This window comes from Cibotium barometz, chromosome 52, assembly GCF_041138505.1.
Source record: "Cibotium barometz isolate CiBa-2024 chromosome 52, ASM4113850v1, whole genome shotgun sequence".
Taxonomy (NCBI): domain Eukaryota; kingdom Viridiplantae; phylum Streptophyta; class Polypodiopsida; order Cyatheales; family Cibotiaceae; genus Cibotium; species Cibotium barometz.
Window position 1 is genome coordinate 8,555,634 of NC_141097.1, and position 72,089 is coordinate 8,627,722.

At 41.9% G+C, this 72,089-nt stretch overlaps 1 protein-coding gene and 1 non-coding gene across 4 annotated transcripts; one reads left to right on the forward strand and one right to left on the reverse strand.

The window, feature by feature from the left end:
• Positions 1 to 3,147: 3,147 nt before the first annotated feature.
• LOC147608756 (putative NOT transcription complex subunit VIP2) lies at positions 3,148 to 59,671 on the reverse strand. 3 transcript variants are annotated; one of them, XM_086788787.1, is made up of 14 exons: positions 59,438 to 59,671; positions 59,027 to 59,167; positions 51,566 to 51,680; positions 51,230 to 51,439; positions 50,658 to 51,054; positions 26,269 to 26,478; positions 26,034 to 26,132; positions 25,821 to 25,909; positions 5,265 to 5,435; positions 4,664 to 5,104; positions 4,497 to 4,549; positions 4,288 to 4,329; positions 3,418 to 3,562; positions 3,148 to 3,305 (listed from the first exon to the last, which is right to left on the reverse strand). In XM_086788787.1, the coding sequence occupies exons 4-14, from the start codon at positions 51,365 to 51,367 to the stop codon at positions 3,246 to 3,248; spliced, it is 1,845 nt and encodes a 614-aa protein (XP_086644913.1). In that variant the 5' UTR covers positions 51,368 to 51,439; positions 51,566 to 51,680; positions 59,027 to 59,167; positions 59,438 to 59,671; the 3' UTR covers positions 3,148 to 3,245. The 3 variants fall into 3 exon arrangements, with proteins under 3 accessions (XP_086644913.1, XP_086644912.1, XP_086644911.1); XM_086788786.1 differs by having other exon boundaries at positions 3,418 to 3,553; positions 51,230 to 51,408; positions 59,438 to 59,664; XM_086788785.1 differs by having other exon boundaries at positions 51,230 to 51,408; positions 59,438 to 59,663.
• Positions 51,566 to 51,643, forward strand: LOC147608757 (small nucleolar RNA snoR35). The gene has a single exon (XR_015264423.1). It is a non-coding gene; the product is annotated as a small nucleolar RNA snoR35 (small nucleolar RNA).
• Positions 59,672 to 72,089: the final 12,418 nt, after the last annotated feature.

Genomic DNA, 72,089 nt, shown 5'->3' on the forward strand with positions numbered 1-72,089 from the left:
CAGTGCTGTTGGCGATGATGCCACATGTTGTTAGTATACACTCAATGCCCACCTCTCAGCATGTATCTCACTTTGATGTATAATGCACATTTGTTAGGCTCTCATTATGAGAAGTAGCCATGCTGCATGTCTTCAGTGGTGGGAACCCCGGCTTAGATGCCAATGGGATCATTATTGTGACCATTGATGATAGTTAAGAGATGGTCAAGGGTACAAGCGTTAGCTGGGATCCGGAGCATCGCCCCGACTCGCGGTCCGAGGGAGGCTAGCAATCCCTCCTGACAGAGATTCAGGGAGACGGGTACCCTCGAGGCGACGGTATGAAGAATATTCTCTGAAATACCAAGTCGATCATTAGTGATCGGTGGTCGATGAACTGCTTTCTTGACATGCGAGCGATAACCGTGTCTATGCAGTGTAACCGCCCTCCTTGTGTACGCGTCTACCACACCGCCTACAGTACTATATATGGACATGGTTGCCATATCCAATGCTTGTACATATCCACCCCCTTCTACACTTTAGATATACTCCATTCAAAGTCTATCTAGATCGCCATCTAAGCTCTACTTACGAGCGTACGGGTGGACAACACCATCACTTGTACCTCTTTGGTATAATCAAATTTTAAATTCCCTCCATTGTGCATCTATTGCATTGTCTATCGTACTTTGTCTTACTATCTCTTTCCGCTATGCCATATTCTTATACATGGCATATACGGATTATAAAAATAAAAACAAAAACGCTCATCAAATATTATGCTTGATCAAGGTTTCGGATGAGAAGGTTGTCTCAACAATGGTATGTAAATGCAAAGTTTACTTGTGGCATATACCCAAATTTTTCAATAATCCCTTAAAAACATACCATGTGTGATGTCACCATTAACATTTATATACCATTTGGATCTCTCAACATTCATAATTTGAAAGTGACCCCTTCAAAATATCCCATGTGTGTCACTGTTAACATTTTAAATTTGAAAGTGAACTATGGCCAAGGGAGTGAATGCCAAGTGGTTTCATCTCATCTAATACTCAAAAATATAAAGGACAATAATTAATTTTCAAGGTACTACACGATGCCGCCAATGTTTCCTATCTCAGCACATCTATGAACAAAACACCTTACAAACCGATTGAATTCAATGCCCAATGTTGTCGCGTCCACATATGTTAAACGAACCGACACATGCTTCAACTTTCGTATAACCTGAAAGGACCGATGTTGCAAGCATTGGCAATGAGTACAGCCAAGTCCTTTTGCTAAGATCATGATTTTCACTTTTGGCTCATGCTTTCACAAGATGGATAACCCTGTGTACATTATGAATGGTTGGCTCTAGACCATATGGGAAATCTATGAAACCATTTCAAGATGAATTTTTAGGTCACAAAGAACACGCAGTCCCAGCACGATACGACAATCTTAATTGCATTTTAAAGCTCTACAAGTAAAATATTCACTGTGAAGGCTGAACTGTTTCAAGGGTATCAACAAAGAAGCCCAGTTATATGCAGATTACTAGTTACAGCCTAAAAATGCTACAAGTATTACCAAAATATGTCAAAATATGATCATGACAATAGAACGAAGAACAAACTTCCATCTTGTGTCACCACCTGCCACCAACAGTCTTATACAATTATCTAACACCCATTAGAAAAGGAGGGTCACCCAATGAAAATAATAGCTGCCTTCTAAACCTACTCTTATTTTAGATGGATGAACACACAACATTCATACTTAAGGCAAAGTGTGAACTTTCCAGAGTCCTGATGTTTAAAGTAGAAACACATTCAAAACCACGTAGAAAAATCATTTTTACACACAGCTTTATTATATTCAGCACTCTATAAGCAATAGTAACGCATGCAAAATTTCTACAGGACATCAAATCTTTAGGATCCTGATCTTCCAACCAGCAAGTGTGATACAGGCCATAGACACCCATGGTAGTAGCTCTTCTAAATATTCAACTGTGTGAAGTACCCAAAGAGACTTGCAGCTCATTCTAATAACCATATTTAAGTACAGTTCAGAATATTCTTCAATCTCCTGGGCCCCCTTGTGTTCTAGACCTTTCGTATGATTTGCATATAGAACTTGAGCGTATGAAAAACTACAGATTCCCATGCCAAGCACAACTTTCAACAGACACTACCTTAAGATAATCACGATATCAAAAGAGACCACCCAAACCCGCTTTGAGTGCAAAAATTGGTGATTCTGTTACCTTTATAAAGTTGCAACACACTTCGAACTTACAGAAACAAGCAACCGTGGATATACAAGTGATAGCAACAGCCTTTTCAACTTCATAAATTGTAAATTCAGAAAATGAATAACACATTGAGAGAGAGAGAGAGAGAGAGAGAGAGAGAGAGAGAGGTTTATTAATGTGTTCACGGAGCCCAAACGGCCCATGAGACCAATGATGATACAATATGCATGAATACTATAGTGGGAGACGCATCTCCTATAGCCTGAACAAAGCATGATAATTTAAAAAAAAAGTGATGGAAACTCAGAGGTATGTCAAGAGACACCGACGGAGAATGAAGACAGTCAAAGCCTGATAGGTTGCAGAGCTGTCTCATGACAGACATGAGGGGATCCACACTCGTGAAACCCCATATGATTAAAAAAAATGAGAGATAGGGAAAGACAGGATGTGAAGATTCTAATCTGGTTAGTTTATTCTCCAGCCAAAATCTTGAAGCAGTCCCTAAGCAAAGATTACATATAGCTAAGGCTTACCTTATCATAAATATTACAAAGAACAAACACACAGACTAATTCTAGTGAATAATGTAACTGCTAAACAAACATGCAAAAATACTAAACTGCTGCTGTATAACATAATGTAAAAATAACTCGTGACAACTGCAGCAATTAGGACATGTCCTGCTGTTATACCATCCACATTAGAAAAAGCAAGCATGGACTTCAACATTCCAGGGAAGGGAAGCAGGGAGGCTGCTTTGACCATATTACCGATTAAGCATTCAAAAACTATAGGCTTCATTAAGACTAACCTATCGCAAAAATTAAACCTTTGAAAAAAGGACTTCACGTGATCAGAAAAAAAAAATAACATTTAGATTTTTTTTTCTTTTTTAAAAAAAAGGAGAGAATTGAAATGGACAAATCGATCTTTCCCTTTCTATTATCTCAAATTAATTTGTTCTACACGTTACAAAGTGGTTGAGTTGCAACCAGCTCTATCAACACGGGGGGTCCTAATGCTGTGGCAGTTGTGGTCTGTTTTCCATCATCTCATACTGAAGCACAAAATGATCCTGCAGTACAAGACTCTCTCACTAAGACCTCGGTGGTGCATGTGACTGGAATTAAGAGCCCAAACACAGTATTTCACAGGCTAAATGATACAAAATCGTTTGAAAACCTTACCTTCCTCACTGTCCTCCAGGAATTGACATCAAAAAAGAAGTATGATCCTCGCTCATAAGTGGGTGTTTTCACAAGCGGCTCCACATTAGGTACACGCATAAACCAAGTGCGTAATTCTTTATGATAGAACCAATGCCTGTTGTACCTGGTTCAAACCAGAAAATTCATCATGTTCCATCTTGATATCCTACACAAGCAGAGGGTAACAATGGACTCCAGATTGTAACTAAACCCTTTTTGTGCCAAAAAATCATTAGAGATTTCAAAGTATGGAGCCAATGAGGTGATAGCTTAAGTGGTAAAGGTGTTTGTTTGGTTCAAAACCCACAAGGTGCTTCCTCGACGGCAGCGGTGAAAAATGATAACTATGGGAGGATCTTGGGACAAAGGCCAGTCACGAAAAAAAAAAGTATGGAGTAGCTAGCTATTCAAATACTATACCAATGCAAGCAGCACCCCACCCCAAACAAACCCCTTGCACAAGCAATTACGAAACACAAAAAATGGCTGCCTTGCGTCACCTTTTACCACAGCAAACATGTACAAAACTTTGCTGCAAAATCTTCATAAATTGAAACATGTGCAAGCTTTTACATCAATTACTTCCGAGTTTTGTCACATGCAAAGCTATGGACTCTAACCTCCTCAAACACCAAGACCCAAATGTGGTCTTCAAATCCTCTCCAAATATTAAAAGTTCACAGAGAAACTTAAGCATAGTATTCTTCCAACGAAGAACAATTTGAAATGATTCCATGCTAGAATATAGGCAGAGCCGAATTCCGAACTTCGTAAAAATCTTTAGAGCAAACAGAAATGAGCATTGCCATAGCAGTCAAAGACAGGACAAGATTCTTTTGGCGCACTTACAATTCAATGGCAGCATAGATTTGGGCTTCATCATTTGGCATGCTGCAAAGCCCAAAAAAGAAAGCCTAAAGGAGTCAGTCATGTCAAGCATAAGTGATTCTTTACAGTCATGGCTACAGTTAGAAGCACTAAATAGTGTAAAAAAGAAAGTAAAGAGCTTTTAAAAGCTGCTCAATCTGTGAACTTCTAAGTTTGAAAAGAATCGTTACCTGTAAAATATGTAGAAAAGAGTATCCTGCTGAAACTTTATGAAATACCCTGGCTGCACATCCCAGAATCATCAGGATATTTACAAAGAGTACCTCAAGAAAACAATTTTTTTTTTTAAGCTTCTTGAGTTCTTGCATTGTGCTTACAGACAGATGTTTAAACCAACCTGGAGCGTGGGAGCTTCATGGACATAGCACTGGGGCAAAGTGAACTCTGGCTCGCCTTTTGCAGGCCCCTCAGCCCAGGGTGAGGCAAATGTCCTGTACAGATTATCCCTAGAATTAAGATTGAGTCCTAATGTCGTAAGGTCTGTACCAAGAGCTAAAGTCGTCAGATCAGGATTTGTCATCCTGATCACACCAAGCAGACCTAGTAAACCAAAGCGATCGATTGCCATGGCCCGTAGTCCTTGTTCTCTAGAAGACTGGCCCAGTGCAGCCAGTTGTTGATGAGCACCTAGCCTATACTGTGATTGATTATGTTGTTGCTGATACTGCTGAACAAGTTGGTCATATGAACCTATCCCTGATGTTGGGTTTCCAGTTGACCTCAAGCTAGATATGGGTACCTGACCACTGCTTGCACCAGGAGGTCCAACTGCTTGACCCTGCAAAGCAAACCAACCATTCATCACATCAATAAATCACAACAGCCTCAATAATGACCCCAGAGAAGGTAGAATGTTTCAAAGCATAAAAGAAAGCACCTTCTTAAACCTTGACAATGCAACTCATGTTGGCAAGGGAGGAAAAGGCACCATCTGATACCTGAAACACTTCAGCAGCCGAGTGCATTTGCAACAAATCAGAAGAGTTGGCTCCAATAAAAGATCCAGAAGCAGAACTTGCAGACATGCTAGGTGGTCCCTGGTGCTGTGAAGGCTGTTGTCTATGTGGTACGTATGAACCTCCTAATGTGAAACCTGCTGACCTTCCAATCTGCAGAACATTTAAAAAACAAAATACTTTAGTTTTATAACACTACGTACTTGTGATCATTTCTATTTCCAAGTTCACCAAATACTCTAGGTACTCAAACAAGGTTGCTAGCAGGATGGTGCTTGACTGCTGTTCAATTTGTACACAAATCAGGTAATATCATGCCGCCCAGTATTTACAAAACCAAACCCTCAGAAAATTGTGCATTATAAGATAGTGGATAAACCCCAGGCTTTAAATTTGTGTTTGAGCAATTATCACATCATATAAACAAGTATGAAGAATTGCATAATAGTTGCCAGGAGTGGAAGCCGTAGGCAAGGAACCAGAAGCAAAGTAAGGGTAACAAGTTCTGAAATGACACGTCACCAAATCTATATAATATGTAAGAGGACATAATTATGTTGGCAATATAAATGGGGCTAGGCGTATCGTATTATTACTGGGACAGTGTAAATTGACTCAAGAAGACTGCTTTTATTAGTCAGTGCCTTTAATACTGACTTAAAGTGTCACGGGGGAGTTACGCCCCGGATCCATTTTAATGGTTGGTGCTTTAATTACTGAATTAAATTTAGCCTATGTGAGTGGATCATTCAAAGCTTGCCAAGATTGTTTCAGGGGGATTGTGACCGGATCAAGCCTTGACCAAGTTCTAGTCAAACCCTCGGATAGTGGGCTCCAATGATATGGGACACCAAGGTTTGGGTGGTGCACACCATCAACGTAGGTCCAACCTCAAGCTCAGGAGTGCTCTCAGATGGAGCTATAGTTGGGTGATGAGCTAGCCAACATCCAGTCTTTTAAGCATATTGTGTGCATGATGGTGATTGAGGGATTTGTGTGTGTGCATGTTTCAATGAATGGGAAACTGGTGGGGGAACAGCAGTCAGAAAGCCAAATTTTGATGCGCCCAAGCAAAGTTTCCAATTAACTATGGCCTCCACGTCCTAATAAGATTACATTAGGATCCAAATGAAAGTGAACGTTGCTAACACAAAATAACCACCTATTGTCCTGATGCATACAAAGATGACTTGCTGATTCACAGTTACCGTGGTGATCCAGACGCCTTGGTGGTGGTTGCTCCTGGTCTTGGTTATCTAGCACTTGATCTCGGCTTGGGAACCTTAGTAGTTGAATGCTAAGAATGACCCTTGTCCTACCTTTATACAAGGAAATGATAGCAAGTCGTAATCAGTTCGGCTAGAGCTTTTATAACCCCAAAAAGCCATCAAAAAGGCCCTTTATTGAGTTCATATTGTGCCCAACTTGTGTCCAAACTATTGGTCATGTCTTTGGCACCTCCAGGCATACAAACTGAATCTTCTCTGGAGAATAAATCTATCCGAGAAACCTACGGATACCAATATCAACAAAATATGCTATGAATCTAGATTTCAAAACATGTGTGCATGTGAGGATCCTCAAAACTATAGTTGAAAAGCATAGAAGCTTCACCTCGCATCTGACAAAGCATAACTGATTTACCAAAAATATAGACCCAACCATAGTTGCAAACACCAAGCAACTACATAGTACTCTCTCCGATCATCTGCAATCCACAATCTCATTCTTTCTTCCTTCCTATGATTGATTTCTCAAATCAACTTCCCCTCAATCCAAACATCCACCAACAAGGAATACAGATATATCGAGAAACCCTACATGTAGCAAATTCTAGCATCCCATACCACTAGGATGCACTCCATACAAGACACCATTCGGACATAAGATTAAGTTCAAGTGAACAATTCCTTCCCAATCCTACCTTGACACAAATAGCCTCCCACTTGAAGAACACTAACTTTCAAGTTAACACACCACATCAATGTCCCATATAACATTCCATGTTATTTCCCCCCATAATCTTTGGGCTACCTACGTGTAGAACACTCATGTTCAGCAGTCTTGCCTCAAGTAAAACTATGTCTATAGCAACTCGCTCACACAAATCACACTTGTATAAAGCTGACCGGATCCTGAGTATAGCTACCAAGAACCTCAGTTCAAACTCAAGAGGATAGTGTTGGGGTAAAGGCATTATGCCCACCCTTGTAGTGTGTACAAGCCCATAAGTTATAGTACATAGTACACTTAGTACTTTTAATAGTACTAAGTGCACTATGTGTACTAGTGCAATATACATGTGTGATAGGGGAGTCACACACACATTCTCATGAGTTGACTTATCCCCACAACTCTCTCTCTCTCTCTCTCCCTTCTTCTCTCTGTGTATATGTCTCCCACATGAAACCTAACCCTAATTCTTCTCCCATCAACTGGTATCAGAGCTTTGGCTACAGGAGATCCCTGTGGTAGACTCTATGGTCTTGAGACAGCATGGTCTGGCAAAGGCAAGTAGCTTGCAGGTGTGTGTCCAAGCAAGCATGGCTGAAGGCCGATAGCCCGTGCGTGTGAGCATTGGTATGTGCAGCGCTGGACTTTGGCGTGAGTAAAGCACAGGGCGGATGTGCGTATGCAGGCAGACGGGTAGCTCAGCGCATCGTAGCGAACCATTAGGCGAAGGCAAGCGGGCGTCCATCGAACACGCCTACGAGCGAGTACCGGTAGCGCGAAGGGGAGGCAGGCGAACGAGGAGGAAGAGCGGGCGGCGCTCGGCCCATCGCCTTACGCCGACTCGATAGCGTAACTCAACTTACACGGGCTACAGGGTAGCGCGAAGGAGAAGGCGGCGGCAACTTCTTCGTTTTTTTATTCTCTCTTCGCACGTAGGCGATCATATGCTACCATCACGACGATGAAGTTTGATGGGCTCGCTAGATTCATGCGGATGAAGATCAGACGTGGTAGAGTGGGCGAAGCTCTTCCATCACCTCTTGGCCCACGCCTGCGACCAGCTCAGCCCATGGCTCTTCCAAGTTCGCCGTTTGCTGAACGACTCTCTAGCAGTTGAGAAACTGCGCTGGGCCACACACGGGCCTCTGACCTGAGTCGAATCAGATTTCTGCAGCAGCACCTCATGAGAGCAAATTCGACGTCCCCCCCTTTCCTGCAAAACAAATTTTCAGAGGTACATGCTTCAATTTTTTTTTGGGATTTGCAATTGAGCAGGTACAATTATCAATTGAGCAGGTACAGGTGCCAAATTGCTCAATTTTTGAGCAAAATTAGCAAAATTGGGTGACATTGGTCACAATCAGAGTCAATTTGCAAGAAATTGGATGTCGAAATTTGGGGCTTTTGATGTAATTGTGCAATTAAGCATTCATACATGCTGTATGATGTGAGAAATCGCATATTCAGGCAAAATTGCAACAAATTTCAGTGCAGATCAAAGGGCTTTTGTGTCGATTGGGTTGATTTGCATGCAAGCACTCGCATTTGATGCTTTGGGCAATGTGTTGATGCCTGTCAAGCACTCAATGTGCCTGTAAATCAAGGGACTTCTATGTTCTGGATGTTTATGTGGCCAGGGGGAAGCATTGTGAAGACTCTAGATGCCTTCATGTGCGTTAATGTACCATGTATGATCAGATTTTGATCTTAAATCAAGGGGCTTTTCAAGATTTTATGCTTGTTGAGCTTGGCAAGCAACAGGCAAGACATTTATGCCTTGAATCCTCAGAAATCACCCTGCAGTCAAGGGGCTTTTGCCCAATTTCTGTTCGGGACTGTTGTATGCAGTGATCGGGACTGTAAAAGTCTGATTTTCACTCATTTGTACAGCCAGGAGAGCATTTATTGCTATTGTACCTGTTGGTACAGATTTGGTACAGCTTTGTACAAGTTTTAGCATGGCTGCACATTGATTTGAGTGAGCAAAAATCTCAATTTCAGCTACTGTACTTGCTGGTACAGGTTTAGTACATCATTGGTGAGCACTTAGTACTGCTGTACAGTACTTTGGAAGGGCAACAGAGCACATTTAAGGTGCTGTCCTAAATCTGCAGCAACCAGATTTTGGTGATTTCATCACATACAGTGGGAGTAGAGTTGCATTTGTGCTTCCGCAGTGGGAGATAAAGCTTGGGAGAACAACTGTGAGCACTTTGTGTGCTTTTGGTGCAGTGTTTGCACATTTTGCAGGGAGTCAGGCATTGACAGGTTGCATATTGCTATGGCAACCACCACAGGTGAGAGCTCTTCATTGCTTCACATCAAGAAACTTGAAGGCTCACATGACTATGATATTTGGCAAACCCAGTGCTATAATGTGTTGTTCCAGAAGAAGCAGCACAAGCCTATCAAAGAAAGGGGTGTAATGCCCGCTTCTCTTACTGCTGAAGAGTGGGAAGATATGGATGAGCTAGCAAGATCCACCATCATGTTGTCTGTGTCAGACACTTTACTTTTCAGCATTCGTGAAGAGTCCAATGCAATGAATGCACGTGGGAGATCCCAGCAAAGGGGTAAAAGCCAAGAACGGGGAAGGAGCAAGTCTCGCTCCAAAAAGGACTTGGAATGCCATTATTGTGGCAAGAAGGGACACATCAAAAAGCAATGCTACAAATGGAAAAATGATCAAAAGGAAAAGGGAAAAGGCAAAGACAAAGACAAAGATGAAGCCAAAGATGCAAAGCAAAAGGACAAAAGTGGAGTCAAGATTGAAGAAGTCAATGTGTCACATGCAGGTGACAGTGAGGATGAGGTCCTATTCATGTCTTCACTTGATGCCCATTCACTTCTTGCAGGAGATAGTCATGGTATGCACTCATGGATCATTGATTCAGGTGCCTCCTTTCATGTCACAGGTTGCAGAGACTTGTTTGTCAGGTATACTGCTGGCAATGAAGGAGTAGTTTATTTGGGTGACAACCATGCATGCAAGATTCTTGACAGAGGTGATGTGAGGCTTGTGTTTTCAGATGGCTCACAGCTTATGCTCCATGATGTCAGGCATGTGCCTGAGATCAAGAAGAACTTGCTTTCTACTGGACAGCTTGATGATGCTGATTATGTTACCACATTTGGTCGTGGAAAGTGGAAGATTAGTAAGGGCTCACTGGTTGTTGCCAGAGGCTCTAAGGTGGACACTCTTTACTTCATGCATGCTGGTGTTTGTCACCATGCTAATGTAAATGCAACCGAGCTACCGGAAATCTCTATGTGGCATAGCCGGTTGGGACACATGAGTGTCAAAGGAATGGAGCAATTGTCTCGTTTAGGTTACTTGCCTTCTCTAAAATTTTCAAGTTTTCAGTTTTGTGAGCATTGTATATATGGCAGGCAACTCCACTGCCCCCACAAGAAAGCTCTTGGACAGAAAGATGCTCAATTAGAGCTTGTGCATACAGATGTATGTGAGATGTCTCAGCTTTCTTTGGGAGGGGCAAAATATTTTGTGTCTTTTATTGATGATGCCACACACAAGGTGTGGGTTTATCCTCTTCGTTTGAACAGTGATACAGTCTCAGTGTTTCAGAAGTTTGTTGCTCATGTTGAGAATCAAACTGGCAAAACACTGAAGGCTTTGCGTTGCAATGATGTCATTTTTGATGAAACATGCATGTATAAGGAGCCTGCAAGGCAACAAGAGCCTGGCAGAGTCATCTTTGATGATGATGGACATCATGGACAACAACCAAGGGCTGTAAATCAGCCAATACAGCAGCAAAACCAGCCCTTAAATGGTGCTGAAAATGGTCCAAATGGACAGCCAGAGATGGCAGAAAATATCCCTATGGATATCCCACAGTTAGAGGAGATACCGGGCATGATTTTTCAGCCTTATGGCATGGAACAGGAGCCACCAATAGGTGATATGCAGACTGGACAGCAACCTGCAAATGATGGTCATTGGGTACGGAGGTCCACAAGACCCTCCAAAGCCCCTGACAGGTTTGTTCCAGGGGTTGACTACTTGGTGCTCACTGACTGTGGGGAGCCCTCATGTTATAAGGAGGCTTTACAAAGGGCAGACAAGGCTCTTTGGGAGCGTGCCATGAAGTCAGAGATGGATTCTCTGCACAAAATGGAACATGGAAGTTGGTGCATTTACCTACAGGCAAGAAGGTTTTGCCTTGCAAGTGGGTTTGTGTGGACTTTGATGAGATCTTCTCTCCAGTGGTCAAAATGACCACACTTAGAGCTGTATTAGCTTTGGTTACTCATGATGATCTGGACTTGATTCAGATGGATGTGAAGACTGCTTTTCTTCACGGTGATCTCCATGAGGAGATATATATGCAACAGCCAGAGGGTTATGCAGTGAATGGAAAGGAGAAGCTTGTATGCAAGCTGAAAAAGAGTCTTTATGGGCTCAAACAGGCACCAAGAGAATGGTATCATAAATTTGATACATTCATGAAATCACAGGATTTCAAGAGAAGTGACATAGATCACTGCTTATACACCAACAAGAAAGCTTTGGATGGCAGTCTATTGATCCTCATCTTGTATGTTGATGATATGTTGATTGCCGGGAAATCTCGTAAAGAGATGGATGCCTTGAAGAAGAGGCTGCATCAAACTTTTGATATGAAAGATTTGGGTGATGCAAATCACATTTTGGGTATGCGGATACTTCGGGACAGAAATCAGCATGTGTTGTATTTGTCTCAGAAGGAATACATTGGCAAAGTTTTGCAGAGGTTCAATATGGACGGGGGGAAGAAGACTAGTACTCCTTTGCCTCCATATGTGAAACTCAGTGCTATGGACAGCCCACAGTCGGATAGTGACAGGGCTGATATGGCCAAGATTTCGTATGCTTCAGCTTGTGGCAGTCTCATGTATGCCATGGTTGCTACTAGGCCGGACATTGCATTTGCAATGGGAGTGGTTTCTAGATACATGGCCAAACCTGGCAAGAAGCATTGGAAAGCAGTGAAAGGTGTCATGAGATACCTGAAGGGCACACAGGATATGTGCATTTGTTTTGGCAAACAGGATGCATTAGTGCATGGTTACACGGATTCGGATTATGCCGGTCATCCAGATAACCGGAAGTCTACTACCGGTTATGTGTTTACATTCACAGGAGGTGTTGTGTCATGGATATCCAGGATGCAGAAGTGCACTGCCTTATCTACTACAGAGGCCGAGTATATTGCAACCACAGAGGGAGGCTTGCAAGGAGGCATTATGGCTATCTCGGTTAGTGGTTGATTTGGGTTATACAGGGGATATTCCATTGTTGCATTGTGACAGTCAGAGTGCCATCAAGTTGGCAAAGAACCCTGTCTTTCATGCAAAGACGAAGCATGTGGATGTGAAGTATCACTTCATCAGAGAGGTGATAGAGAACAAGCAAATTCAGCTTGTTAAGATTCATACGGATGACAACCCGGCTGATCTGTTGACAAAGAGTTTGCCTCCGGAGCGGTTTGCTCATTGCAGACACTTGATGGGCATTGGATGAGGCCAGTTTCAGCCTTGATATGGCCTTGTATATTATCATGTACATGCTGATTTTTCTTTTCCTTTACTTAAGGACACTTTGCCTTTAAGTGGGAGGTTATTGGGATAAAGGCATTATGCCCACCCTTGTAGTGTGTACAAGCCCATAAGTTATAGTACATAGTACACTTAGTACTTTTAATAGTACTAAGTGCACTATGTGTACTAGTGCAATATACATGTGTGATAGGGGAGTCACACACTCATTCTCATGAGTTGACTTATCCCCACAACTCTCTCTCTCTCTCTCTCCCCCTTCTTCTCTCTGTGTATATGTCTCCCACATGAAACCTAACCCTAATTCTTCTCCCATCAGATAGTCTCAATAAATGCTACCTTTATGTAGAATAGGATCGTTTCTCAAAAGAAACAATAATGGGAAGTTACTAGCTAAACTCTTCCAAGGAATTGGCTATACACCCACTTCCATGTTTGTATCCGCGCACTAAAAACTCAAGCCCCATCCAACAAATAAAATCCTCGGATGATCAAGTTCTATCAAGAACTCCATCTCACATACAGTAAAAGATAGCATCTCTCATCTCGAAATCTAAGATGAAACAAAGTTGAATCTCAAATGCACCTCAAGGAAAACCGCTATCATCACAGCAGGAAAAACAAATTCTACAACAAATGCCATAGCATTTTCTATGACCCTAGGCTAGAGGACATACATGAGCCAAAGGCATCTGGAAAAACAAGAATCGATCATACCGTCATGCTGTCTATATTACACATCTGCATAACATGTCCCCCTCGGTTGATTAACATCTCTGCTACTAAAGCCTAGTACCTATCCACAACTCCATCAGATAAACTGGAACTTAGGTCTATCCTCCATCATCCCATCTCGAAAGGGGATTATCTATCCTACACAACCAAAATTTGCACATTCTATAATTATAAGTATAGTCACTCGTAAACCTAGTGCACCTCAAGGAAAAAACACCTAGCACTATGGCCCATCCTGTCATGTGCACGCTAGGGGCAGGCAGATTGGTGAGCTAGAGTGTAATATGTTGTGGGCGGACATGTGGTTTTTGGTCCGCTATTGATAGCGTGTGCTTTTTGGGTGTTCGTTCCCTATTATATTGGGGGGTGGGGTACCAGTTGGGCGCACACCGACAAATGGAGCACAGCAATGCACAACGCGTGGTGCGGGAGCACCATCGCGCAGGAGGCCGTCATCCTTGGGGGACAACCCCGTGTGGTAGGTATCACGATTCTGACATATGTATGTATCAGATCCTCTCTTCATTGTTGATTCCTGTTTGCAGATGCAAAGAGTAACCAGCCAAGGGAACCTCTACCCTCGACTGGTTGCGACTCTTCGCCAAAGGATGTACCTCTTCATCGAATAGCCACATCCCTTCCACGAATGGTTGTATCCCTTGATGAATGGTTGTGCCTCTACATCGAATAGACACATCCCTTAGCCTAAAGTTGTATCCTTTCGTCTATGGTCATGTCCTTTCGTCAAAGGACATGCCTCTTCAAATGTGTCTCTTCACCTCCTATATAAGAGACCTATTGTACTCAGTTTAATTCAATTCAATCTTCTCTCAAGTGTTCTCCTTAAGTCTCTTGTTCTCTAAGTTAAGTCCTTAAGTAGTAATTAGTACACAATATGAGGGATTAACAACATAATCCTCACAGTAGGGGACACCACATGAGGACGATGGCAGGGCACTCACGAGGGCATGACGCTCTAGCTCGTGGCTCGGTGGGGACGGCCAAGATTGTGAGCCTCACTCATGGCTGTCATGGTTGGGTGGCAAGTATGCCTGCACCCAGATATGTTCCTCTTCCGTTGTTTCCTAGAGTTACGGTTAGGGTTTCTGTGTTCACCAGATGATGCACCCTTTGAGGCTGTGGCAGGAGAGATGGGATACAAAGATCCTTGCGAATTGGTTATTTTCTATTTGAAAGGAAGAAAGGATTAGCGAAAGAAGAAGAGAACATGAGAGTTCAAGTGAGGGAATAAGGACATTAAATTTGAAAACTTCTTTGGAAAAATGGAAAGTATTACTTTTACTCAGCAATTTGAAAGGAAGAAAGGATGTATATCGAAAGAAGAAGAGAACCTGAGAGTTCAAGTGAGGGATATTAAATTTGAAAACTTCTTTGGAAAAATGGACAGTATTACTTTTACTCAGCAATTTGAAATTGCATTCTGTAATGAAGACTTCTCGGAGAAGTCTAAACTCAAGCATGTGGGTATGCATCTAAAAGACACAACTAGTGATTAGTGGATGGCCAAACTTTTGGATCATAGAGCTACTCACACATGGGCTGAATTTAACATTCAGTTTTACGCTCAATTCCTACCACCAAACTTTGCTAAAAAAGTGCACAAAGAATGGGATTGGTTGAAGAGCGAGAACATGGGGAGTCGGTGCAGACTTACATTGCCAGATTTTTTAGGTCTCTCAACAACCCCATATGGAATACTGAGTGGACACAAAAGTTGCGAAGTATTGCGATCTTCGTAAAGCAGGGTTTCTATATTTTTTTTAAGCATTTGGGAAAAAAATTTCAAGGAAATTTTTTTTTGAAAAAAAAAAACTCGTACCATACGATACGGTACCGTACGAACCCATTCATACCGGTACGAGAAACAATTATGCATGAAACAAGACAAATTTAAGCCATTTGCATATTCAATCAAGGGCAAGAAGAGGGCTGGTTATGACTAGAAACAGGGGGCACAGCCCTTAAAAGTGATCAAAAAGATGCCCAGGATTCAAAGGAAGGCTCATCTAAGAAGCCAGGGGGCAAACGTAATGACCATGGACTGTCAAAACAGCAAAGGATGGATTACGTACGTGATGGAAAATGTTTTGGATGTGATAGTAAAGGGGACGCCCCCCAATGTACCATGGATGTGCTGTCTGCTGACGAGTTGGTGTGGCGTGTGAGCAAGTGGTAAGTATTGCTCTTTTTGGCCTTTTCAAATGTAAAATCCATTAAGTAATGTAAACCTTAATGTTACAAGGTTGGGTGTTCCCACACATTTAAAACTTTGGCTGGACATTTGATTTAATGTGGGTGTCCAACATTATTAAGGTTTAGTAATAATATTTATAATATGTATTGCATGGAGAAATATTTCTTTCCCACACGTGGATGGTTGGTGGGAGGGTAGTTGATGGAAAATAGACGCATGTTGTGTGTGGGAGAGATGGAATTAGGGTTAGGTTAATTCATGTGGGAAACATACACAGAGAGAAGACGGGAGAGAGAGAGAGAGAGAGAGAGTTGTGGGGATAAGTCAACTCATGATAGCATGAGTGTGTGACTCCCCTATCACACATGTATATTGCACTAGTACACATAGTGCACTTAGTACATTAAAAGTACTAAGTGTACTATGTACTATAACTTATGGGCTTGTACACACTATAAGGGTGGGCATTATGCCTTTACCCCAACAACCTCCCACTTAAAGGCAAAGTGCCCTTAAGTAAAGGAAAAGAAAAATCAGCATGTACATGATAATATACAAGGCCATATCAAGGCTGAAATTGGCCTCATCCAATGCCCATCAAGTGTCTACAATGAGCAAACCGCTCCGGAGGCAAACTCTTTGTCAACAGATCAGCCGGGTTGTCATCCGTGTGAATCTTAACAAGCTGAATTTGCTTGTTCTCTATCACCTCTCTGATGAAGTGATACTTCACATCCACATGCTTCGTCTTTGCATGAAAGACAGGGTTCTTTGCCAACTGGATGGCACTCTGACTGTCACAATGCAACAATGGAATATCCCCTGTATAACCCAAATCAACCACTAACCGAGATAGCCATAATGCCTCCTTGCAAGCCTCTGTGGCTGCAATATACTCGGCCTCTGTAGTAGATAAGGCAGTGCACTTATGCATCCTGGATATCCATGACACAACACCTCCTGTGAATGTAAACACATAACCGGTAGTAGACTTCCGGTTATCTGGATGACCGGCATAATCCGAATCCGTGTAACCATGCACTAATGCATCCTGTTTGCCAAAACATATGCACATATCCTGTGTGCCCTTCAGGTATCTCATGACACCTTTCACTGCTTCCCAATGCTTCTTGCCAGGGTTGGCCATGTATCTAGAAACCACTCCCACTGCAAATGCAATGTCCGGCCTAGTAGCAACCATGGCATACATGAGACTGCCACAAGCTGAAGCATACGGAATCTTGGCCATATCAGCCCTGTCACTATCCGACTGTGGGCTGTCCATAGCACTAAGTTTCACATATGGAGGCAAAGGAGTACTAGTCTTCTTCCCCCCATCCATATTGAACCTCTGCAAGACTTTGCCAATGTATTCCTTCTGAGACAAATACAACACATGCTGATTTCTGTCCCGAAGTATCCGCATACCCAAAATGTGATTTGCATCACCCAAATCCTTCATATCAAAGGTTTGATGCAGCCTCTGCTTCAAGGCATCCATCTCTTTACGAGATTTCCCGGCAATCAACATATCATCAACATACAAGATGAGGATCAATAGACTGCCATCCAAAGCTTTCTTGGTGTACAAGCAGTGATCTACGTCACTTCTCCAAATTTATGATACCATTCCCTTGGTGCCTGTTTGAGCCCATAAAGACTCTTTTTCAGCTTGCATACAAGCTTCTCCTTTCCACTCACTGCATAACCCTCTGGCTGCTGCATATATATCTCCTCATGGAGATCACCGTGAAGAAAAGTAGTCTTCACATCCATCTGAATCAGGTCCAGATCATCATGTGCAACCAAAGCCAACACAGCTCTAAGTGTGGTCATTTTGACCACTGGAGAGAAGATCTCATCAAAGTCCACACCATATTCCTGCTTGAAGCCCTTAGCCACTAACCTGGCTTTGTATCTTGGCTTTGCATCTGGTGCAACTTTGAGCCTGTATACCCACTTGCATGGCAAAACCAGCTTGAAGCCCTTAGCCACTAACCTGGCTTTGTATCTTGGCTTTGCATCTGGTGCAACTTTGAGCCTGTATACCCACTTGCATGGCAAAACCTTCTTGCCTGCAGGCAAATGCACCAACTTCCATGTTCCATTTTTATGCAGAGAATCCATCTCTGACTTCATGGCACGCTCCCATAGAGCTTTGTTTGCCCTCTGTAAAGCCTCTTTATAACATGAGGGCTCCCCACAGTCAATGAGCATCAAGTAGTCAACCCCTGGAACAAACCTATCAGGGGCTCTGGAGGGTCTTGTGGACCTCCGTACCCAACGACCATCATTTGCAGGTTGATGTCCAGCCTGCATATCACCCATTGGTGGCTCCTGTTCCATGCCATAAGGCTGAAATATCATGCCCGGTATTTCTTCTGACTGTGGTATATCCATAGGGATATCTTCTGCCATCTCTGGCTGTCCATTTGGACCATTTTCAGCACCATTTAAGGGCTGGTTTTCCTGCTGTAATGGCTGATTTACAGCCCTTTGTTGTTGTCCATGATGTCCATCATCATCAAAGATGACTCTGCCAGGCTCCTGTTGCCTTGCAGGCTCCTTATACATGCATGTTTCATCAAAAATGACATCATTGCTGCGTATTATCATCTTTCGATTCACGGGATCCCAAAGTCTATACCCCATTTCACCTCTGTCACCATATCCTAGGAATATGCATTTGTGAGACTTAGAATCAAGTTTGGTGCGCATTTCCCTGCGTATGTGCACGTACGCAACGCAACCAAACACTCTCAAGTGCTTGTATGACGGAGGCTTCCCTGTCCATACTTCCTTTGGCACTTTCCCACCAAACCTCGTGTTAGGTGACCTGTTTATAAGGTGAACGGCTGTCATAACAGCTTCAGCCCAAAAACCATGAGGTAATGCAGCATGTGACAACATAGAACGGACCTTCTCCTGTATGGTCCTGTTCATCCTCTCTGCTGTCCCGCTTTGTGGAGGATCATAAGGAGTAGAGAGCTCCCTCTTGATGCCTTTAGCATCACAAAAGTCCTGAAACTGTTTGGACATGTACTCTCCACCATTGTCGGAACGCAAAGCCTTCAGTGTTTTGCCAGTTTGATTCTCAACATGAGCAACAAACTTCTGAAACACTGAGAATGTATCACTCTTCAAACGAAGAGGATAAACCCACACCTTGCGTGTGGCATCATCTATAAAAGACACAAAGTATTTTGCCCCTCCCAAAGAAAGCTGAGGCATCTCACATACATCTGTATGCACAAGCTCTAACTGAGCATCTTTCTGTCCAAGAGCTTTCTTGTGGGGGCACCATATATACAATGCTCACAAAACTGAAAACTTGAAAACTTTAGAGAAGGCAAGTAACCCAAACGAGACAATTGCTCCATTCCTTTGACACTCATGTGTCCCAACCGGCTATGCCACATAGAGATTTCCGGCAGCTCGGTTGCATTTACATTAGCATGGTGACAAACACCTGCATGCATGAAGTAAAGAGTGTCCACCTTAGAGCCTCTGGCAACAACCAGTGAGCCCTTACTAATTTTCCACTTTCCACGACCAAATGTGGTAACATAATCAGCATCATCAAGCTGTCCAGTAGAAAGCAGATTTTTCTTGATCTCAGGCACATGCCTGACATCATGGAGCATAAGCTGTGAGCCATCTGAAAACACAAGCCTCACATCACCTCTGCCTAGAATCTTGCATGCATGGTTATCACCCAAATAAACCACTCCTTCATTGCCAGCAGTATACCTGACAAACAAGTCTCTGCAACCTGTGACATGAAAGGAGGCACCTGAATCAATGATCCATGAGTGCATACCATGACCACCTGTAAGAAGTGAATGGGCATCAAGTGAAGACATAAAGAGGACCTCATCCTCACTACCACCTGCATGTGACACATTGATTTCTTCAATCTTGACTCCACTTTTGCCCTTTGGCTTTACATCTTTGGCTTCATCTTTCTCTTTGTCTTTGCCTTTTCCCTTTTCCTTTTGATCATTTTTCCATTTGTAGCATTGCTTTCATGGATGATGGTAAGTGGCAGCATGTGAAGGAAACCACGGAAATTGGAGAAGGGAAGCTCTTCTCTCCCGGCAACGTGTCGTCGCCCAGCACCAAGGCCAAGCTGAGGCTGCTGTTCGAGGTGGCACCGCTTGGCCTGCTGGTGGAGAAGGCGGGCGGCTTTAGCAGTGACGGCAAGCAGAGTGTGCTGGACAAGGTGGTAGTAGGGACTGACGATCGAACGCAGGTGGCCTACGGCTCCAAAAACGAGATCATCCGGTTCGAAGAGACCCTTTACGGCGCCTCGCGCCTCGCCAAGGTGGCCACTGCTTTCGCTTCAGTGGCTCGCGAATCACGCTGAAGGGCCAATGATTACGCCTTCGCTCAACACTTCTTCGCTCACGCCTGGCGCCAGTGATTACGCCTTCGCCTATCCGCCTGCGTGTCTTCCCTTGTGGCCAGGCGCCTCGCCTTTAACGCTGCCTTGCACTATTCGCTGTTGACGCCCGCCTGCTGTTGTATTGACGTATACTGCCCAGCGCTGACAGCCCTGCATTCGCCTTCTTCTCCACCTGCGCCTGGGAGAGCAGCACTGCTTAAGCCAGCTGATAGCAGTCACAAGGTACAACCAGCACAGGGTACGACCAGCAGAATGACCATGGCTCCAGTTGATGGCTCTAATACCAGTTGTGTGGGAGAGATGGAATTAGGGTTAGGTTAATTCATGTGGGAGACATACACAGAGAGAACCAAGGGAGAGAGAGAGAGAGAGAGAGAGTTGTGGGGATAAGTCAACTCATGATAGCATGAGTGTGTGACTCCCCTATCACACATGTATATTGCACTAGTACACATAGTGCACTTAGTACATTAAAAGTACTAAGTGTACTATGTACTATAACTTATGGGCTTGTACACACTATAAGGGTGGGCATTATGCCTTTACCCCAACATGTTGTATCCGCCTGGAACTGGCCCGTGTGTAGCCTCGTACCCGCCTCTGTCTTGCAACCTTGTACTCACCTCTGTCTTGCAGCTTGTACCTACCTCTATCTTGGAGTTTATACCCGCATGTTCTGCAACTTTGTACCCGACTATACATGCAACTCTGTACCCAACTGTACCTATAACTTGTACCCGATTGTACTTGCAACCTGTATCCGACTGTACATGCAACTTGTACCCGATTGTACATGCAAGTGTTGTATCCAATTATACCTGTTGTTGAACCCGTGTGCAATCCTTTCTACCTGCCTGCTTCCCAACATCTACTGCAGCCCTTGTACCTACCTACAGTATTGGAGTGGAATAGAAAGGGGATAAGCTTCTCCTGAGAACTGAATTTGAATCTTTGTCAAGTATTTACTTTTGTATTTTCAGATTCAATTATTATTAAAATTAAATGTTGTTTGCACAAGTCATGTCAGGCAAAATATCACCTCGTTTCCTTCATTAAGTAAGGTCACCGGGATGGGGACTTTTCCCATGATTACCCTGACCACGCCCTCACATTTTGAGGAGCTAGTGAAGGTCATTTGGGTATGAGAAAAACTGGAAGCAAAGCTAACTCGGGAACACCAGGTATTACTCCCTCCGCGGTGCTTCACCTTGCCAGGCGTTAGTACAAGCGTGTTTGTTGGTGCACAGTCCCGGAAGTCTAGTGAGGGCAGGTGTTCACCTAGTGAAGGTGGGAGACTACTTGTGACTTGGTCTACTCCGACAACTGAGTCTTCATCAACAAAATCTTATTGTTTTCCAATTGTACTCACTCCTTGTTATGGAAAAATCTGGCCTTGGACCCGTGAACACCTGTACATATAAATACTCCAAGAAATACAACTATATTGAGGGGGGGGCGACCCTTTCCGGCCCCAGTGATGGTGTCAAGTGTTCTTTGTCATTTTCAATTTTAATGTTGCAAGTATTGTCCATTGTTTGTATTAGTTAAGTGATCTAAAATATGTGTATTTTATCTTCCAATTTGTAGGCCTCCTGTAGGGAGTGGTTACACTTCTTATCATGCCAAGCTCCATAAGGAGTGACAGTCTGCAAAGCCTTTGTTGGACACCTATTAAACACGTATGCTCCACACAAAACAGCTTCCATCCAAAACCTGTGAGGTAAATTTTGGCCCTTCACCATACATCATGCCATCTCCATGAGAGACCTATTTTTTCTCTCAAAAATGACATTTTGCTACAGTGTATAAGGCACGGTACACTGATATTGAATGCCTCTTTCAAAACGGAATGCATTAGAGCTAAAAGTACGTAAAGCACACAAACACCTCTAACTTTTGCTTCATAGCATAGACCCAACTAAATCTGGAAAGCTCATCAAATGAACGTAACGAAGTAGAGATAACCTCCAATGGATGATGTCCTCATAGGACCACATACATCACTATGTATAAGCTGCAATTTTCGGGCAACCCTCACTGAACCATCCTTGGTAAATGGTGCCCAATGCATCTTGCCTAAAATGCAACCCTCATAGACATGCTTGGCAGGTGCATCAAGTGGCGGCAATGCGGAGACCATATCATGCCTTTGTGGGCATAGCAAACTAGCAAAGTTGAGGTGATCAAATTGAGCATGCCATAGCTCTACATCTGTCACACTGGATGTGCTAGACACTGCATGTGCATCACATGCAACTCTCTCGTATGCATCAAGTCTGTAGAGGCCATGACATAAAGTACCAAATGCAACAATAATATCCCCATCACTGCAATCATGTACAGTGCATCTGTTATCCATAAAACGGACCAATAGGCCGGACCTAGCAATGGCCAAAACTGACAAGAGATTCTTCTTGATACTTGGTATATACAATACGAGAAAGAAAGAAAGAAAGAAAGAAAGATATATTAACATCTACGAGAGGCCAAAGTCGGCCTATGAGACAAAAAATAATACAACTGTGTTCTTCCGGTCATCGAAAGAAAAGGAAAAGAAAGAAAAGAAAAATTGTGCATGTGTCTGGATACAACTGTGAATCATCATGGATCAGTGGAGCCCATATACAAACAATATAAAGGGAGGTGGGAATGTGGATGGAGTGCTAAGGCAAGATGCATCTCTATATGCTGAAGGGGTAGTACAAGCATGCTATGTAGATCTATGTCTAACTCCATCCAGTGCCATAAGAGGGATATAAGAGAGAGAGAGAGAGAGAGAGAAAGCTTTATTAACGTCTACTAGAGACCGAAGTTGGCCTATGAGACAAAACAATATACAACTGTCAATGTCCTTTGGGTATCCAGATAATAGAAAAAGGTACAAGGTACAAAGCTGAAAAGCTAAAAACTGAAAAGCTGAGGATCGATGAGAGAGAGAGAGAGAGAGAGAGAGAGAGAGAGAGAGATCATCCCACCATTTGCGACAATGAGCTCAATCTTTCCAACTCCTTTAACGACATAACTGGACTTGTTTGCACATGTAATTGTGCCCCTCATAGTGGTTGCGTACTTTAGGTACGGTGCAATATGGTACGGTATGTGTACGAGTACATAAAGTACATATCAAGATAAGTACTTTAAGTACATTCACTTTTTTTAAATATAGAATATATATATTATAAACCCTAGTGCCTTTAGAGGTGGAAGGACGACTCTGCTGAGCTGAAGAAGTGGTCAAAGCTCGAGATTGAGCTCAAGTGACTCTTCTATCAATGCCCTCAAGCTCTTTGTGAAGCTATCTATATATCTCCTCATGCTCATCAGGTACTATATCACTCTCCTTGACATGTTGATGTTTGTGACGCTCTAGCTTCTCAACATCAACCAACATACCATCTATTCACTAGTAGTTATTAGTGACTAGTCACTTTAAACTTTTTTTAAGTACGAGTATGGAAAGCATGGTACCGATACGGTACGTATTGAAAGTACCGAACAAATGAGTACGAGTACGGAATGCAACTATGGTGTCCCCCTCGAGATCATCTTACAAGAAAGAGAAGAGATCATGTGCTTGCTATAGCACCATTACCAAAGTACCATACATCAACATTGTAACTGCCATGCATACATCATGTAAGGAAGGATCATAGCTACAATATACCTGGAATACCCATTCATCTTGAGCATAGCTAGCTGAATCCTTTTTGTCATCACTAGCTGTCGATGCATCGGTCACAACAGTAATAACATTTACCCTTCTTCTTCTCCTCCTCTTTTGCAAGCCTTTTCCTGCACTCATTTATGTAGTGCCCTGGCTTCCAACAGTAATTACATTTACCCTTCTTCTTGGGCTTCTCACTATCACCCTTGTCTACATCCTTGCCAAAAGAGGTAGTTGTCCCACCTTTAGCCTTGTAGCCATTGGCACTGGATGCCTTCCCTTTCCCTTTGCCTTACGCAGCAAAAGCCTAATCACCAATCCTCATTCCTGACCTGTACGTCCGGGATTGCTCCTCTTTTGCATTGCCTTTCATGAGCAACCAAAGTGTAGTAGCAAAGCCCTGATATGAATTAGGCAATGCATTGAAGATGGTAGTGACAAGTGAGTTGTCCAAAACAAGCTTATCAATGTTGGCTAGCTGTTCTCGAACATCTTTCACCTTCGTGAGATACTCATCCATAGAGTCACCCTCATCCAAATGCGACACGTCTAGTTGCTTTTCCAGGTAGGCCACACAAGCCTCGTTGCGCACAGAGATAGTGTTGCAAGGGCATCCCACGCTAACTTAGCAATGACACATGAACGGATATGTGGTACAATGCTCCTCTTCATTGAGAAAGTAATGAGGGAATGTGCCTATGCATCTCTAGAATCCCATCGTCTTATTTGAAATAGGAGGTACATGTGCTAGTATGGTTGAAGTGACTATAACACCGCCTATAGAAGTGGAAACAGCAAGCTGCTCCTCTGCACATACTGGACATTCTTCATCTCCTATAACTATTTCCCAAATCCCTTTGGCAACTAGTAAGTGCCTCATCATATAGGCCCACAATGGATAGTTAGTCTCACCAAGCTTGTCTTCAGCAACAAGCATCCCAAACACATCATGACCAGCCATATTGTCTGCAAGTGTACTCTCTATACCCAACTGAATGCAAGTGATGAAAAACCCCCAAAATATTGCAAGTATGTATGCTACTACAAAAGTATTGAAAGGAGTAGGAATCGAGATCACTTTTTGTAATTTCTGCAAGCTAAGTTGGCCACTCAACCTCCTGGCATGCCCAATCCAACCTGTCCACCCTTTCCTGTCCGGCCTGTCTATCCACGCTGCTGGCCACACAGTTGTTGGCCTAGGTGCTGGCACCCAGCCTGTCCACATGCTGCAGGTGGCTATGTCTCACTTGTGTAGACTCTAGGTGTCAGTATCCTTAGCTTGAGGTCACTATACGCAAAATTAAAATAAATAACTCTTTGAGCATGTTCAGCTCTAAGTATCTCTATCCAAGGTCACCCTTGAGCATTGGTCTCATCTCATCATTAACTGTCACCTTAGTCATGATCTTTGGGGACATAAGACCAACGCACAAGCAATTTTTGAGAACCTCTACATGGATAAATTTTCAAGGTCAAGCTCCTTTGAGTTAGCAGATTGATGTGCAAAAAATTTGAAAAAATCAAAATGCATTAAGTAATGGCTGCATAAGGTTTTGAGTGCTCAGGCATGGCTTTTTCCACTAACTTTGCTTGTTTCTCAAGCATGCTCTGAAAGAGCAAGGTAAAAACTGTTTGAAGATCATGCATGGAAATAGTATGTACTATGTCTATTGTACATGAAGTATTCGATTACATTGTAAAACTAGGACTTAAAAGAAGTTCATAGAGGCAATCCAACATCATCCAGGAAAACCACTAGGAAATTTCCAAAATATGAAAAAGATCACTCAGCATTGTTAAGAGAGTTGCACATGCAGTAGTAAAGTGAAAGGCATGATTGACGTTCAAAACGACCATAACAAGCTCTTTGGACCTTTTATATTATCAATTTATGTCATTCATCTCCAAAACAATATTTAACTCTTAAAAGGCACAGTATGTGGGAATCAAGAATGCTGCACATAATTTGTTTGAAAGAAACGAGATTAACTTATTTTTGGGCCTTACCGCAAAATGCTGTGATTGCATCAATGCAAGAGCACTCTCATGATGTGGATCTTTTTGATGCAAGTCTGCCGTGAAATCACTATTTCCACCTAAACCAAGATTTGTCACACAAAAAAAGGCCTCTTTAAACATCATTCTGGGTTCCCAACAGCTACTATTCAAACAAGCGTTTGAAACCTCTGTGCAAGTAAACCAGCAACCTTGACTACATACCTTTGAATCCTGGCAAAGCAGGAAAGTCCTCATTCTGAATGCTGAATTCCTGACTCTGTTGGACAATAGGATTGACACCAACTTGCTTTCTCAAAGAGACTGCATAAAACATAGAAGATGAGAGGTGACAAGCAAGCTCTTCCTTAGTCTGTTACATGAACTATCCGGTAGCTTAAAATGGAATAACAAGAGAGACTTTATACTAGTAACTGAGGAGACAATTATTTGCACAAACCAATGCCTCCCTGAGATCCTCCGGAGCTTGGACGTGTGGATAGCTGTGGAAAATCGTTTAAATCAAATGCTGCCCCATCATTTGAGGCTCCATCGCTCACCAATCCCATAGAGCTCAACTGTCCATTTATTGTAGCAGGCTGCCCTTGTCCAACACTTCCTAGTGAGTTGGAAAAACTGCTCCCCAATAGTGAGACCATCTGTGGAGATGCTGCAAAAAAGGTAGAATTGTACAACATTAAAAAAAGGTAGAATTGTAAAACATTATCAGAAAAATAAAGTCTAAATACTTTACTCCCCCTTTGCCAACAAGAAAAACCAAAAAAGAAAGGCATGCAAATTCCCTTCAGCATACCACTAGAAAGCTCTTGTAACATCCCTAATAAATCGTAATCAAATTAGCTCACAGCAGATCTTGGGAGATTATTTACTGCTACCTGCTGTAGATTTCCAAATTCTTGAAATATGGTCTATAAGAAGTCTAAAACTCTTGGCCTTAATTGAGGTCCATTATACAATAGAATAATTTTTTGGTAAGCATGTTTGTAGATAGAAGAAGAATAATTTTTTGGTAAGCATGTTTGTAGATTTCTATAAGAAGTTTAAAACCCTTGGCATTCATTCAGATTCATTATACAATAGAATAATTTATTAATTAGCCTGTTTGTAGATTTCAGAGACCTTGACCTCCCAGCCATTGTAATACATAAGGCATAAGAAAAACTACTCGTACAATCCTCTTACAAAAGACTTCACAGTCCAAAGCATGTCAAAGTCCTCCCCTTGCACAATGGTGACCAAGTGGCCTAAACCTATCAATTTACGGCAGCCACGTTCACCTCTGGGCACAATAAATGCCTTTAGCAACTAGCTGTCAACACTTTGCTTCACTTATTGGGCCTGTTCCATTGGTATCAAATGGATTCAACCTTGGTGGTGGGAAGGTTTGATGGCCTCAAATGTGTTGCAACTAGATGGGGAAGGTAAATGTAAGTCAACTTGTGTACACGTGTGTATGAATGAGTTAAGAGTTTCACTCTGTTTCTCTATAGTTTTATACAGTGAGTCATCAACTTTGAAAATGGATGCCAGCCTCATTGAACTTACACATCCAAGGATCGTACATGAGGAATTTCTTGAGGATGCACAAGCCCAGTGATAGCACCCTTGATAAAGGACTCACCTGACAGAGACATTAACATGAGGAATTTCTTGAGGATGCACAAGCCCAGTGATAACCACCCTTGACAAAGGACTGACCTGATAGAGACATATACAAACGGAAAGTTCAGGTTATTTCCCAAACTTAACAAGAAAGGAAGTGTAATTTTAACTTCATGAGAGACTACTCACAAAGTGTTAAACTATCAACCCATCATGCATAGCGTAGACAGGGATTGAAGTTGGTATTCTTAGTGATTGGGATTGAAGTTTCAAAGTCACCCTTGGAGAGCTCACACTCACCTGACAGAGACAAAATGACAACCAGTTGGTATTGCTAGTGATCGGGAATGAAATTTGAGTGTCACCCTTGCAGAGTCACATTTGCGGGTTGAAGGTTCAACACGAGCAGCAACACTACAAATCCGCCCACTTATAAATCATGCTGTAGATAGCTGAGGATATTCTATGTTCAATTGCAAATATCAGACAAACAAACAAGGTAGTATATCTGGTGGTAGTAGAGTTGTAAAAATACCAAACATTCCTTTACAGGTTTTAGTCTTTGATTGTGTGTGAATTTCAGTTGAGGCATTAGTTGTTATAGGGTTAGAGTCGGGAGTGTAAGCTGATGAGGTTAAGAATTAAGTGGTTACACTGGCAATGGACTTACATAAACTCATACAAAAGGTCAGGCCTTGAAGATACCCCAAGCTTCTGGTGATATTAAGGTTTATCATCCAGATGTCAGTCCATAAGGAGGATAAGATTGCTAATGAAATCAAACATAAGAACGGAGTAAAATATGTCCAACAAAATAGATGATGAGGGCAATTTCAAAGTCTAATAGATTCTGCAAAACCATCTATAGTGTCACATGAATTAAAAACGAATTGAGATATGTGAAAAATACACTCACAAAATATTGTGCTGGGGAAAGTTTTGGTGACTGGACAGGCAGGCGAGCGGGCAGGCACAAGGGTTAGCAGGAACAGGGCAGACCAGTTGGACCAGGCAGATTAGGAAGACAGATGTCACCTAGACAAGACAGCTCAATCGGACTCGGTCAACAGAGTAGCCTCACCCAGCAGTTATTTTAGTCGGGCCAACCAACCACTGGTCGGAACAGCCGACATAACCTTCTGAAGGCTCTCCAGCCCAGATTATAATCATCACAAAGCCCAACCAGATGATTTTACCATCATTTGGAACCTGACTGAAACCATATCTCACGATAGAAAGCTTGCCCAACCTAACACCAAAACACTTTCACAACCGTCCCCATTTTCAACATGCCCCTCCCGAAGTCATCCTTTTTGAATCACCAAGCAATGGGCAAGTCATAATGCTCTGCCTTAACTGATATAGATCCTGTATCCTGGACCAGGTCAACCTAGCTGCCCAACCCTTACTTAATTTCAAATGGTCTGCTTCCTCCACCACAAATAGCATTATCTTTCATTATAAAGCACAATCCTTGCACATAGATGCTTGGTTTCAGACAATCGCCTACCTTGAGTTCTTACATGCCATAAGCCACACAAAATGATATGTGAGAATCATGCCAGAGCCTCTTTTTGGACACATGCGGGAGACAGGGTCACTAGGGAGTTCTTTGAGATTGCAAGCCCACACAGGTAGAGAGAGGGTATTCGCATATTACAAGGCTAGGATGGATCCATTGTTAAAGACCCCCCTCACGTGAGAGCCATCGCCACAGATTTCTTCACCACCCTTCTCACGAGTGTTCCCATTTCCGCACAAGGGATGGATGCATGTGAGCGGGTTTGGCGGCATACAAGAAAGGTGGTCCCGCACGCTCTTTGGACTTTCCTCTTGACCCCCTTCACATCTAAGGAATTAGCAAAGGCTGTGACGGCATTGCCTAGGGGCAAATCCCTAAGAGAGGACAGGCTTCTAGTCTCCTTATTTCTTCGTCACTCGAATCTCATGGAACGCGGCCGCACGGATGCCTTCAACAAGATGGTTCATTACGGGGACCATGCCGGAGAGGAGGTCTGAGGGTTTGATACTCTTGGTGTAGTACATTGATGAGATATGCCATGAGACTGCATAAAAGCTTTGAACTCAATGGATAAATATCCCCCCCCCCCCCCCCCCCCCCCCCCCGCGGATCTGTACGCAAGGCAACAGGCCACAAGCATTTTCAACCAAGGGCAAACATAGATCTAATTTGGCTTTCAAGCCATACACCCAAGTGAACCGAGTGTAGTTCAATGAAAGTGAAAGCCCCGAGAGATGACTGAAATTCAGCAAAACAGCTCTCTTTATTGCTGTAATTTCTGATCTTTTTGCTGAAAACCCTAATTTCAACCCTCCTTTCCCAAGTTGAACCATAGGGGAAGCTTTTCCAAGTTTCGCGAAGGAATGCGACAAATCGAAGATCTCATCATTCCAAGGATAACCATCGCGAAGACTTCCGCTATCATCGACTCTACTTGCAATTGGTAAGCTTTTATGCTTAAATATGGAAACAAGTAGCAAGAGGGAGGAACCGGATTACAAGATCACATACCTTGTTCAGTGTTCTCTTGTCCTACGTGCTCTCTTGCAGATTGTTGCTACCATGTGTTGGTGGAACGATAGAGAGCAGATGGTAAGGAACATGGGCACTTGAGAGGGTAGTGTGAGTTGCAAGTCTACATCGACAACCACTTGTTTGCAATACTGTATTCATATGCATTGGTATGGAAATCTCGTCAGAAATGCCCATGACACTATGTACTTGATTCTCCCAAGATCAATATACTTTATTTGAGGGAGGGGCCGGCCGTTCCGGCTCACTGTGTGTCTCTTGTCAATTCAGCAAATTACTTCTTGTATTGAGCATGTGTGTCATGACCCTGTGTTTTTCTCTGGACAAGATGCAGGTGTGCACGGGGACATGGTGGACAGTGTGAATGGCATCAGGTTGGAGTCAAAAAGAGAGCCCATGTTTGGACAACCCCAAGTGTGAAGGGGGCCAAGTGATTAAAGTCTCTCATAACCCATGGGGACAAAGGTTTAAAAACCTTCAAAAGTTTATTAAGCCTTTCATTAAAGAAACGTGGCCCTTATGCTATTTTTGGGGCCACGTGTGCTTTTTGGGGAAAAGGAGGGGCTGCCAGAAAGGAGGCGCCTATCTCTTGAGGGGTGTGTGCTTTTTCGCTGAGGAGGGGCTGTTCGGCAGGGTACACAAGAGAGCACGATGTACTCTTTCTCTCTCCAGGTGTCTGTGAAGGACAGGGCTGTGGGAGGCGGACAGTGCTGGTGCAGGCTGCAAGGTCCCTTTGTGCGCAGGCAGCTACAGGGCTTCTGGAGGTGGAAAGAGCTGGCGGCTGGACTGCATGCAGGTCCTGGGGATCGTGGAAAAACAGTGGGCTGGACGGGCAGCGACGCTGGCTGATTCTCTCTCTCTCCAGGCGCACAGTTGGGCAGCAACGTGGGCTGGTTCTCTCTCTGGGCACACAGTCGGGCTGCAGCACACAGCACACACAGGCTTTTCCCTTTTTGCATCAGGCTGGCAGGTTGGTAGGGCAACATGCACAGTCTCTCTCTTTCTCTCTCCTTTGCTTTTGGCAAGAAGATGGTTGTCAGTTGGGAAGTGTGAGTTGTGAGAAGGGAACACAAGGCTGGACAGCAGGTTCTCTCACAAGTATTCTCCCTCTTCCGGCTGCAAGACAAGAGGACAAGACAGTTCGGGGCTTTTCCTCGAGTCTTTTCTTCCTTGTGGAAAGCGACATAAAGACAGTAAGTTTCTCTTGCTTTGTGAGCAAGTGGGACTGCAGGTGATGTCTTTCGGAGTCTCTCTTTTCACTGGCTCAAGACTGTTATAGAGTGGTTCTCTCTAGCCCTTTGTGAGAGGAAGGGTTTGACAGTTCAAAGGGTGGAAACAGGACAATTTATGGGCTGTTTTTGTTTGGCTGCAAATTCAGCAATGTACTTGGGTTTTTGGCTGCAAGTACAAGGTCTTGTGGTTATGTTTCTTGGCATGGGAGTGATGCAAGCTCGCATGGCTGCGTGCTCATGGAGCAGATGGCTTTCTTCCTGCTAGAAAGGAACAGAGGGACCTACAGTTATGAGTATCTCTATGTTGCCAGATGTTTCATGAGGGAACAGGTAACTAGATGTATGGGAAACAGGACAGAAGTTTCAAAGGGAAACAGGCCTAAGGGTTTCATGTGGAAACAGGTCGTAGGTTTTCTCGAAAAGACATGTTTTTGGGTTTCTCCAGGAGATAGGTCACATGCAGGCAGAAGGTACAGGAATGGACACATGTTTGGTGCAGCCTTGCTACTGACAAGACAGGGGACAGGGAATCCATGACAGAGATTGATAGTACCCTTGGAAGGTAGAGAGGGTTTGTACAGGTGTGTCAACTGTATTGTATGCTGTGCTGTGATGCGAGTTCTCTTTTGAGAGACAGTTTGGGAGTCTGTGTTCTGATACAGGAGCACTGGATGTGTCAGGGTGTGATGCTGTTCATAGTGTGAGAGGCTATGGATGGATGTGGCAACCTTGATCATGGGAGAAAGCTTCTGTATGCAGACTCAATGTGGGAGAGTCTTTCGATGTGAACAATGGCTGGACTTATTTGTGGATGCCGTGTGGACAAGAAGCCAGATGCAGGTCCTTTGCAGGCTTCAGGAGTTCTACTGGGACGGCTGAATTACCAGCCTTATATTGTAATCAAAGCTCTTATAATCAATTAAAGAAATACCGCAAGGGGCGCCACTGCGATTTGGGGCCAATCGGTGTCCGTGTACTGTTTGCAGGAGCACTCTAGCTCCCCCTGTTTGTTTTCTTTTTCTAGGTCCTCAATGGTGTTGAAGTGTTTTTATGTGCGAGTGTTTGTTCCACCGCCCGTCAGATTTCTGAAGGCCGGTTTACAATGTGTCCATCAAATCTTAGTGTATTAAAGTGTATTGATTAGCATTGTGTTCAACCAAGTTACATAAGGTGACCAAACCAAGCATGCCACAACTCAGTGTCACGTAAGACTGTAGGGGTAGAGACAACCATAGCATCATGAGACTCTTGTATCATATCATACATATCCACCTTGTACAAATCATTGCACAATGTACTAGACATGACAACAGAAGCTGCATCTCGACAGTCATGAACTCTGCAACAATGATCAAAAAACTGAACTTTGAACCCAGTTTACGCAAGTGTAGATACAGAGATGAGATTTTTACGAATTCTAGGTACAGGTAACAAATAGAGGCCAAAGAAGAAGAAGCGGCCAAAGAAAAAAAAGCTAAAAAGAGGCTGAAAAAGCCAAAGCAAGAGCTGGAAAAGCCAACACAAAAGCAGAAAAGCCAAAAGAGCTCTCAGAATTTGAAAAACTATTCCTTCTGATGGGGTAATGACACGCCAAAGAAGCTCGACCTGAGGAAGAACGAAGGGTCGAGGACACTAAACATAGGGCTGAAGAAGACCAAAGACAAGGAGACCAGGCTACCCAAGAAAGGCTTTTCTACTATTGCAGAGCACCATGAGCGAGATGTCGAAAAGGTCTTGCAACTTTTGTGAGACAATGCACTCTACATCAATGCCAAGAAGAATGAATTCGGAGTACAAGAAATACATTATTTGCGATATGTTATCAGTGCAAACAGGATTAACCTCGACTCTGAACAGGTAAGGGCAATTCTTGACTGGGATGTTTCCAAAAATGCTCAAGAGATCTGCACTTTCATAGGTCTCTACCAAGCATACAGTACCCATATGGACAAGTTTTTCGAATCAAATTGACTTCTTGGGATGATCCTTTTGAGATAATCACCGATACTAGCAATCTAACCATAGGAGCTATCCTCCAGCAAGAAGGGCACCCACTAGCTTATTATAGCCAAAAATTAAATGATGCAATGACAAGGAGCTATTGGGGGTGATGTCATCGCTTAAACATTGGAAACATTTCATTTACGGGGGAGAGATTTCACAGTTCAAACAGATCATCGGGTACTTATATGGTTGTAAACCATGCCTAGTGCCCAATGGAGTGACAGACAAACCAAATGGAGTCGGATCTTCCAACTGTTTGGAGGTATAATTGAATGCAACCTTGGCTCAACTAACCTTGTCTGTCGATGCTCTCAGTTGAAAAGGCACAATTCAAAAATTGCAAGAGTCCATTGTGCTTAAAATACAAGGAGAAGATCTCGCCAGTATGAAGACACAATACGAGGATTCGTTGGAATTCGGGACTCTGTATAGATTGGCCCTACATGCAGATTCGCGTCACTATACCAGCCATCATTGTATAGATTGGCCCTACAAAAAGAACCGGGTCACTATACCATCCATGATGGCTGGTTATTCTACAAGAACCGGCTGCGCATTCTGAGGGAAAAGCGACAAGCACCCCTCCATGATGTCCATGACTCTCTCCTTGGAGGTCGTCGTGGTATCAATAGTACATTGGAGAAACTTGAGCAGTCATTCTATTGACCAAAGATGAGACAAGATGTCTATCAATATGTCTAAGCATGTCAGATATGCCAAAAAGTGAAGGTACCTCATACGAAACAGGCAAGTTACTGTTACTTCAACCTTTGCCAGTTCCGGAAGTTCCTTTCCAAGATATCATTATGGACTTTATTGAACCACTTCTTGTTGCATTTGAATCTCAGAACACATAGTACATGACCATTGTGGACCGATTCAATAAATTTTACATGTTGATCCCACGCAAGCAAACGGCTGATAGTCACATGGAACGTGGAACAAGAATGGGAACGAGGCCCAACTACAGAATGGGAAACAGAGACATTTGTACTCGGAACGGAAACGAGAACGACATGTCATCATGAGATAGAGTTTAGATAGAAATGAGACATTAATTATGTTGCGAACAAGTTACAAGATAAACAAATAGAATAAAGAATGCAATAAAATTCCAGCGTATGAATTGGGAAAACTTCAAAGACAACAATTTTCGAAAGTGGCAGCAACTAGCCATATTCAATGATTTCTCATGAAGAAAACAAGGTTACAACAGAGGGCTTGGATAACTAAGGAAATGAATACAAAGAGCTATTAAGGCACTCTAAAAAGGAGAATGTCAAAATAGAGCTTAGAATATCATCCAAACTCTTATTCGTAGTTGCATCGTGAGCTAGTGAAGCTGGAAGCTCATCAGAATCTCAATCCAAATCTCCCTTCATGGATATGAAGCTCTCATTGTCAAGATTACCACTTGCAACTTGAGCCAAAAGGTGCAAGTTGGCTGCCACATACACCAAATCATTTGTTCTAGTTGTTAACACGCGGTTCCTCTTCTTTGAGACAACATAGCTAAAGACACTCCATAGTTACTCAATAGAAGAGAAACTCGCATTCTGACTAAGAATGCGGATGGCAAGATATCATGTGCATAGAGTTTATCTACCGGATGCAGCACGCACACAAGACTAGCTTCGAGGCTTGGGGTAGCTTGGAGCTAGGCAAGCTAATTAGTGAGTTGGGCTAGGGATGGACCAACAGGCAGGCGCCCATGGGTGGATGCTCGGTGACCAGCGTGCATCTGCTTCATGCAGCCGAGACCGGCAACAATCTTGAGACCAACGAGGGTAGCTCCATGGCGGTATGGGACGTCATGGGATAGAGACTAGTCGGTGCGTCTTGCTAGTAAGCTCACCTCGTGGCTCAGTGGAGACAACCATATCTTGTGGACTTTGCCGACGGCTGTCATGGTTGGGTGGTGAGTCACACCACCCCCCCCTCCAGTTTATGGCTTTGTTTTGCAGGTTTGCTCTACGAGCTTGCGCATCTTTAGCATCCCATCCGAGTTATTCCCGTGTAGAAGGGACAGATGAAGGTGGTGCACTTCAACTGGAACCAGAATCACTAGTTCCAATAGTGCATCCCCATGGCATACTAGCTACAGGTGCAAGACCAGCAGGTCTTAACTCAGTACCAAATACATATACCCATACATTCTTTGCAACCCGTACATGTTTCATGAATCATCATATATGTCCACATGGGATCGTCAGTCCCGTCAAGCTTGTTCTTGGCAAAGGTTAACCCGAATACATCATTATTAGCCATGTCTCAAAGCAAACTAACAATCTTCCCCAAGCAAATGTCATTGCACAATGCACTGCAAACCCTCAATGTCTACTAAAAGGCAGTCTTCTAAGATTCCCAATGATTCACCGATGACAAGGACATGCAAATGTATTGAGATGACAAAGTGTAGCAAGAGAAGTTATCTAAATAGAGGCTTGATGACCAAAACAGACCCTAGTAATGGGTGTCAGAATGTCAATGCCAAGTGCACGAAAAGAGAGTATGAGGAATGTCGGATTCAACCTGGGCTCAATTCAGCTCTAATTTGGAGAAGCTAAAAAATTGCATAAGGATTTTGATGGCCTAAACGGGCTTCAACTTCGGCTTGGGAGACTCGAAAATGATGAGGAATATAAACGTATAAAAACAAAGAAAAAAATTTCACTCTGTAAATCGGGCTCTACAATGGTGGCATTGATGGAGCGGGTGCTGCTAGGGCAACAGAGGCGGAAATGCCCAAATCAAAAATTGATTTGGGACTTCTTAAATTAGTGCAACGGATTTGGGAGGGCCGGCTTCTCACCAGTCTCCAATGGGACTCCGGAGAGTGAACATGGCAAGATCCAGAGGACAATGAGGATACGCCTGGCACCCCCGTCTTTGTGTACACTACACGGCTGGGGCCGCAAGATTCAGATGTCAAAGGTGGAGGGCACTCCAGCAGCAACAACACATTGGCAGTCCCAAGGCCTCTTGTTGCACTTTCTCTCAGATTTTTGGAAGCGGCTGTGGAATAGTTTTCGACCGTGGAAGATGACTCTTTTCATGTGGCAGCTGCCACATAGGAGTTTAACAGTTGGCATTTGGTTCGCCATTGGGAGTAAACCAGTATTATGTCAAAGGTGTGGCCATCCCCAAGAGTCTCAGTGTCAATATAGCTGTGTGGCATGTATGGCCATCCCCAAGAGTCTCAGTGTCAATATAGCTGTGTGGCATGTATGGAGAGCTTGATGCAGTGAAGCCATCAAAGGCACCCTCATGCCGCCAACAGAGTCTATCCGGAGCTCGATATCATTCATACTCTCCGAGGTCAGTGGGGGCAACTTCAAGGTGGCTCAAACTGCATGAGGAAGCACCGGTAGGCCTTCCTAAGGATCTGGCAGCATGGTCCCTTTCTTACGAATAGTGGTGGCAAGCCCACTTGGCATTATAGACCACCAACATAGTTGTTACGAGGCGCACCTCTAACAGTTCAAGGCGTTGGAGTCCTTGATCGAGACATCCACAGTTCCAGAGAGGTGACAAGCTTTATGATTCATCACACTCTCTCATGAGATGGCCAAAAGATGATAAGTTTTTACGAACTTCTCCGTCTAGGACTAAGTGCCTAAGACCAGTTAATAGATCCAAGGTTTTAGGACCATTTGTAATAGACTAAGCTTGTGAAGCATTGTGAGTGGTACTGTAACTCACGGTGCCCGTGGGACTAGGGCCTTTGACACACTTGTTGATACCATCAATGCATATTTAAAACATTTAAACATGGCCACAGCCTTACCATATATCCATCATCACTTTGCATAAAACATAAAAGCTGGACAAAACATCCACAAATGCTGAAAATGGAGCTTGCACATGTGACACTGCATAGAGGCCGGAATGGGCCGATCCCCCCCCCCCCTCTTGAGTATTTTATTACCCAAGGACAATAATATCATGTACAAGCTTTGAGGGCCTTACTCTCCCCACGAGAGATGCCAGATTATCCATATACAAATGCCATAACACAGCCCAACATGAGGCAACCAAGCCAGAACATAGACTGTAGAAATGCCAAGCCAATAATATAATCCATATACCTCCGTGTGGGTACTGATTCTTTCTAGAAAACCACGGGTCTTCATGCAATAGAGCTGGTACAGCTAGTACAACGCTCCATTCAGCCGGTACAACACATACAGTGGCTAGCACAACCGGTACAATAAGTACAAATGCTAGTACAGTAAGTACAGTGATTGGTACAACAAGTACAGTGGCTGGTATAGCAAGTACAAAAGCTAGTACAGCCGGTACAATGGCTGGTATAGTAGGTACAACAAGTACAAGGACTAGTACAATCAATACAGTGGTTGGTACAACGAGTACAAGGGCTGGTTCAACCAAGTACAATGGCTAGAAATCCTAATAAATGATTAAATACCTTTGCCTTCAGTATTTCTTTGCAATGGAAGCCTCCAAAACAATCCCCAACAGCCGGTATTCTTCATTGGCAGCCTTCAAGAGAAAGGGAAAGAGAGTAACCATCATTAGGGCAGCCTGTAACGGTAGTAGAGGCTAGTGTGCACAGCAAGAGAGCCTTTATTAATGAAGAGAGAGGGATGTCACTAGCCTGGACATTTCCCAGTATGAAAGGGGTCTGGTGGACTCAAAGATGTCTAAATATTTGGAAAGTACAAGCTTTGGGAATGAGGGATTATCCTAGAATACAAAGGACCACACTCCTAATATTTAGGAGAGTTGCTATTTTTGGCCCGACTCCGATTGAAATTCTGTTCGCGTCATTTCATATGGAATTGAGCAAATACCAAGAGTTGGCAAAGTGCCTATGAGACAGAATGTCTACCAGTTCGGATATTTTTAGAGATAAAGTCTATGGAAGGACCCATCTCTTAAATTGGGACGTGTGGCAAGAAAGTGGATCAAAGTGAGACAAGTAGCCTCACACTTGTCAGAAAGTGGATCAAAGTGAGACAAGTCGCCTCACACTTGTCACTCCAGCTATTGTGTGACTCTCCACTTGTCATCATAGCCTTCTCTTTCCATTTTCACTCATGGGAACCCCAAATCTATAAATTGGAGCCCTCTCTCTTCATTAATAAAGGCTCTCTTGCTGCACACTAGCCTCTACCACCGTTCCAAGTTGCCCTAATGATGGCTACTCTCTTTCTCTCTCTCTCTTGAAGGCTGCCCATGAAGAATACCGGCTGTTGGGGACTGTTTTGGATGCTTCCATGAGTGAAAATGGAAAGAGAAGGCTATGATGACAAGTGGAGAGTCACACGATAGCTGGAGTGACAAGTGTGAGGCAACTTGTCTCACTTTGATCCACTTTCTGACAAGTGTGAGGCCACTTGTCTCACTTTGATCCACTTTCTTGTCACATGTCCCAATCTAAGAGATGGGTCCTTCCATAAACTTTATCTCTAAAAATATCCCAACTGGTAGACATTCTGTCTCATAGGCACTTTGCCAACTCTTGGTATCAGCTCAATTCCAGATGTAATGACGCGAACAGAATTTCCATCGGAGTCGGGCCAAAAATAGCAACTCTCCTAAATTTTAGGAGTGTGGTCCTTTATATTTCCCCATTCCCAAAGCTTGTACTTTCCAATATTTAGACATCCTGGAGTCCACCATACCCCTTTCATACTGGGAAATGTCCAGGCTAGTGACATCCTTCCCAGCTTCTCAAAAGTTGTCCGTAACTTTAAGCTTCAAGCCATATATTCAAGATATAATCATGTCCCATCGAGTGGTTGTGGCCGAGATGAGAGTCTCAAAAATCCAATATAACTTAAGAATCCATGTCCCAAAGAAATGGGTGAGACTAAATAAGTCTCCATAATAGCAATATTAAAATCATGTCCCAAAATAAATGGACGAGAATTCCGTGGAAGATATGCTAGACAATTGTGTCTCAATCACCAATATCAATGAGATAGTCATATGCCAACGAAAATCACCAACCAGGTGCTAAGACACTTAAATAAGTGCCATGCACAAGAAACTAGTGCCTCACACAGAAACATGTGCTATGCACACAAACTGGTGCCATTCAAGAGCACAAACCATGGTGACAGAAAAGCTGGTTCTCCATAGTTCTGGCAATCCTTTCTCCCAATCCCAATAGTTCCCATGTTCTCCCATACAATCCCAACTCTGATCAACAAGCATGGTGTGGAAACAATGAAACACTCAGTCCACAATCGCAACACAAATCTGCGTGTATGGTGGAGTGTACATTGAATTGCCCTCTCACAATCCCAACATGAATCCACATGCATGGTGAAATGAACAATGAACCTCTTGGCCTCTGTATGGGAAGATAGTGATTCTAATCTGGCTTTTTAAAAAAATAAATCCATGTCCCAAATAAATGGGCGAGACAAAACAGTCCCATAAGTCCAGATATCATAATCATGTCCCAGGTAAATGGGCGAGACAAATCAGTCCCATAAGTCCAGATATCATAATCCATGTCCCAAGTAAATGGGCGAGACAAAATAAGTCTCCTGCCACCAACAAGGCATCGGTCCACATGACCCTTGGCATAGACATAAGTCCCGTGCCAACCAGGCGTCATGTCCACTTTACCACTTGCACTGCGTGTTGGTACTCTGACCACACACCTTGGATAAGAGGTGGACTCAAGTAACAAGATAAAACAATCACTCGTAGGCATAGATAGCCTGGTGTTCCATAAGCATTTCTGCTACATATAGTTTATAGGCATTTCGGCCACCAATAGTTTGTAGGCATTTTGGCCACCAACTCACACTATCCTCTCAAGTGCCCATGTTCCCTTCCATCTACTCTCTATTGTTCCACCCAGATATGGTAGAAACAATCTTCAAGAGAGCACGTAGGACAAGAGAACACTACACACGGTATGTTGTGGTCGACACTACCCTCTCAAGTGTCCATGTTCCCTTCCATCTGCTCTCTATTGTTCCACCTAGATATGGTAGAAACAATCTTCAAGAGAGCACGTAGGACAAGAGAACACTACACAAGGTATGTGAATAATGAGTTTCATAAGTCCAATGCATCCCAAATAAAGAGAGCCAAAAAGAATAATCCATAAACCTGAGGATAGATCAAATCCCTAGAAAAGAAGTCCAAGAACCCATAGACCTGTATGCCATAACTCTTACCACATGCTCCATGCTGACGACACACCTTGGAGTAGAGGTGGACTTTTATCCATAAAAGCATCATATCCATGAGATATCCAAATAATTCTTTTCTACAAACTACGACAGATTCGTCCATAGAAATTGCTTGTGAAGCCCAATATCTATATAAATCTCGTCCAAGAAAGAAATCTCCATAGATATAATCCATCCCAATAAAGGGATCCATAAACAATGTTTCCCTGAAACCATCTCAAGGCAAACAACGCCACCTTTCTCCTTGCATGGCTATACAAGGGTTAGTGAACATCAAAAACACTTCATAGTAAATAGCAAAAGCACCAACTTTGCAAACTCAAAGTATACTTAGCTTTTCTTTGCCAAGTTGGTCATGAAGCCAAAAGAAATATCTCATAATCATATCCTTAAGATATCCTGAGATATATCTCCATATAGCTTGCCTGTAAGCTTGATAATATAATCCACAATATCTATATAGAAAGAGCGCTAAACGTGTGCACATAAAGCCAACTCCATACTTCCAAGATAAATTTTGTGAATTCATAAATCCTTAGACCAGCTCATGCTCTTGCTTCATAGGCTCTAAAGTGGCTGGCCATGCTTAATAGCAATGATGATAAGTGTGGTCCCCACTTGAGATCTTTTCTCTTCCTTATTGATAAAAGGAAGCCTATGCTCTAATAACAATGTAACTCGCGGTGCCCGGGAAACTAGGGCCTTTGACACACTTGTTGATACCATCAATGCATATTTAAAACATTTAAACATGGCCACAGCCTTAACACAACTTTGCATAAAACATAAAAGCTGGACAAAACATCCACAAATACTGAAAATGGAGTTTGCACACGTGACACCGCATAGAGGCCGGAATGGGCCGATCCCCCCCCTCCCTCCCTTTGGAGTATTTTATTACCCAAGGAGAATAATATCAAATACAAGCTTTGAGAACCTTACTCTCCCCACGGGAGATGCCGGATTATCCATATACAAATGCCATAACACAGCCCAACATGAGGCAACCAAGCCAGAACATAAGCTGTAGAAATGCCAAGCCAATAATATAATCCATATACCTCCATGTGGGTACTGATTCTTTCCCAAAAACCATGGGTCTTCATGCAATAGAGCTAGTACATTCATCTAGGTATTTATAGAGCTGGTACATTTCCCAGTATTTATAAGAACATGCCTAAACTCACCTTATAAAAATGTGCAATTTATAACCTCATGGTAGTCATCCACAAGACAATAAACCATGAACTCTATCATGCATAGTATGGACTGTTGGGTAGGAGGGCAGCTAGCCTGCACACACACACACACACAACCTCAAGCACAGAGAAACGTGAGAGTGTTGAAAAAGATGTACTCAATAATAATATCAAACGAATAAGTGCCCAACACACATAAGTGTGTTCACACGGGAAAAAAACTATGTCCAATCATCACAGAGAAAAAGTGCTCGTGAATAAGCTGGGTTCACACCTGAACTAGCCGGGAGTGGACATGACCAACAAAACCCCCTCAAGTGAATGGTGTGAACGAGTAGCAACACGGTGATAAAGCTGTGAATGCTACCCTGCACTATGCTCCACAATCAGAGTGAACTGCAGTGCGAATGGGAAAAGCAAGCACTATATGACGGGAAAAAGGAGAATCCCCAATGTCATAGTGCTAATGCTAAAGCACAATAGTACATAAACGCATCACCTGAAATGCATGGCAAAGATCATGTGGACATTAACTGCATCAAATCAAGAGGCATCACATAATACCCCCTGAAGGCAAGCATCCAAATGTCAAGCTCAACTGCATGTAATCCACATCAATGATGTGTAACTGCACTAGTGATAAGCATATGAAGAGGTAGCATATATACACGTGTGTAAAGGCAACAGGATCCAAAAGTCATGCTTGTGAGACATGCAATGTAAACTGCAAGAGAGAAACTCATCAATGGAGGGTCCGATGAGGAAAAATCAACAATGGTAGGGCTGATAAAAGTAGCTCGGGGCGAGCATCAACCAATGCTATGAGAGGATGGGTAAACTCTCAATGATGCCATGATCAATGGCATGTATGGCAAGAGTAATGATGCATAATCCCACAATGAATAGTATACATGTGACATGTCAAAACCATGAGAGCAAGCCAATACTGGCCAAGTGTGTAAAAGGCACTCCCAATAAACATCACATGTAAGAAAGTGACAATGTCAACACTGTAGAAACGATCCCGCTGCAAGGGAAAAGAGCATAAAAGGCATCTCCAGTAGACATCACCTGAGAGAAAACGTCTAGCATAGACCAACATAAGGGTCAACAAGCATAAGTGACCATGAGGCATCAACAACTGCATGTGGGCAAGAAAAATCCCCCTTGGAATGCATCTGCCAGACAATGCATACCATGGAGTGCAGACTATAGAGCATAGTCATCAAAAGCAACAACATCAGAAGACATCTCTGCAGGTGATAAAGATGTAAGGATCAAGGCTGATACATGTGTAGCCAAATTGGCCTGATCTGCACCTATGGAAGAAGATGCCAGCTTCTTCTTTTTTTCCCTCTCAATACGCTTCCTGCATTCCTCTATGGTGTGCCCTATTTTCCTGCAATAATTACAGCACTTTTTCTTTTCAGGCTTGTCCTCTATCTTGGGAGGATCCGATGGGCTAGGTTTAGGCCTAGATCTATTCCCACAAAAGGGAGCAACCATTGCTGACTCAACAAACATCATGTTGTTCCTGTTGGAACGAGATTGCTCTGCACTAAGCAAGAGAGTCACAAGGTTGTCAAAAGTGACCGCTTAGGTGCATTGCCAACCAACAACCACAAAGTGGTGCCAAATGTCTGATAAGAGTCGCGCAAATTACGCAAAACTGTCTGAGCAAGATAGCCATCTGTCAAGACCTCATCAATGTTAATGAGTTGCTCTCGTAGGTCTTTCACATGCGTAAGGTACTGATCGATAGAGTCGCCTTCAAGCATGCGGTCGGTCTCAAGCTTGCCTCGAAGGTAAGCTACACGAGCCTCATTGTGACCTGCATACAACGCCGCCAAGGTATCCCAAGCACCCTTTGCAGTGGTGCAAGAACGAATGTGCGGAATCATATGCCTGCGGCATGAGAGAGCAATCAATGCATGAGCCTGAGCATCCCTAGCATCCCAAGTACGCTGCTGTTGCTCAGTAGGAGAAAGGCGAGGAGATGGACCTGCAGGAGGGTGAGCGGGAATCACTTCACCTTCCGCTGGAGCAAGTGCAAGAGGACGCTCCTCATCGCCATCCACATATAGCCATACATTCTTGGCAACCAAAACATGATGCATCATATAAGCCCACATAGAGTAGTTATCCCCATTGAGCTTGTCCTCTTGAGATAGCATTCCAAATAGGTCATTATTACCGTTGACCATGATAACACAGCAAATTTGTCACAAGTCACCACGAGTAGGCAATGCCCAACAAAACCGTAAGAACGCGGGAGATAAATAGCAGGATAATCAATGGACTGAAAGGGAACTCCTTCACCACGAGAAATACATATGCATGTCCCAAATCTGCAAGTGTACTGCACGATGATGCAAATCTGTCAAAGTGTCCACAATGACATACATATTCTGCAGCAAACCACAAATGTTTACATGTGCCGTGAAAAACACAATCAACTAACACCTGTAAAAGCTGTAAGTGCTCAAATCCTGTCAAAATCAAAGGTAAATGGATCGAATGCTGCAAAAATGGGCTCAATGTAGAAAAGCCCCAATTTTTAGGCAGTCAATTAGACCAAATCTGAACCGGATCTACACTTGTAAATCTGCTAAAGCGATTGTCACATGTACCAAATGCTGTAATGCCCCAAGAAATCATGGGAAATGCCCCAATAACAAGTAAATGTGCCTGTAATACCCAAAAAATCGGAGGAAACGCCTCAATGCCAAGTAAATGTACCTATAACACCCACTAAATTGGAGGAAATGCCTCAATGCCAAGTAAATGTGCCTGTAACACCCAAAATTGCCTACAAATAGTGTCAATTTTTACAAAATCCCCAAATTTCTAGTGCAATTATGCACCAAATCTGCTGAAATCAATGCCAATGTGTGCGAATGTTGCAATTGAAAGCTCAATGGTAAAAAGCCCCAAATTTCAACAGGCAAAATGTGCAATTTGAAGTCAAAAACTTACAAATTTCACAAACCTTGTAGATCTGAGATTTGGAGTTACTTTGGGCACATCTGAGATGCAGGTACTATGCAAGGCGGCGAGTTGTGAGGCGGCGCATAGATCTAACAGATCCGAGGCGGTACAAGACGTAGGTACAATCATACGGCGCCGCAGATCTATCACAAGCGACGGTGGCGACTGCGGTGCAAGGACGACGGACAACGTACGATGCAGGTGGCGCAAGGCAACACAAAGCAGATGTTTAGATGACGACAACTGCGAACGCAAATCTGTTGGATGATGCAGATCTGTTGGACGGCGACGAGATGACGCATGCAGAGGACGACGTAGATGTCATATCCCCATAGGATCTCCTCGTGAAACACTCCTCGTACAAGACTCAAAACCTGCAAACAAACGAAATAAACGTGAAGGGGGTGCAAGCCTGACTCACCTCCCAACCTCAACAGTCGTGGGCAAGCCCACAAGTCTTCGCTGTTCCCACCGAGCCACGAGCTGAGCTAACTAGATGGACGTACCGACCAATCTCTACCTCGTGACGTCCCATACCGCCACGAAGCTACCCTCGCGGACCTCAAGACTGCTGCCGGCCTCGGCTGCATGAAGCAGGTGCACGTCTGCACTAGATCCAGGCTCCTGACCATAGAGCTCTTACAAAGTCACGCGAGACTCTATATGACTAATGACTAACCTTGGCCACCCTTTTATAAGTTCTTGGCCCGTCATCGGGCGTCCACACTTGGGCGCCCGCCCGTCCATACTTGGGTGCCCGCCTGTTAGTCTATCCCTAACTTAGCTCGCCAATCAACCTGCCTAGCTCCAAGCTTCCCCAACCTCGAAGCTAGTCTTGTGTGCGTGTAGCACACGGTAGATACACACTGTGCACATGACAGTAGATCTAAGCGACGCGACACAGATATGAGGCAGGGCGGCGTATCGTCGTAGGACAACGCAGGCGAAGGCGGCGATAGCGTCGACGACGGGCAGGCAGGCAGCGGCGGCGGCGGCGGCTGTGAGAGCGACGGCAGAGGCGGTGGCACTACGCGCAGATCTGACAAGCGGCGAGGCGGCGTCGTACAGCAACTACGGTACAAGCGATACAGGCGGCATCGTACAGCAACAGGTCGTGAGCAGCGTACAAAAACGTGCAAGTCACCAACAAACAGGGGAGAGAAAACACGACTGTTTTTTTTTAGTATGGCGTGTGTGCACGATAGGTTGAAGGACAGCAGGGAGTAAACCCTAATGCTAATGTTGGGGGCAGCAAGGTGTAACCCTAACCCTAACCAAGCTTTGATACCAATGTTGGGTAGGAGGGCAGCTAGCCTGCGCACACGCACACACACACACAACCTCAAGCACAGAGAAACGTGAGTGCTGGAAAAGATATATTCAATAATAATATCAAATGAAAGTACAAGTTAGTACTAAAAAGCCTAGGGCTAAGTGCCCAACACACATAAGTGTGTTCACACGGGGAAAAAACCTGTGTCCAGTCACAAGGAAAAAGTGCTCGTGAGTAAGTTGGGTTCACACTTGAACTAGCCGGGAGTGGACATGACCAACATGGACTGGATACTACGACATCCCCACTAACGTCATAGTGGGTGTAGAGCTTGGTATCAATATATGCTCCCACACACACACACACACACACACACACCAAGAGCATACATTCGTACAAAGGTCTGTGTACTGAGTTTCTGTCAGAGCTCCGGAGATACACAGTAGACTCGGCCATAATAAGGATCATAACAAATAGAAAGAATTATTACAAAACAAAAAGATAGTTGATAGAGTATATGCACCACTAAAGATAGAAAAATTAACACAATATCAACTAGCTGCAACGTGGACAAAAACTTCACAATGTGAAATTTGCATGTCCACTAATACAGCATAAAGATATACCTAGATGAATCCAAGAACATGCCCAAATTGACCTTATAAGAATGTGAAATTATTAACCTCGTGGTGGTTATCCACAAGACAATAAACCATCAACTCCATCATGCATAGTATGGACTGGATACTACAACATCCCCACTAACGTCATCAGTGCCCAATTGTGGGTGTAGAACTTGGTATCAATACATGCTCCCACACACACACCCTCCACGCACACATACACACATAAGAGCATGCATTCATACAAAGGTCTATGTACTAGTTTCTGTCAGAGCTCCGGAGATACAGGGCAAACTCAACCATAATGAAGCTTAGGACTAAGGGTCATAACAAATAGAAAGAATTACTACAACAAAAAGGTAGTTGATAGGGCATATACACCACTAAAGATAGAAAGAATTAACACGATGTAAACTGGTTGCAACTTAGACGAAAACTTCACAATGTGAAATTTGCATGTCCGCTAATACAGCATAAAGATATACCTAGATGAATCCAGGAACATGCCCAAATTCACCTTATAAGAATGTGCAAGTTATAACCTCGTGGTAGTCATCCACAAGACAATAAACCATCAACTCCATCATGCATAGTATGGACTGGATACTACGACATCCTTACTGTGCCCAATAGTGGATGTAGAACTTGGTATCAATATATGCTCCCACACACACACCCTCCATGCACACACACACACACACATAAGAGCATGCATTCATACAAAAGTCTATGTACTGAGTTTCTGTCAGAGCTCCGAAGATACAGGGCAGACTCAGCCATAAAGAAGCCTAACAAAAAGGATCATAACAAATAGAAAGAATTATTATAACAAAAAGGTAGTTAATAGGGCATGCCCACCACTAAAGATAGAAAGAATTAACACATTATCAACTGGCTCCAACTTGGACAAAAACTTCACAATGTGAAATTTGCATGTCCGCTAATAAAGCATAAAGATATACCTAGATGAATCCAAGAACATGCCCAAATTCACCTTATAAGAATTGTGCAATTTAGGTTATTGATTCATAGAGCTACTAGCATTTATCCAGAAGGGCTTATTGCCTTTCTGGTGGATGGCTCAGGAAATGCAAGGTAACTTGAAAGAATGATTGGTTCTCGTGAAGTCGGAATGACTCAGGGCCTTTTTTAGGCCAAGGCTTAAAAGTGACTTGGAAGAATGAATGGTTCTCTAGGAACAAGTTCCTTCAGTTGGTAATCTTGGGGAAGCAAGAAGCTCGATGATTGAAGGAGGATCCCTCACTTCTAGCAGATTTTACACGACCTTTCTATCTCAGTTATTGGCATTCACAGGAGACTTCCAAGAAGTCACGATTCTACAAGTAGGCGGATTCTAATGGAAGTGTAGGAGTCAAGACAGGGAAGGGTACCAGGCAATTGTGCCTTTGCTGAATCGGAAGCACTTGTTGGGAATATTTCCATACAAGTTTTGGTCGGTTATATCTTCTCCAGTTCAAAGTTGTGCCTATTGGTAATAAAGACAACTTCTGATAGGAAGGAGATGCTTCTAGCTGAACACATGGAAGATATTGACTATGTGTGAAAACACAGCCTCCATTAACTTCCTGCATGAGAATTGAGAAGAGGAGATTTTATATACATAGTCTCTGTTCAGCCTAAGGTGACCATTGGACTCGAGATTTTGTGATCGTATCTCCGTTCAATCTAAGGTGACGATTGGACAAAGGAGATTTCGTACTTTGAATGCAAGACATGTAGTAAGAGAACTCTCCAAGGACGTTTGTTCCACATTCATGGACATGCGTGAGGTGGAAGATTCAGGACAATGTTACCCGATCATGAGTTGTTTGACTTGTGAAGGAGGTGATGAGGTGTGGATGAAAAATCATGGAACTTGGTTGCAATAAGTGGACAAGTGTTGGCTGCATGTGTGTTTTTTTCAAGCGCACAACCACGCATGCGGCAACCTACGCAATACAACCCTATACCATGTAAGAGGATACAACGTGTGCTATATACAAGAGAACACTCACAAGTTTTTTGTGGGGTTACACCATTTCTTGGTGTAAGTTCTGCTGGTAAGAAGTGGAGGGTGTGTACTTACCTAGATTGTGAGATGATTCTCCTTTTTTAAGAGTGTTGGGCTGGCTGATCTTTCTTTCCCATTGCCTAGCATCTTGCAAGAAGGTGCTTGTAACTTCTCTATGATGTGGACAAGGTTATTATGGCTTTCTTGTGATTGTGTGGAACACTAGTTTGATAGGCTTGGTGGTACCCCAGTTGCAACCACAAATGGTTCTCGTGAACACTGCTAAGCTAAGAGCTAGGTTTCAACAACTCCAATATTTACAAGCTAGAGTTTCTCTTGGGGAGAAACGGACCGCCCCACAAGTAGGGCCACTTAGTTTCTACTCCTAGATGGGGGCGGGGGGGGGGGAGGGAGGGGAAAGGAGAGGTAGAATTGCTCTTGGGGAGCAACGGTGGACCATCCCACAGGCAGGGCCACTTAGTTCATTAGCTGCCTATCCCCCTTTTACTCATGAAAGTACTTACTGCCCACACCGTGTACGGCACACCAGCTCATCAATACGACTTGCATACAATTTAGTACAGGCCTTGTACCAACTCTACGCAACACCTGTAAGGCTTGAAAACCAGCTGTACAACTGGAACATCAGCACCATATCAACGACCTCCTGTGCGACTGTCTGACAGCCTGCTGCACCACTGGCGGAGACCTCTACGTGGCACACCACAGCCCATCAATATGACTTGCGTACAATTTAGTACAGGCCTTGTACCAACTCTACGCAACACCTGTATGGCTTGGAAACCAGCTGTACAACTGGAACGTCAGCACCATGTCAGAAACCTCCGGTGCGATTGTCAGAGAGCCTGCTGCACCACTTGCGCAGACCTGTACAGCTGTACAGCTGCCACATCAGCACCATGTCAGCGACCTGTTATACGGCTATCAAATCCTTGCTGTACAAATTGTACAGCCTGTGCGACAAATACATGGCCCTGTACAGCCTCCATGAGGCTCTGCACAAGGTGACACGTGGGATTGTGACTACATAGTACAGTGTGTTGGCCATGTATCCCTAGGCACATACGGTGCACTGCCTCTACATCCCTAGGCACATACGGCCTGGCTTGCAGCACCAGTCTCACTTCCAGATGCACTCCAAAAAGTTGCCAACCATCTTTCCCCTCTCCTATCAAAATTCCTCCCTTTGGCCAAAAGAGAGAGAAGACTGTGATGAAGGGAAACTTATGACAGCAGGTCTGGCTCGGATACCAATGTTAGGACCACATACCTGAGAACTTTATTAGGGTTATAATTCCACGTCCCACACAAGATTGATGACTGCATCATGATCTGCATAGCATCTCACCTCCCAGCCATAAAACCCTTCCAATACCACCCATGTGATGCCTGAGGCCCAGAATAAGTAAGCTTCACCTAGACAGCATGCCCTGGAGTCCCACACCACCAATGTTGCCTGCCTGCCTAGAACTACTCCTAACCCTGAGGTCCAACGTGCCTGGTAGACATCTCTACTGTGAGGACTTCTCACAACAATCTCAATTGAGCCCAAGGTAATCTTTTAGTCTAGTCCTTGTTGTTATCATCACCTAGCCCTATTATTAGGCTTTTTTTGTTTTTTGCCACTCGGAAAATTTCAATTGACCCAAGGCCTATCCAAACCTCATACTTTCTAGCCCTTAGCCTCCTAGGCAAGTCCTAGCAACCTAAGCCCAACTTATCCCTAACCCTAATCTTGGGTTAGCTTTGAAAGCCTGACCCTCAGCCTATATTGATCTTGGGTTAGTCCATCCTCACAACCCTAGGTCATCCCTGTTGGCTGTAGCCGTGGATGCAATATTTGAAAGTCCTTTCCGTGGCTTAAGTTGATGTACGTAATGTTCTTTGCCTGAACAACCAGACTTAATCATAAACGATCATTAGTTTGATGATATACTTAGCTTGAAAATCATACAAAAATGTAAGAAATCTTTTCAATACAAAAGCAGTTAAAAGTAAAAGATTTTTCTAACTTATGTTGAATAAATAAATAATAACTAAATGATTGCATCTTCATATTATGAAAACAAAACTTTCTACCTAGAACAATTGAGCTTTTGAAAAACATAGATGGAATTTGAGATAGAGCATCCATCATTTCTACCTTGTTGAAGAACATTACTCAAAGGTCTTCCAGGACCTTGCATACCAAGCCCTCCAGACACATTGTTTGGACCTAGGTTCACTCGTGAACTACTAAAACTTGGGATGCTGAGGCCAGTCCCTGTGTTGATGGTTCGGCCCAGACTACCCCCCACAGCCCCACTAATCATACTGCCAACTGAGCTTGTCATTCGAGGGCCAGAACCTCCAATCATGGATGGAGAAACTCCCAATCCAGAAACCATTGCTCTATTATTTACAGCTCCTGAACCTGGAGATGGTCCCGAAACAGAGGTAACAGTTCCGTTCATACTACTGCTATACCCAGTGCTTCCCCCAACACTTATACCCGTTCGACTTGCCATCCCGCCGTGCCCATGAAGCCCTCCATGGGATATCTGAAATTCAAACCACATGTGGGCAGCAATTGATGAATTTAGACATATACATAGTGTATCAGATATTGCAACAAAATCATATGCTCAGCACATCTAACGGTGCACAAAGTAAATGCACATCTAACCGTGAACAAAGTAAATGAACCTAATGTTCACAAAATGAACTGAATCATACCTGTGACAATGAAGCCGGTAAGTTGTTACTAGCGAAACGTCCTGTTGATAGGCTTCCTGATGGTTGGTGGACAGTACCAGCAGGTGCAGCTCCAAGACCAGAATTTCGTGAGGACAATGAAGAAGGCATTGTTGGCATATTGAAGCTCCCATGCACATTATGCAATCCTGGAATGCTGCCTGAATCATAGCCAACTCAAAATAATCAATCCTGCATGAATCAAGAAAACTATAGTGACTCCCTTTTTTAATGTAGAAATTGCTCTTGGAAAGCACTACAGTGCATTGGCCGGCATTATTTGCAATGACCTTTTCACAGCAGCATGGGTATATTCACCTGTATGAGGAAAAACAGGGGCTGAGCCAGATTGAGCAGAAAATGATGAAGTAAAAGGTCTTGCTGTGCTGTTAGAATCGAGTAAGTTTGATGCTGCTGAGCTGTTGAGCATGGACTGCATCAAAAAAGAACAACCTGAATCAACTACACAACACTGCACAGAGCACTAATTAAACTTTGCTCAATAAAACTACTTTATTTTGAGGAATATCTGCTGAAACTCGTTTTGAAGAAAATCAGGTCATTAAAAAGTCTAGGCAAAAAACGGCTCCATTTCAAACAAAGAAAACTGACGGCTTCTGTATTTGCTTTTTTTTTTAGTCTGAAGCTGTCAATTAAAAATCTGCTTTTGTCCAATGCCAGAGTGATAGCTAAACTTATATTATGCAAACTCTGCCATATGCAACCACTCAACCCAAGCATGTTGGGTATCAAAACAATAGAGCTCCAAAAATATTTGACTGGCTTCGCATCTTGGTATCTTACAGTTTCAACATTATACCTAATACTACAGTCTTCCAGGTTATCTGTATACTCAGCACATGATTCCCAGCTGCCTCTCCAACCAAGAGGTCTTTGAAATCAAAAAAGGGGTCCTCCAGCCTCTTAACATCAATCTTGGTGGCATAAAGCAGAACAGTGGAAGGACCAGGAAAATAATTAGGGGGCGGGGGGGGGGTGTTCCCAACACCTTTCAAATATGAGTTTGATGTCCCACTTTCATCAAAGAAAGGGATAAACAAAATACAGCGTTAAGGGGGAAAAAGGTACATACCAATGGAAAGTTCTGATTATTTCCCAAGCTTAACAAAAATCAAAGTGCAATCTTGAATCCATGAAAGTCTAATCACAAAGCTTCAAAATAACTCCATCATGCATATCATAGACAATGTGCTATAACATATCCACTCATGTCATCAGCACCCAGCATAGTGGACGCTTCTGTTAGCAGTCATCTCCTGTCTAACAGCCCCAGAAAAGCTCTCAAAACAGTCCCTGATACCTCCAAAACAGCCCTTGAACCAATGGCCAAGAGGGAGTGGTGAAGAGAGAAGAACCTGCCATTGTACAGCCCGCACAAGAGAGAGAACCTGCCCGGCTACTGTACCACTGTACGGCCAGCAAAACAGAGAGGAGAAGAAGCTGCCCAGCTGTTGCACTGTATGGCCCGTGCAATGGGAGAGAGAAGAACCTGCCCGGCTGCTGTACCACTGTACGGCCAATGTATAAGGGGAGCTGAACAGCTGCTGTACCTCTGTACAGCCTGCTGAAGAGAGAGAGAGAGAGAAGAAAGAGTCCATCTGCTCCAACTCTTTACCAAGAGTAGCCAAATGCTGTACAATAGCACCCTCCTCGAAGGTCGGCATCGCCAAATGTAAGAACTCAACTGCCTCCTTTGAAAACTAATGTCGGGACTCCACAAGCCCAACCAAATCCAAATCCCAATCCTTCAAGCCCTGGAAGTACCACTATGCCGCCCCAGGCACGGTCACGGACACACTTGACCACAATCCAAAATCCTCACACAGAATTAAGGAAAATATGAACATTCATAGTAATGGTAACTGAAGTAGCAGTAGCCTCCTCGATAGCATCACACAGCGTAGAAGCAGGCTCCTCCATAGAAGGCAAAGGAACCAGCAACACATCCGGGTCACTGGTTAACGAAGAAAGAGTCGAAGGCGAAGCAATAGACAAATCCCCCTCAGAAGCTATGAGCAAAGATAGTCCATTGTCTTCCTCAAAAACATTACCAAATATATCATCCTGGCAAGGAGAAGTATGAACAAAAACTGAAGACAAGGCAACAGGAGAAACAAACTCCTCAGATGCAATGAGCAAAACTGGCCCACTATCCTTCGCTACAAGAACATCTCCAAAAGAAGTATCCATAAGATCACTAGCTGCATAGCACCCAGAAGCAAAAACCATCTGCCGATCACTAGCATCACCACACAGGTCACAAAGCAACTGCCACACATAGAAAGTAGAAGCATCATCGGGAGCATAGATGAAGTGTCGAAGAACCGAATCCTGACAATTCAGGAGGAGAAAGCCATAGATCTGTCCGTCATCTTCCTCCACCGACACACATCCTCTGCAAAGGCAAGGTCCGGCAAGCACCGATTCTTGTACGAGGGAAACTCCATCAAACCATACTCCCTGAGAACAAAAGTAACCTGCAACTTCAATGACTGAAAGTTACCACCATCCAACTTGTTTGAAAGTTACCACCATCCAACTTGTTTGCCTCATCAAGGAAAAAACAAGAGAGTGGTACAAGGAGCCAAATCTGAAGTTGTCATCATTGATCCAATCAATAGAAAGATAAAACTGTGCAAATCACCAAAACGCTGATATGGATCCCTTTCTCCCACCAAAACGCACCCCTAAGAGGCTAGACAGCACCCGAAAATCCTCCTGTAGCAAAAAACACAGAAGCTTCTGTCGACTGTAACCTTGAGGTCACCAGAAGAGGGAAGCAAAAAAAATGCAGGTTTGATATAGAGAGAAAAGGCAACCACACAAGGCCTGGGAATATGCTGTAAGAGGGTGCAAGAGGGAAAGGCATCAATAAGGACAGTAGCTTGGGCTCTCCTCAAGAAAAAACGCACAATCTCTAAAGAAGAAGTGTCCTCCACACGTACCAAGTGTGTCACCAAAGCCCGAAACACCACAAACCCCCTCTGCAAAAGGGAGTGACCACCGGGGAGGAAAACGCAGCTAGAAGAGAGCTGCTATCCTGAAAAAACAAGCCGTCTATGTCCAAACTCCATGTGGAATGAAACGCTAATCAAAAAATTACCTAACCGCTGCAAGCAATGAAGCCAATCTGGAGGGAAAGTGATCAGCAGGTGCTATCCAGAAAACACAGCAACAAAGAGGCTGCAAATCTAAGAAAAAACGCAGAGGAGAGGGTGCTGAAAATAGGACTGAATCTGGGACAGCAGAGGAGTCGCTGAACCGGGAGCGATGATACCATGAAAGAGTGCACAGAGCGAAAGCAAAGGGGCACTAGAGCGTGCTGAATAGAGAGTGCAAGAGAGAGAGATATGGAGCAACTATGCAGAATATACTGAAGCAAAACAGTCCCAAGCAGGAGACACTAGAAGTCTCATAAGTGAGGGAGTAAAATATATACAAGACTAAATGAGATTGTGAGCATGGGAGCATGGGAACAAGCTCTGGTGGAGCATAGGTTAGGACTAACCTTAAGGATTAAGGTTAGGGTCAGGCATCCAAGGGTCACACATGGAAAATGGAAAGTCAAGAGTCACTTGAAGACCCTCCTATATAACAAGGACATGGGGCTCACTCAAAGGAGGCTTGGGGAACTTGAAGACTTATACTATGGTCTCTTGTGTAGAGGTCCATATCTACTCATCTATCATTTCACACTATAGCTACATGCTATTGGATTCGAGTTATACCTCTTGATGGTATGGGACATCAAGGTAGAGGTATGATGTATTTCATTTATGATTCATGTGTGCATCCCTTGGGCTCGAGGGTGGTTAGGTGATTGAGTTTATGCCTGATTTATGCATGTTTATGCATAACAATTATCTAGAGAGATCTTATGATATTTTTAAAATATCAATGGTATTTTGATAAATTTAATTGCTAAAAAATTTTTGAGAAAATATAGGTTTGAAATGCCATAAGATAGGTTTGGTGGAATTCAAAATTATCATATTTTGAGACCTTATAAAATTAGAGAAAATTAAAAAAAAATCATGATAATTTTTTTTCTCGAGAATTTAATATTTTCGAGGGTTATTTAATATTGAAGTACGTTTTCTCGTGCTGACATTAGATAGATGCGGGTTATCCGCATATTATTAATACGATTTTACCTCGTATTAATAGATATTTATGTTTGGATTAATTCTAAACAATGTATTCATGATTTTTTACCATTGTTTAGCCATTCTTTTTGAACATGTTCCTTAGTTTCTTTTGATGGCTATAATTTGCGTTCAAAGTGTGTTTCATCTTTGATACTTTTCCATGATAATTTATTTTGCACTTATTTAAGTGTGGTTTATGCTTAATTTCTTAAGCCTAAGACAAATTCTATCATGGGTCAGTTGATCGGTTTGTTTTGGTGGATTTTTATTTTTCTTGCGTGATATGTAGGAAATGCTGACTGAAGCTCGGGATTCTATCACGAGGAGTGCTCAAGATAGGGCACGATTTTATGCTGATAGGAGACGCTCATCTCGGTCTTTTGAACCAGGAGTGTTGGTTTATTTTAATGTTACTAAAGATTTTCAGACTTTGTCAATGGAAAAATGCTCGAATTTATCTCCTAGATATTGTGGTCCATTTTCGAGTTATACATCGGATTGGCACGGTAGCGTTTGAACTTAAAACTGCCTCCACATGTTAGAGTTCATCCAGTCTGTCATATCAATAGGTTGAAAGAAAAACTGGGAGGTGAGGATAACACAGTTACTCCTCAAGAACTCGTTGAAGTCGATTATTTATTCTATGTTCCACATGAACCTGATAAGGTTCTTGAATTCAAGGAAAGGAAACTTTCTAGTTGACTAATCCCTGAGGTTAAAATTAGATGAAAAGATAGAAAAATTAAGGATTCTCCTTCTTTTCATTGCAAGAGTACAATGTTTTGAGAGAGGAAAAAAGATAGAGGTATGATGTATTTCATTTATGATTCATGTGTGCATCCCTTGGGCTCGGGGGTGGTTGGGTGGTTGAGTTTATGCCTGATTTATGCATGTTTATGCATAACAATTATCTAGAGAGATCTTAGGGTTTTAACACATCCCTTGCCTAAACTTGCACTCCAATGCTCCAAAATATCTGGTTCTAGTGAGTCTTTATCATGTTGCCTCCAAGATTAGCCCTAAGATTAGCATGTACATGTGTGTGCACGACATGTCTAAAATCACACCCGCACCTATTAAGGGTGTAACTATGAAATCACGCACAAAATCCACCTCTTGGATCACCAACCTAGAATTGTGTGCTACTGACTCAACTCTAAGACGCATGTCTATGCCAAAACCAACTATGGCCCTGTCTACTCGAGTCAACTCTAAGTGAGTTACTCAGAGATAACATCCTCTGTTCTGCTGCAATCAAACAAGGCTACAACTTGTTAGTCATAGATAAGACCATGACACTTGAGGAGCTCAGGAGACTACTCAACTTGGACAAAACTCTAGTCTTTTGGATCGGATTCAATAGAGTGGAGTTCCCTAAATCTTTCTCTTCTTTTCCTCTTCAACAAGGAATCACCTCTTCATTATGATTCAACCAATCCCACTATTAACATATATTCTTTGCAAAATTGGAAGGAAGAAACTGAGCATAAAACTTGTTTTCAAATTCAGCCCATGTAGTAGCGGTGTTGCTGAAAAACTTCTCAGCCAACCACCAATGTGTGGCAATCCCTTTCATGTATATTCCTACATGTCTAAGCTTATCTTTCTAAAATTGTTGGAGTCAAACTCACCATGATAGTTTTCAAACTTCACGAATTTGTCTCCTGCATTGATTTCTCTAATCCTCTTTTATGGTGGACATCCTCTTCCTCTATCTCGACCCTCCTCTTGCCTTTATCTACATGAGAAGTGTAATACTCCAGTTTGATCCTAGTTGTGTCCAAAACATGAGTCAGTTCCCTATAATGAATGGTGTGGAGTGAAGAGGCATATCTACAAGATGTAGTATCATATGGAGGAGAGATATGGCGAGAGGTTACTAACTCTTCTTCCCTCTCATGGTGAACTGGAAATATCGGCTTTGTAGTAACGGTTCCAAGAGGATTCAAACAAGGTGGCTTCTTGACATAAGCTCACTCTCCTTTCCCTTTAGTACACAAAAGAGTGCCATTCACACCCAATTTTATTGCTCCACTTTCCATGCAATCATTTGTGTATCCAATACTTCCTTAACACATGGATCCTCCTGCAAACTCTTCAACTTCAACTGGGCATCCTTCTTATGAAACTACCTCTTGGGATTTTCCATCTCAGCATGCATATTAATTCAATGTCTTGCACTTTCTCTTTGCCACAAAATGGTTGCCCCTTATGTGCATAGTCACCACGCAATACGTGAGACACATCTTCAACATGGTGTCTTTCATCTACATACCTTCCATGGTATGTTATGTCCATGTAACTTGTCACGTGCACCTATTCTCCACTGACATTTAGAAGCCAACCTGACTACACAAGCCTACACACCTCACCAAGAAAAACCATGATAAACAACCAAAGAGTTTCTGCTATAGCCTGTCTACTTCAAAAAAAATGATAAACGAAATTCAACCAAAAGAAAATAGGCACTAGAAAATTCCTGACGTTGACGATATTTCAATAGAGACACAAAATCATCACCTCTTTCATGAAGATTTTATGCATACATACATCAATCTTAAAATTATTATAAATCATTTGTCTACAAACAGCCATTTTGTGTTACTACAAATCCTCTTGTTGTTCAAGAATTCCAAATGCTATTGCTATCTAGATGCAACTTTAAAATATGGCACAATCCATGCATAGGTGTGGTTGGTTGTTGTGGCTTAGAAAAAAACTGATGCTTGTGCAACTCTAAGCTGTGATCTGAATGGCTGACATATTGCTTATGCTTGATCTTTACTTGTGAAGGAAACACTAGCACCTAGAAATTGTTACAACCAGCTAAAGACCAACGCAAATTGCTGGACACATTGAAATCACCCAAAAAATAGCAAACTCCAAAGGTCCCTGCAACTGTATAATTAGCCTGTGACTCAAAATTTCAAGAAATGACTAAAGGGGGGTTTAACACCTTCATAACAGAAAAAGAGCAAACATCTGAATGGGATCATTTGACCAGAGGCTGGGCACATGCAGTATATAAACTGCATCAAACAGGGGCAATTCTTGTCTGATAGGTCAATAAGCCTCCCACATGAAGCTGGTAAGTAAAAAACCTGCCATTTATCCAAAGTGTACTCAGCACCACGTGTGGCATCAAACAAACGATAGGAGTCACTTGGGTATTAGCCTCTGGACTGTATGAGTCCCGAGTGGGAGGAGCCAACCTCTAGCCTTGACAGACATGGCACTTCATGTGTGTGGTCCCATCTTATGCTGATGATGTTTAATGAGACGCTAAACTATGATTTGTAACACTTGAGGGTAAATACCTCTAATAATGAATTTACAACAAGGCAATGATCCAAGACAACATGGTTAAAATACTAAAACTCAGGCATCTACTAGAAAGTTGCGATGCCTTTTCCCTTGAAAACATGTTTAAAGGAATTCAATCATAGAGAATGATGGTATATGAGGAAGCATACTTGCATGATGTACATGTGTGAAACATATGCAACAAAATCATGTCACAAGATCTTTGAAAGCACGCGCGCGCGCGTGCGTGTGTGTGTGTGTGTGTGTGTGTGGAGAGAGAGAGAGAGAGTGTAAGAGAGAGACTGACCTCTTTGGCATTTGCATCATGGCGAAATGGGAAATACATGATAGACTTGTAGTCATAGAACAAAACCCTAGTTTACTTTGAGGCCTGTTCTGCATACATCTCTGCTTTAACACACGGACATCAGCTCACAAGTGTTCATATCTGTAAGCAGAGCCATTTGTAAGCAGAAAGCAATAAGCAAGGCCGAAGCAAATGCAATGTGCTAACCCCAGTGTCCTACATGAGACATATGCATCCAAGGCTACTGGCCTGATTTGGAAGAAACCCTAAGAAAACTCGCAAATCCTCGTTAAATGGTAGGTACAGGAGAAATATAGGAAAGGAATGACTGATTAGGGCACGATAGCATCTGAATCAACCTGATTTCGGAGTGAGACAAAGAAAATATACTGCAGAGAGTTAAAAGCCAACCTGCAAAGGCTCGGAACGGCGAGAACCTCAAACAGTGCGGTTGCAGACGGCGACAGTAAAAGCTCTGCTACACAGAGGGAGCTTCTGCAGACAAACAAAGGGAGAGACAGGGAAGGGAGAGTTCCGGATCCGCAAAGCTTAATGAGCTTGAATCACAGTATTAGCTCTTCTGCAGGGCGGGAGGGTTTCCTTCGTTTTGGCTATGAGAAGACGATCTGGCTTGGTTTAGGAAAGCATTTATATATCTACCGTGATGAAGACCATGTTGAAGAAAAAAAAAGGATGAAAAAAAAAACCTTTATTTATTATCGTGACCAACCACTTTATAGCCAACCCACCACCTTTCCACAAATGAACAAATTTTTCGAAAAACATAGGTATGGCATACCTTGACTCTTGTAGAGACTACTTAGATAGAGGTTCACACGTGAGTGGCAGAAGTGTGATCAGACTGAGGTGGCAAAAAGTTATTCACTGAGCTTCCACACCAAACACTCCAAGATTCAAAAATTCCTTTCGGCCTCACGGAGTCGATCGAGTGAATGTTATCTTACCCATCTCACAAGAATACGAATAGGAGCTAGAGTTCATGGTGTTCAAATGCAAGACCCACCACAAATTGCGGCATGCCCTAGGGTATGCCCATTGTTGATGGGAGTGTGTGTCATAATATTTTTTATGTTGTCGCCCCTATGTGTGAAGTACCAAAGAGACTTCCAAGCTCACCCTCTACTATTTCCACCGTGCACTGTTTGAACCCACTCTTAAGAGGAGACTACTTAGGACCAGGGAGGGGTGCATAGGCTCTTCAAGCATATAAGTCAAACAATTTTTATCAAGCACCTTTAAATAAGTCTCTATGATGTATGATTCCACCACAATTTAAAAAATGGGAAACTCTCTCTCTCTCTCTCTCTCTCTCTCTCTCTCTCTCTCTCTCTCTCTCTCTCTCTCTCTCTCTCTCTCTCTCTCTCTCTCACACATACACACATAGCCTTACCAAGACATGTCAATGACCAAGTATGAGTTAGAACAATAATTGTTGTATAATACCTCATACAACAATAGAAGAGAAAACATGTGTGTAGTTTGGTATGATAATAATTATACAGCCATATAAATACGGTGAAAATGGAGGTCTTCATGTTATGAAGACAAATGAAAAATGCTCAACTAATTGAAAACTCTTTATTTATATCAAGTGAAAGATGTGAAGGTCCCACTCCCCTCTAGAAAAGCCATATAAATACGATGAAAGTGGAGGTCTTCATGTTATGAAGACAAATGAAAAATGCTCAACTAATTGAAAACTCTTTATTCATATATCGAGTGAAAGACGTGAAGGTTAACCAACCACTTTTAGCCCACTCCCCTCTAGAAATGAACAAGTTTTAAAAATATATAAGTACACACCTAAATTCTTACTGACCAAATTATGTACTTACACACACATGGTATGGCTCTTTATTTGCATTTCAATTAAAAGATGAAGGACTTTTATTGTGACATCCAATGCCTGAGTACAATGATTGAGTCTTTTAAATGTCATTTGAACTAACACAAAAAGTATGGGGGTTGCAAGTTAAAACTAGTATCTCTCAAATAGAAGTTTTGTGAATAAACCACTCCACACACACATTCACCAAAAAATGTGTCCATGAACTAGCATAATTTATGATATCCCATGCAATAATGGAGTACTTGACCTACCAACTTATGTAAGATGTTGTTCAATTTTTGCCAATGTTCTTTAGCCAGAGCGGCCTATTGAGCTTCAAACCTTGGCACCTTAGTTTAGGAATGTTAACCTAGTCACCGGTGTACCAATGTCTTTCTCAAGGTTTCCAGACGCTATCCAAGTAAGTGGCTACATTGTTGTGGTGGGCTAGACAAGGCATAAGGTGATCCATTCGGTGCTCTAACTACCCATTCCTTCTCCTAGTTGTCACCTAAAAGATCCACTGCCATACTAAAGGGGATTGGTGAGAACAACACCTCGAGCTTGCATATTCCTATGCCTCCTAATCTTCTTCAGTTTCTTCCTTCACCTACCTACTCTAAGTAATGGCATCTTTGGAGTTTTTTTTTCCTAAGTGATCACTTCCTTGAGAAGAATCCAAGATTTGAGCTTCACACACCTTACTTGGCCTTGATTTTAACAAGTGAAGTGAGTGGATGATGCAAGGTGAGATAAGGGTGAGGTAAGGAGTTTCTTCAAGGTATTTTTATAGAGTCCCAGTGTTAACTATTTTGCTCTCTGCTTTCATTCTCCCACACGGCGATGCCTCCTAGTACCCTCCTTGTACACAACGACATCTTTGGAGTTTTTTGCCCAAGTGATCACTTCCTTGAGAAGAATCCAAGATTTGAGCTTCACACACCTTACTTGACCTTGATTAACAACTGGAGTGAGTGGATGAATGCAAGGTGAGATAAGGACGAAGCAAGGAGTTTCTTTAAGCTATTTTTATAGAGTCCCAGTGTTAAATATTTTGCTCTCTTCTTTCATTCTCCCACAAGGCTATGCCTTGTGGTACCCTCCTTGTACACTCTCCTCCAAGCTACACAAGGGAGAACAATGGAAGATCTCTCTACCACAGAGACACATACAAGCTCTCTCACATTCCCACTCTTCATTCCTAGCACATCCTTGAGCTATATTGTCTTCTTCATCCTATGCTCATCTCTCCCTCATCCCACAAGTTCCACCCAATTTTTGTATTTATGCCTCGCTTATCCTATGCTCGTCTCTCCCTCATCCCACAAGTTCCACCCATTTTTTGTATTCATGTGCCTCACTCGTCCTATGCTCATCTCTCCCTAGTCCCACAAGTTCCACCCAATGTTTGTATTTAAGCCTCACAAAAGGTTAAAAGCTAGAGGCTATCGCGTTAATTCAAGAGAAATCTATGCAAGTTTCTCATGCATAACATAGACCTCAAATTTTAAATAGGAACTACTTACCTCTTACATAACCAACAAACAAGAACTTATATGGTAGCTATAATACTCACAAGTACCATAGAACAAGTAATTCCAAGAGAACCTTTCACAATGGAGAGTTGCAACAAGAAGCAGTCACGGGACCCTTTTGTACTTTTTTAAGAATTAATTAAAAATCTCGCAAATTACATCATAATTTGAACAAAGACTTGAATTGAAATTGCTAATTAAATAACTTAGCACAATACAAGGGAAAAGAATTAGAATAACATCACCATTAAAAAGTAAAGGATAGAGAATACCACACACAGTAAACTAGATTGGGTGCAATCTCCCCCCTCAAGCATGTAGCTCCACTTCCACCACGAGTATTTAGAGAACTTTATTCATAAAAATAGCCCAACGAGCTAAGAATAGATGAGCGTACAAATTGGGCTAGCTTTTCCCACTTTTGGGATATTGCTTTACACATTTTAAACCATATGAAAATCCCTAAGGTTTGTACAAATAAAAACCTTTGCCCAAATCTAATTGCTAATGGGCCTTGTTGCACAAAAAAAACTTTGTGTACATTTGCACATATATTAATCTTATGCTCACTTGCACGTTTCATTAAGCTGAATCCTGCACGTTTCATTAAGCTGAATCCTGCACAAATTAAATTAAACATATTTTTGCACGTTTCATTAAGCTGAATCCTGCACAAATTAAATTAAACATATTTTTGTACGATTATTAATTCATCAAAAATATGATAAAATATATACATGTAACACTCCTCCCGTTTAAGGAAGCAACTATTCTCAGTTATGCAAGAAAAATATCAAGAGAACACAATTATGCTCGTAGGAATTGATGTCATAACCTGCAAGGTAAACTCAGATGTCCGAACATGACTCAGAGGCACAAAAGGCATGGCTCAGAGGTTCTTATGGACATGGAATACCAATCAAGAAAGCTTGTGCAATACCAAAATTGGTGATCATCAAATAAAAAATAACATGTACAAAAAGTTAAATACAAAAGAAAAATGATCATTATCTTCACACCACCTCTCAATCCACCTCTCAATCCAACAGTCATACGACACCTAAATTGGTACCTTCGTATAGTGCGACACCTCAATCGGTACCCTCGCACTTCTCGTTGCTATACTCAGATGCTATCCACGTTAGTTAAACAATTAATTGAATATAGAGTGCTGGAATCATTCTGAAAAAGAAATATTATTGCTCATGCTATATGGTACCAATTAAAATTCAAATTAAACATATTTCTGTACGATTATTAATTCATCAAAAATATGATAAAATATATACCTATAACAAGCATTCATAAGAGATAAAGAGAACAAGAGTTCACAAAATAAGGATATGCATGTAAAGTCCTTTAGAATAAGGACAACAACTCACAAAATAAGAATATGCATGTAAAGTCCTCTAGAATAAGGACAATAGTTCACAAGATAAGGATATGCATGTAAAGTCCTCTAGAATAAGGACAACAAGGATATGCATGTAAAGTCATTTAGAATAGATAGACAAACCCACAAGTTAATTACCCACTACAATACAAATTTAAGTTGTAATGGCCTCCTCTAGAGGGGTTTTACTTTAAGTTGTAATGGCCTCCTCTAGAGGGGTTTTACTTTATAGAATAGATAGACAAACCCACAAGTTAATTACCCACTACAATACAAATTTAAGTTGTAATGGCCTCCTCTAGAGGGGTTTTACTTTATAGGCATAGAGAACCCTTGACCTCACAATTCACCTTGTATTGTCATCTTCAACCTTGTTGTTAACATCTTTTGTAGTATCTTACTTTATCTCAAATGCCCAACCATTAATTAAATAATTCTCATGAGGTTAAACCCTCTTGCCATAGCTACAAATCTTGCACACAACTCTCTTATTATGTTTGGCAATGCTTTTTCTAACTTACAATTTTTAATAAATTGATGATTTTCCTATGGGTAGAATTGAGCCTTGAGTGTTTATTTGACCACTACCATTGGCCTAGTCTCCATTGCTTTAAAAGTGCTAGTGGACCTTGAACCTATACATACATCAACCCTTTCTCATGCTCTTCAGGTGTATTTAATGCCTTGATTTGAAGAATGTCTTCACTTTTAGCTTGGTAGTCGCTTTGTATATCCACATAGTTTACAAACTTGAGAGAGTCCTTGTGACAAAGTTGTGAGTAGTGTAACTATGCTACAACCACATCCACGTTGAGAAATGTGGTGCCAAAGAGCACAAGGAAGAGGTAGGGAGTGAGAAAGAGTAGCCAAGAAAGTGCAAAGCATAGTATGTAGCCACATGAGCAAAGGGATATATCCCACATTAATGTACAAGCCCAAGGGTGTACCTCCTCATATAAAAGGGGGCCATTTCAAGCAATGAAATCATATCACTTGCACAAATCTCAAGCCTCTTTATGAGTACAAGTCTTAATCTCTATTGCACTTACTCATCAGCATGAGTACACTTAGATTACATCCACCTTAGATTAATTCAATCTAATTACATTAGATTAGTGTAGGATTAGTACTAATCTAATTACATTAGATTAGTGTAGGATTAGTACTAATCTAATTACATTAGATTAGTGTAGGATTAGTACTAATCACCTTGCTCATGCACTTGACGTCCATGATTCTCAATGTGGTATCAGAGCCTTCCCTATCCCCACATTACTAATCTCAATCTAGATTAGTCTAAATCCTTCATTAATCAAATTTTTAGTCACTAATCATAAGCTTATCCTCTTGCCCTCTTTGTGGTGCTAATTTGCCAAGCCCATTTCTCACTACCCTCTTCACCATTGCCCAAGATACTTTAGGGGCTTCATTATTGCACTATTGCTAATTATAGCCCAACGGATTCGTCAATTTCATCGCCCTACAGGCCATAATTCACGAATCTGCACCCCTCAACGTCTTGGCAGCTTCAGATCGGGGATATACTCCAGTACTAGAGAGTGGCACCACCACAGTAGCAAACACAAAACCAGTCACCCTTTATCAACGATTTGCGCCTGTTTCTTGAGGTTTTGAGCTAGATTTTTTAGCATGAGCTTTTTGTCCTCATCAAGGGTAAGAAGGCTATACTAAAATCACCTTCAATGCTTGCATCTACAAGCTCAATTTCAGCCTCCACAATTTGTTCTCTAATCACACGAATCACCTTGATTAAGCACGAATCACCATCATTAGTGTAATATTAACAAAATTGGGCTAATCAGTTCAAAATTGAAAAATTAAGGTGTAAATCCACTGTGGGAAACTCTCTCTTACACCTAAATTCATTGCATTCATTTGCATTTCTTAATTTGAGTGGTTTTCACTAGATTCACATCAATTTTAGTACATAGTTTACAACTAAATCATCTTTATCAACTTGAAATCATCATTGCATGAAAATCCATAGTATATCGCCAATCTTGTACGAGATTAGACACTACCACTGAAGCAAAACACAAGCTCATTAGTAAGACCTTCTCAAATGACAAACATTTTGTACTTCAAAGCATCATTTGGGAAGGGTAAAATCCTTAGGAAGCTCATCATGGGAAAACACGTGTGCATAAGCATCAAAAGCAAAGAAAAGGTGCATCAAAAACTATCATGAGCATGTCTAAAGCACAAGAGCATGAGATGACCATAGCTCACAGCATGGCATCCACTAAATGCATCAAAGCACCAAGCATCAAGTTACAACAAGAAGAACAATGTAGCCAAGACTCAAACCAAAGAGCGAAGACCAAGAGCCAAGAAGCAATCAACAAAGTGAAGAAGGAAACGGCATTGACATGAAGAATAAAGGAAGCAATAAGGGATTGTCATCAAGCAAGAAGGGATTGTCATCAAGCAAAAGCAAGAAGATCTCGAGCCATCGGAAACACTAAGCAACATTGTTATGTGCATATACTAGGAGGCTAACCCACCCTAGGCATGTGAGCATGGGAACATGCTTTAGTGGGGCAAGGGTTAGGTCTAACCTTGGGTTGAGGTTAGGGCCAGGCAAACAACGGTCACACATACAAATGGAGAGTCAAGAGTCACTTAAGGGCCCTCCTATATAATAGGGAAATGGGGCACTCTCAAGGGATATTCTCTTGTGTAGAGAATTGTATCTACCTTCTTGTCATTTCATGCTAGAGCTATGTGCTATCGGACTGAAGTCATATCTCTTGGTGGTATGGGACACCAAGGTAAGGTATGTGGTAAAATTAGACAAAGGTTATTTCCAATTTTGGGAATATTTGGGTTTGTCGATCGGCATGTAGCATGTCTGTTCAGGCGCATGTGACTGTTCGAATTCCTTTAAAAATCTATTTTTTGCCACGAAAATTATCAATTCCGTAAAAATTGGAGATTTTGATTAGATTTGAGAATTGTCAAGCGGAATTGAAGAATTTCATGATCGATGGGATTCTTAGGTTAATTTTTTTAATTAATAATTACCAAACTTAAAAAAAATTCTAGAAATTATTAAAAAAACCTAAAAATTGGTATTTTTAAAATATCAATTGTATTTTGGTAAATTTTTTTACTAAAAGATAGAATTTGGTGGATTTTAAAATTATTAATTTTTAAACCCTAGAAAAATAGAAAAATTCATGATAAATATTTTTCCTTGAGAATTTCATATTTTCTAGGGTTATTTAGCATTGAAGTACGTTTTTTACGTGCTGACATTAGATAGATGCGGGTTATTCGCATATAATTAATGCGAGTGTGCCTTGTATTTGTAGTTATTTCCATTTGGATTAATTCTACACAGTGTTTTTTTTAAAAATTTACCGTTGTTTAGCCACCAAATGCTAATTAAATAATTTTTTCTTATGTGCAATCAATTCTAGCGAATTGATTTGCTATATCATTTTGGTCAAGAATGGGTAAGTGAAGTTGATTTGAGTGAATCGTGATTTTTTTTTATGAAGAACTTTATTACCATGGCTCATATTGACTTCTCAGTCAATGATAATGTCGATATGAGATGAGTGATCATCCTAACTCAGGTAGGGAAGATTTTAAGTTCCAAGTTGAAGAAGAGAAGGCTGTTGGAAAGAGTGAATTTTCAGAAGTGACAGAGCGTTTTGAAGTAACTATTGCCAAATGCCATGACGAGATGGAGTCACTAAAGATGCAGATCTTGACTTTGCAAAAAGCTCTTTTGGCGGCACCTTATGCTTCTACCAAAGCAATTGCTCTATCGTTTGCACCAAAGGTGTATGGTGGTGAGAAAAAGGAGAAGACTTAGGAATGTGTAGATGCCTGGCTTAATAGGTGGACTATACACTTTGCCTTTTATCCATTCATTGATGCGCAAAAGCTACAGATGGCGCATGGGTTATTGAAAGGAAAGGCATTAACTTGGTGGAAGGATCTTAAAGAAGATTCTGTTCCTGCCACTTGGCAAAGTTTTGAGGAAGCTTTCAAAAAAGAGTTTGTCGAACCAGAGGATGAATTCAAAATAATTGCCAAGGTTCTTAAAAATAGCATGGAAAATCAGTCTTTTGACAATTGTGTATTGTGTAGAAGTTTAGATAATTGGTTGCCAAAGCCAAGCTTGATTATCATACCTTGTATGGGATTTTCATCAATGGTCTAGCTCGTGACTATCAGTATGAGGTAAAAAAAATGTAAGGTCAAAATGGTTGAGGATGCTATTCAGGCAGCTCAGGTTTTTCATAAGACTATGGTCGGCACCAACACTTTAATCCAATGAAAAGAAATCCACGTTTGCTTTTTTAAATAGTGGACAAAAAAGAAAGTTGGTTTTCACACCAAAACCAAAAAATTCTAACAATGCTAGCAAGAAGTAGAAATTTGTGAGCAAGGATGATATCACATGTTTCAATGCAAGAGGGATGTTTGGGAAATTAAAGTGTTAAATTCCATTAAGAGCGAATTTTAGGATGTATTTCGTGTGATGAGTTACCTCATGGATTACCTCCTAAACGAGAGATGAACCATAAAATTGAGCTAGTGCTAGGTGCAGAACCTGTTAGTATTCCTCCATATCGGCTTAGCCAGACTGAGGAAGATGAGGTAGCAAAGCAACTACGTGAATACTTGAGGATGAGTCAAATTAGACTAAGTAAGTCTCCTTGGGGTGCAGCTGTTCTCCTAGTTAAGAAAAAAGATCAAGGTACCTGATGTATATTGATTTATACAAACTTCTTAGCACGATTACAATTAAGAACATTGCCTAGATTAGATGATCTTATTGTTAGGTTGCAAGGAGCTAAGTATTTCACAAATCTTGATTTGCGAAATGGTTATCATCAGATCCGCATTGCAGAGGAAGATGTTCCTTAAATTGCTTTTAAGACATGCTATGGCCATTATGAATTTTTAGTGTTACCCTTTGGTCTCATTAATACACCATCAACTTTCCAACAGATGATGAATGATATATTGCAGGATCTATTAGGAAATGCATGGTGGTTTTCTTAAATGATATTTTGATATACAGTAAAACTTTGGCTAAGCTAAGGATCATCTTAAAGAGGTTCTAGGAAGGCTCAGGAAGGAGAAATTGTATTGTAAATTATCTAAGTGTGATTTCTTCAAGAAGGAATTGTTATATTTAGGTTATAAGATCTCTCGAGATGGCTTAACTATAGATTTAGATCTCTTCAAGAAGGAATTGTTATATTTAGGTTATAAGATCTCTCGAGATGGCTTAACTATAGATTTAGATCGAATCCAAAAGGTTTGGAATGGCGAGTTTCGTGTACGGTCAAGCAGTTAAGATATTTCTTCGGTTTCGTCGTATTTCTTTAAAAATCTGTAAAGGATTATTCGAAGTTAACAGTGCCTTTTACCAACCTTCTTAAGGGTAAAAACAAGAAGTCTGATTCGTCGATTGAGTGGAATGAGAAACTACATGAAATTTTTGATACTTTGAAATGTAAAGTTCGAGATGCTCTTGTGTTAGCCTTACCAGATCCTGGCAGGCCTTACATTGTTGAGACTTATGCTAGTGATTTTGCAGTAGGAGTAGCTTTGTTCCAGGATAGAAAGCCTATGGTCTTCGAGAGTAAGAAACTCAATGATGTACAAACTAGATGCCCAGTTCAGGAGAAAGAGTTGTATGCAATCATTTATGCTTTAAAGGCATGGAGACAATATCTTTTTTACGGGTCTCAGTTTATGGTCTTAACAGATCATTACTCTTTGCAGTTCATTTGCGATCAACCGAACTTGAAAGGTAGAAAGGTCAGATGGGCTAAATTGATGCAGAACTTTCATTTCATGATTAAATATAGAAAAGGTAGCTTGAATAGCATTGCTGATGTGTTGAGTCAAATTGGTGAAGTTAATGAACTTAGCTTCACAAAAATTACTTCTAACTTATACGATTCACTCAGGGAACATATATTTTCTTTGGAAAATATTAGAATTTGGCAAAATCAAGGTCCAACTCTAAGGTAGATCAAAACCTGGTGAATGAAGGAAAAGCTAACAAATTTTTTATTCGGAATGGTCTTTTATTCCGAAATGATAAGGTTTGTGTATCGGATGTGTCAGAAATTAAACTAAGGATCCTATTTGAGTGCCATGATGCACCATCATCGGCAGGACATCCGGGCATACAACATACCTTAGATTTGGTTAGAAGGACTTTTTATTGGCAAAAAATGAAGGATTTTGTTCAGAATTATGTGGTCAAGTGTCATCAGTGTCAGATTAATAAGGTAGAGTGCCTTAAATCTAGTGGGTTATTACATCTTTGTCTCGAAAGCGGGAAATTATTTCTATGGATTTCATTACGGGACTTCCACGTACCAGAAGGGGTCACAATGCCGTTTGGGTAGTCGTATAGATTGACAAAGATGGCTAGGTTTTAACCTACAAAGACAATAGTTAAAGCGTCGGAATTGGCTTACTAATTTGTTGAGCAATTGTTTAGACTGTATGGTCTACCTTCTGATATTATGAGCGACCGAGACTCTAAGTTCACGGCTCATTTTTTACATGAAGTTTTCAAGAAATTGGAAACTACTTTGAGTATGAATTTCTCTAATCACCCACAATCTGATGGGAAAACAGAGCATGTGAATTAGATTGTAGAGGATATGCGTCGTGCATATGTCTCTAGAAAAGTTGGGAAAAATATATTTCAATGATGGAATTTACCTATGACAGTTCTAAGCATATGGCTACTGGTTATAGTCCGTTCATGCTTATGTATGGGTATCAACCCAGGACATCTATTGATGTCGGTCTTAAGGACATTGAGCTTGATGCATTGAGGGATTTCTTTCGAGATATGCAAAAAATATTGACCTAAGCTCATGATTCTATTAGGAGTGCTGAGGATAGAACAAGGTTTTATGCCGATAGGGGACACTCACCTCGGGACATTGAGCTTGATGCATTGAGGGATTTCTTTCGAGATACGCAAAAATACTGACCTAAGCTCAGGATTCTATCAGGAGTGCTGAGGATAGAACAAGATTTTATGCTGAAAGGGGACACTCACCTCGGTCTTTTGAGCTAGGAGCGTTGGTTTATTTGAAAGTTCCTAAAGATTCTTAGACTTTGTCAATAGGAAAGTGCTCAAAATTATCTCCTAGATATTGTGATCCATTTCGAGTTATACGTCGGAAATGGATTTTATAATAAGTGGTCGAAGCCTGATAATAAGTTTTATCAGGCTATATATATATATATATATGTTAATATATATATATATATATTAATATAAAACTTATTATCAGGATTTGACCACTTATTATAAAACTTACCACTTATTATAAAACTTTATAATAAGTGGTCGAAGCCTGATAATAAGTTTTATATTAATATATATATATATATTAATAAGTTTTATAATAAGTGGTCGAAGCCTGATAATAAGTTTTATATTAATATATATATATATATTAACATATATATATATATATATATATATAGCCTGATAAAACTTATTATCAGGCTTCGACCACTTATTATAAAATCCATTTCCGACGTATAAAAGCTCTAAAACACACATTATATAAAAGCTCTAAAACACACATTATATAAAAGCTCTAAAACACACATTATATAAAAGCTCTAAAACACACATTATAAAGCTTCTTTTTATAAATTTTTGGCTTTAACAGTTTAGTTTTAATTTTATCTATTTATTTATTAAAAAAAGGAGGCATACCAGTTAAGCACACGCTTCAAGGGAATCTAACACCAAGGATTACAAGGAAAAGCAAAATTGAGCAAACCCAAGATCTTTAAAGCATTATCCAAGGCTTAACGTCAAAACTCTATAAAATCAACAATGTCTCATACTTTTGTTAAGATTTCCTTTTTGCATATTAAATCAAGGCTTTCTAATGACACTACTTACTCTTTGACATATGCGCTTCCAAATTTTAGTGAAAGCTAAGCTATAACTACACTTTTTAACCTTTATAAATTAATAATTGAAGTTTGATATTATACTATCAATTGAAACTAACGTGCAAATTAGTATATACAAAATCTTCAATGATTTACTAGTTAAGTATTTGCCTTGTGTAATTTGATTACTTGCATAAAATAAAACTTGTTGTTTGTCGATTTGTTTTCTTCTAACTAATATTTTGCAGCCCAGCAACCTAAGTAAGTTTCTCCAATTTCCATAATTGTAATCATCATCAACAAATTAAAACATCACATACGCTTGTGATATTTGTGTCCTTTTAATGATGTATT

Coding starts and splice junctions, on each gene's coding strand:
- LOC147608756 (XM_086788785.1), bottom strand. CDS start 59,065: ATGTATTTCCCATTTCGCCATGATGCAAATGCCAAAGAG. Junction 5,436..25,820: donor TGCAATCACAGCATTTTGCG/GTAAGGCCCAAA, acceptor AATGTTCTGCAG/ATTGGAAGGTCAGCAGGTTT. Junction 3,563..4,287: donor ATCTATGCTGCCATTGAATT/GTAAGTGCGCCA, acceptor GGTTTGAACCAG/GTACAACAGGCATTGGTTCT.